At 44.3% G+C, this 58410-nt stretch overlaps 2 protein-coding genes across 2 annotated transcripts; one reads left to right on the top strand and one right to left on the bottom strand.

Moving 5' to 3' along the window:
• Nucleotides 1-7022: 7022 nt before the first annotated feature.
• On the bottom strand, nucleotides 7023-15223 carry TPT1 (tumor protein, translationally-controlled 1). The gene is made up of 6 exons (XM_018556614.1): nucleotides 15054-15223; nucleotides 11593-11666; nucleotides 10904-11091; nucleotides 8956-9061; nucleotides 8746-8862; nucleotides 7023-7222 (listed from the first exon to the last, which is right to left on the bottom strand). Exons 1-6 carry the CDS (start codon nucleotides 15079-15081, stop codon nucleotides 7220-7222), a joined length of 516 nt encoding a protein of 171 aa, XP_018412116.1. The 5' UTR covers nucleotides 15082-15223; the 3' UTR covers nucleotides 7023-7219.
• Nucleotides 15224-34065: 18842 nt separating this feature from the next.
• Nucleotides 34066-45857, top strand: SLC25A30 (solute carrier family 25 member 30). Its single transcript, XM_018556606.1, has 9 exons — nucleotides 34066-34164; nucleotides 35006-35153; nucleotides 38008-38102; nucleotides 39314-39399; nucleotides 42348-42443; nucleotides 42534-42658; nucleotides 43586-43718; nucleotides 44586-44666; nucleotides 45516-45857. Exons 1-9 carry the CDS (start codon nucleotides 34101-34103, stop codon nucleotides 45555-45557), a joined length of 870 nt encoding a protein of 289 aa, XP_018412108.1. The 5' UTR covers nucleotides 34066-34100; the 3' UTR covers nucleotides 45558-45857.
• Nucleotides 45858-58410: the final 12553 nt, after the last annotated feature.

The following is a 58410-nucleotide window of genomic DNA, read 5'->3' as shown; positions in this document are numbered from 1 at the left end:
ATTTTTTATAATTATTTATTATATTATATTTTCTTATTGTGAAAAAGTGTCAGGGAGGGCACTGGACAAAGCTCTAGGGACAAAATTGAAGTGAAATAGTTTGATACATAAGTGTAATCATAGCAGATTACATTGTATTGTGTGTATTCTATGTACATTGCAACTTTTCACTTTTGAATTTCCCGCCGGCTGTGACGCTCGAAAACGAAACTAAAAGTCAGATGTCGGCTTTTAGTTTAATTTTCGGGCCACGTACAGCAGAGGACGCCGCGGGATCGCAGGGACAAGGTGAGTGTCACTTTTCTCTGCAGCCCCGAGTCTGGCTCGGGGTTACCGCTCCTAGCATGGAAAATTCACCCCGAGCCAGACTCGGGAATACCGCCAGGGAGGTTAAGGTCTGGAGACTGGCTAGGCCACTCCTTGACCTTAATGTGTTTCTTCTTGAGCCACTGCTTTGTTGCCTTGGCTGTATGTTTTGGGTCATTGTCATGCTGAAAGACCCATGCACGATCCATCTTCAATGTTCTGGCTGAGGGAAGGAAGTTCTCATCCAAGATTTTACAATACATGCCCCCGCCCATTGGGCCCTCAATGTGGCAAAGTCGGCCTGTACCTTTAGCAAAGAAACAAAGCATAATGTTTCCTCCTCTGTGCTTGACTGTAGGGTTGGTGTTCTTACGGTCATAGTCAGCATTTTTCTTCCTCCAAACACAGCAAGTTGAGTTACTGCCAAAGAGCTCAATTCTGGTCTCATCTGACCGCAGCACTTTCTCCCAATCCTTCTCTGAATCATTTAGATGTTCATTGCCATAACTTCAGACGGGTCTGTACATGTGCCTTCTTGAGGAGGGGAACTTTGTGGGCGATGCATTATCTCAATCCATGGCAGTGTATTGTGTTACCAATGGTTTGTTTGGTGAATGTGATCCCAACTGCCTTGAGACCATTCACAAGCTCCTCCCCATGTAGTTCTGGGCTGATCCCTCACTTTTCTCATGATCATCCTTACCCCATGAGGCGAAATCTTGCATGGAGCTCCAGACCGAGGGCCATTGATGGTTATTTTGTATTCCTTCCATTTGCCAGTAATCGCTCCAACAGTTGTTTCCTTCTCACCAAGCTTCTTGCCAATAGTCTTGCAGCCCATTCCAGCCTTGTGCAGGTCTACAATCTTGTCCTAACACCCTTTGGTCTTGCCTATGGTGGTGAGATTTGAATGGAAGAAATATTCTGAGGTGTCTTTTACAGGGCTCAAAATTTCAGGTCCTGAGCTACTAGCCAGGCCTTCGAAGTTACTCGCCACCAGTTGCCCTTCATAACACAAACAAACACACACGGGGCACAACCCGCACACAGCACAACACACATACAGCACAACGCACAGAGCATTACACATACACCATTTCATCTGAAATAAATTTTTAGTATTCGCACGTCTAATAATATGCGTGAGAGGGGGGCGCGGGGTCAGTTTTACTTTTTTTGAAAATAATTTTTTTTTTTAATTGTATTTATTTATTTATTTACAGTTGGGGGGGGGCTTCGTGGGAAATATTAGGGGTCCAAACAGACCGCTGACATTTCCCTTTTAAAATAGAAAAGAAATTGAGGACACCAAATCCTCAATTTCTATTTTCTACAGCCTCAGCACTCAATGAATGGGAGGCACTCAGTACAGAGGCTTCCCATTCATTCAGACACTGATAGTAAAATATTTACTATCAATAGTTTCTGAATGGGGAGGAGCCTCTGTACTGAGTGCTTCTCCCCATTGAGGAAATCCAGAATGAACAGGCTGTAATGTAAATCACAGACTGCTCATTCATAACTGGGGACACATAGTACTATGTGTCCCCAGTTATTTACAAACACTGGAGTGATCAGCCGATCGCTCCGGTGTTTGTCCTTCTCACACGGAGGACCGGTAAATATCAATGATATTTACCCATCCCCCGCTCTGCCTCGCACCGAGCCGCTGTCATCCTGAAACTGACAGGATGACAGCGGCTCTGATCTCCTTGCCGCTCGGCCATCCTGACAGCTGACAGCGGCTTCTCTCCCCCTCGGCCATCCTGACAGCAGGCAGCGCTCCCTCCTGCGACCCCGGACAAGGGAGCGCTGTCATCGCGTCGGTGAGGAAGAGAGAAGCCGCCCCGAGGAGTGCCTGACTCAATGGCTTCATTTCCACTCGCCCCCACGCAATTTTCACGGGGGCGAGTGGAAATTTTGAGCCCTGGTCTTTTATATACATAAGTTGTCGGTAGGAGCATCTTCTTAAATTGACAGGACTAATCTGTGTACCACATAGCCAGTCTGTGGGAGGAGCCAGAATTATTGTTGGTTGGTAGGGGATCAAATACTTATTTTACTCACTCAACTGCAACTCAATTTATAACATTTGTATCATGTGTGTTTTCTGGATGTTTGGTTGTTATTCTGTGTCTATCATTTAAAATCCACCTATGATAAAAATTATAAACCTTTCATTTCTTTGTAAGTGTGCGAACTTACAAATCTGCAGGTCAGATCATTATTTTCCTCACTGCGCATTGTAACAAGCGACCCTTCCTGAAGCCTCTGACTTGTTTTATCACATCATTTATATTTCACAAATACAGCAGAGTTTGTGTAGAATTATTTTTATGCAAAACGGCCCCAGGAACAGCAAGCTTTGGTGAAACCAGAAATCCTGTCATGTATCTGCCTCTGGGAGTCATACCTGTAGCTGTCAGTCTTGTAGTGCCTCATGGGATTTGTAGTTTCACCACAGCTGGAGAGCCCATCTTTGGCTACCCCCCAAATTAAAGTGTTTGTACAGGCAAGCTTGTGTAGGAAAGGATTGCAAAATGTGCCATCGCTGTGTTTGTCCTAATAATCACCGCAACTGAGAAAGTGTGGGGAAAGCCAGCATTTTACAGTTCTCACCAGAACAAGTGCTGAGGAGAACTATCGCTCACATGTTAGATTTCCTGTTCAGTCTCTAACAAGATGTGAAAGCAAATCACCTCAAAAAAGTAATCCTTGCCTGCTCTATACAAAAGTCTGGACTATACTTGCTCTAACTAGCACAAGCCTTTATTTCTCATGGATTAGACCTTAAATGACTTATTTACTGCCACCTAGAAGAGCTCCTTTTTCTGCTTAATAGGCATCTCATAGACATTTCCTGCTCATGTCAGCCACACGCAGTGTTTTGTCCATACCAAGAATCCATGGACAGGCTTCCAATGCTCCTGGATCTAAAAATCATGTGTCCGATGGTTGAAAATATTTTTTTTTTTACAGAAGTGTGTAACATTTTTGTTGCGATAACATAGAAGGAAAATGTTTGATATAGTGCAGATAGAAACGAGTAACATGCAGGTATTGTTAGGTGATTGACACTGGCCAGAGCTGTGGGGGACTCAACCACTCCCAGGGTTGTTTAACAGTTATTGGCAGAAACATCCACCTAGTAAATAGATGAACACAAGACTAGGTGGCAGCATTGCAAATTTGAAAAGAGGCCCACCCTGAAAGACCCAAGAGGCACTGATAGATCTACAATGTACTGCAACAGGAAAGCACCCAGAACTACCTTTTGCAGAGTAGGCATGCACAATGACTTGTCAGATCCTTCAAGATATGGTGGAATGAGGAGCAAGGACAAAAAGGGGCACTTTGTTTTGCCTGAAAGACAGTGTAGCCGAGAGGTAAACGGAGACGGCCCAGACCACAACCATTTGGTACAACCTCACTAGAGTATTTTGCCCAGGACAAAAAAAAAAAAAAAAAAAAGCCTGAAAACCACCTTTTGCTTGTGAAGACCAAAGAAAAGTTCTTTGCTTGACAGCGTTGCCAACTCCAAAACTCTCCTAGAAGAGGTGATGGCACAAGGAAGGCCACCCTGCCCATAATAAACTCAAAAAGGAGCTTGCTGGGGACCAAAACCAGATTGAGATCCCACAGAGTCACTGGAGGGGGGCATATAGGGGAGCTACATTAGCTCAATTGCCTTTACCAAAGAACAAGACACCAAGGACAATATTTGTCCCTTGAGTGTTCAGGGTACATTCCGATGCAGTCCCAACTGGAGGAAGACCAAAACATGTCCCCTGAAGTACTCGAGGATGAAACCTTGTCTATTCACACCTTGCAAGAGGTGGACTGCCTGTTATGTAACAGCGTAGTAATGACTGAACAGACCTCAAGACCCAAGCTTGAACAGCCAAGCCAAATCCAACAACTGAGAAGCCGAAGGACATACGAGACACTGATCAGTCTGAAAGTGGCTATGGAGGCTGCCAGAAGCCAAAGCATTGTGTACAGTCTATGCCAATTGGGAGTTACCAGGATCACCAAAATACCCCCCCTCCATATCAATTCTAATCAGACAAAGCACAAAAAAGGAAATACAAAATGTAGCTCAGAGAGAACTGATCAGTCACCACAGCAGCACCCACAAAGGGAGAAGAAATACAGCAGATGTAGCACACAAGAGCCAGGAACACAGGAAGGGGGTACACAAAGCTTAATCAGCAGAGGGCATACACCAGGACTCACCCACCAGGCTACAGTCAACCAAACAGCAGTGTGGACTAACCTAATGCACCAGATACCAAGGTGGATGCCCAATGCATGTACACTACAGATCCCCACATCTTCCATCAGCAGGGTCTGGTTCCCAAAGCTGTAAAAAAAAACCAGCACCAGAGGCAGCAAGAGAAAATTTAACTGAAAAATTCCAGGGAAGGCAAGTAAACAGACATCTTCCACCTAAGGACACCAGCCAACAAAAAACATTTAAACACTGCTACGTGTAATGAGGACACTTGTTTCCATGACAAGTGTCAGAAGTAGAATTGTCAGTCCCGAGAGATTCTTACCCACTTGTTGCAGTGCCTGACAGATTCTAACCTCCAGTGCCCAACCTGCAGCCCTACAATACTTGTGCCATACTCACCACGGCCACAGCAGCACTCATTCATAGAGACAAAATTGCAGTGATCTCTAGCAGTCTGTGGTTAGAGACAGGTTACAACAAAGTACATACTACAAAAGACTGCACACCATCTGTAGTATTGCATATACTGAACCTTTGATGAACCCCTATGCCTCATAAAATAACTACTGTTCTAACATGTTATGAGTTAGATGTGAACACCCCTACTGCATTGATGCATCATTGCAAATCCAACATACTTCTGGTTCACCATTTAAAGTAAATCTGTAATAAAGCTTGGTAATTCAAACTTTGCATGACACTGCCAGAGTAGAGGGTCATTTAAAACCCCGACAACACAAAGGGCCGACAAGGATATGAAACGCTTTAGACCATTTAACCATGCAGCACATGTGGGCAATTCTAATCCCAACCTCCTGCAGATCAGATACAGGTTGGGGCTGCTCAGCTACATAATCTCACGTCTTTGTAACTGAGAAAGCTCCATGGTGCCATTGCATGCATTGGGCATATGGGATGCCTACAGTGTGGTCTTAGAATTACACACCATAGGCAGGTGGAGGAAGAACAGAACAGTTTAGGGCTTTAGCACAACAGTATAGACCGGTGCAAACTCCTTGAGGGTACGAGGACAATTGTGCTCTACTGGTTGTTTGACATTTAGAATTACTGCATCTAGTTGTGGTCCGTCACACAAAGCTAAGCTTGTGGAATATTCAATAAGCAGTTCTGGGCTACAGACTTCCCAGCAGTCACCTTGTTTGCAACTCCCTGTATTTAAAGGGTGCAATCGTTAGTTAAAAGTATGGCACCATTTAAACTTTCCTAGAATATAAGTGGGTTAGAAACTGATGTGTACTTTATGCCCCCAGAGACCATGGGAAGCTCCAAGCGCTGGATTGTATGCCCCCCCCCCTACCATGGGAAGCGCTGGATTGTATGCCCCCAGAGACCATGGGAAGCGCTGGATTGTATGCCCCCAGAGACCATGGGAAGCGCTGGATTGTATGCCCCCAGAGACCATGGGAAGCGCTGGATTGTATGCCCCCAGAGACCATGGGAAGCGCTGGATTGTATGCCCCCAGAGACCATGGGAAGCGCTGGATTGTATGCCCCCAGAGACCATGGGAAGCGCTGGATTGTATGCCCCCAGAGACCATGGGAAGCGCTGGATTGTATGCCCCCAGAGACCATGGGAAGCGCTGGATTGTATGCCCCCAGAGACCATGGGAAGCGCTGGATTGTATGCCCCCAGAGACCATGGGAAGCGCTGGATTGTATGCCCCCAGAGACCATGGGAAGCGCTGGATTGTATGCCCCCAGAGACCATGGGAAGCGCTGGATTGTATGCCCCCAGAGACCATGGGAAGCGCCAAGCACTGGATTCTATGCCCCCCCAGAGACCATGGGACGCTCCAAGCGCTGGACTGTATAAAGAGAGGCAAACCCAAACTGCTCTTGAAGCCGGAGAGGCACTTGTATGCCAAGCACTGCACAAAATTGCATTTGTCTCCTTCATTGGCAGTTACCCTAAATATTCCCAGAACAGTTTGAGGCGTTGTGCCTTCTCCTGTATAGCAAGTCCACAGACAATACCCTAAACTGTAAAATGGCAATACCGACCTGACACAGAACATGTCACTGGGCAGGGTTTAGATCAGAGTGTCCCATGTAAAGGCTCCATTGACCTTTCACAATCTGTAACCGGTTTAGGGGGATACAGTGTTTATTTAAGTTGCATTTACCCTTTCAAACCACACTGCACCACAACAGTAAACAGTGCTCATCTGTGGCCTCCTCCCATTGGAGAAAACTAGTTCTTTGTATTACATGACAAGTGAGATCATATAATGTCCATGATTATTTTCATAGTCTGTAGGCACTTCAGAGTGATAGTGAATTGGCTTCTGTGGAGTGCCATACAGCTACAGCAGCTCGATGAGGTAGCCTGAAGTTAGTTGCAATCCATTCCTAGAACTATCACAGACAGGTCCCACTTGTGTGCAAAGATCAAATGAGGCAACAGGCACAGTTGCAGTCTGAACACATGCAAACAGCAAGGACAGCACAAAGCATTAACTAGAGTGGAGTATGATTTTATTTGGACTAAATGACAAAAAAAAAAAAGTTTAAAAATATCCTCCACTCCAATAATTTAGGGGTGAAATAATGACGCCTGATGATAACAGTCCAGTTTGAGTTGGTCATAAGACTTTAATCCTGGTGTGGTATGAATGGAAATCAGCAGCAGTTTGTTGTGGCAGACAATCCAAATTGTTACTGTAAAATAGAGAAATACCCCATTAAAAAGTGAAAGATACATGAGGTGTTATTTCACCTAAACTCCATACAGCAAAGTGTACTCCTCTATTCAAACTGATCAAGCTACAGTGTCAGCCTGACAGAAAGCGCGAGGAGGTTTCTATAGCATCTCTGTGCAAACCAGAAGGCAATTGTATGCAGCTCATGGTCTATCAATGGATGCAGGAGATTAAGTTGTAGGCCAAAGTAGTCATTTTAGAGTCCACAGGCTACCAAAATATCTCCCTAAATGTCAGACTTCGTATTGCCAGCTTCATTGTTCACATGTCTACAATACACTGAGTAAGGGTTCTTAAACTGAACTCCCCATTGCCCAATAGCATAAACTGTAAGCTTGGAATAAAAGCCACTAATAAAATCCACCTTCCATTCATGAAGCTATAACCCTACAAGTTACCAATAAATTCCCCAATTAAAAAATAAATCTCATATCAGAGCTTTGAAATAAAGTTCTGGTACCCAGAAAACTCTGGAAACACCAGATAACTTGTGCACCCACAAAAGATAACTTATTTTCCATACCACAGTGGGCAGCACATGGCATTTTCTGAAGTGGTGGCTCAGAGCCCCTCTAAAACCAGCACAGTCAGGGAAAATGCAAGGTGATTGGCATTCACGGTGTTCCAAGGCCATCCCCAATCTACGTGTACACAGTATAACTCAAACCTGCCCAATCCATTCTATAATAAGGTCAAGGGTGAAGCGTTATCTTTTAAAATTCAGTAGAGCCCAGCTATTTTACTCAGATACACCCTCCAGGTATCAAGTCTCCAGCAATAGCCCTGGTATAGTGCAGACAACTCCACTATCCTAAGGAGGATGTTCCAGGACACCCTATGCCAAACTCTACCATGGAGGAACCCCTGAATTCATAGCCTGGGCTAAACCATTAAAATGATACCTAAAACTCATGGTACACTGGACAGGATTAGAAAGTTACACTTAGAGGGAATGGGGAGCAGAATTTAGCACACTAGTAGTGCTCCTCACATTGGTCTGGGGAGAAATCTGAATCAGAACCAAGGCTGCCATAAGCTTTCATCCGCTCTCAAACTACCACTCCCATGAACCCTGCGCAGCAAGTCATTATGTAGTTTGACTCATGAGTGTGTCAGCAAGAGAATGGCTTGCATCCCTTAGGAGTGGCCAGCTGCAATGCCTCTCCCTGCCCCACAGACAAAGAGTCTCTGCATTTGAACATCTTTGCCAGCACTGAACTACATGGGTGCAGATAGGCGCTTGTCACCCAGCAAAGTGACATGTTGACCAGATCAGCCCCCATAACAGGAGATGAAGTAGCTTTATGGATAACCCAGGTTTTCCTGTGCAGCTGAATTCATTGTATGTGCCTGGAGTGTCACTGAGCCTTCTATACTTTCCCTCTGCCACAAATCCAATAAGAGCTTTGTGAAACCAATATTAGTTTCCAGTGAAAACCTGTTCAAGAAAGCCAATAATGAAGTTAAACTGCATCAACTTACACATTTTTCAATTTCCAGGCCATCTTTGAAGAAAATCATGTAAGGTGTAATACCATCCTCACGGTAATCCAAAAACCCCACCATGCCATCTGGATTCATTGACTCTCCTGTGTAAAACTAGAGAACAGCTTAGTCAGTATTTTCATACCCAGAGCCCAATACATTCCAACACATTGACTTCTCATCCGCCAGTCCTATTACAACACATACCTGCCAGTTTTTGAAGTTTCCAAGTATTTCTTTGATTTTTTCTGACGCTCCGGACATAAAAGGCTTCACTCTGTCAGGCTTGTTCTTTTCTAGATAAGATTTGAGTCTGAAAAAACCCACAAACAAGTTAAATAGGCACAATATTATGAAAGGTCACCACCACCAACTCAGACAAATGCTCAGACGTATCATTGGTTTCATAGGAACATATCCTCCAAAGGTGTCCTAAGATAGTCATCATTGTCAAATTGTTTCCATAAAAACAGATGAAATGTGAATTTTAGTTCACCTCCACCCATAACCGAAGCAATATAGCAGGTGATGGGATAGTCTTGATTCAGCTCATTTGGCAAGTTGAACCATGTATGGCCTCCCATTTAAAAAAAGGATTTGCTGCACCAGAAACACTGAATTCTTCGTCCCCCTGCAAAGCCCTACAAATACTTGATTCAGCCAGTGAAAGCCACCCAACTCAGCTTCCTGTAATGTGTGGCAAAGGTGATGGGCTGCTCCTGAATTCAGAGCACTTCTGTAGGCTGTGCCTGCTTGCACTATTGTGGGATAAGATGCTGCAAGGGGCATGGCCGTCAGCATAGTCCCTGCTGCTCTCGGAGCCACCGGCTTGTCAACCACCACCAAGCCACATCTCGCTCTGCCCCCTGCTTTCTGGACCCATGGCCCTGCCTCTTGCCAAAACCCACCCACTGTAAGCTGTAGTGTCTGGGAGGGGAAGAATGTGAGAAGTTAAATACTGAAAGTCAATTGTTTACCTGAATGCATTATCTGCATTAAAAGGTAAATTTAAAAAAACCCTGCTACCTTTCAATGTCTCCCCTAAAACACTTAGAGTCCATGATCACAGTCACTGGCTCCCAGACAATCTGCTTGGTCTCCCCAAAGTTGTGTTGAGGGGTAGGATCCTGAGGCCACTAATGGCAGCAACAGACTGCCGCAGCTGCCCAGGTACTGTGAGGAGGTGGGAAGAGGGGTGTGGCTTGCCAAGAAATGTGCGAGTCCGGAATTAAAGGTGCAATTTATAAAAATAAATAGGTTTAAGGTCACTTGAAGGACTTGGCTCAGTCTGGGAAGGTAAAGGATGTTTGTTAACTTGTGCATTATATAGAAGTTGAATTAGGGACTTGTTTAGGATTGTCGCCCAGAAGCAAAATTCAGCAGGACAGTCGCCAGATTGGCAGGCTGCTGCACTGTAGATCTAGAGGGGAGACAGTGGAGCTGATGTGAAAGTCCAACTTGTAAATGCAATTCATTTGCCCCCAAGGGAGATTCTCCCTCACTTTCAGGGCAGGAAGCAGCATGAATCTTCTCCTAAACAATTTTTAGTAGTGTTAGAAATTCTGACAAGGTTTTTTTGTTCATTCCTTTGTATTCAGGGACAACCACACTTCCAGTTACCTGTATGCATGTCACAGGTTGTGGGAAAACCTCCCCAGTGGCATAACCAATGTTAAACATTTATGGCTGGGGAGGGGGTTATAGTTTGGGACTTCTGCTTTCTAGGCAACCTGTACCAACATAAATAAGGTGGCTGGCATTGGTGACTCCAATATGCACAGGTACCTGGCTGTCATGTTCATCCAATGGCTTTAAACATCAAGGACAAGCATGTAGGTCAGTGCCAACTTCCATCTGCAACTAGAAGCTAGAGACAGGGAACCGATTTCAGAAAAGTCAGCAATATCCTGTTACTCTGTACAAGTATCTTTTCACACTGACTAATTTTGAAGCAATGGGAAAGTATTAGACCGTACAAGGAAAATGGCTGCAAAGGTTTAGGGCATGGAGGGCCATGGCATTATCCAAAGTGACTTATTATTCCCATTTCACACAGTGTGGAGTCAATTGCTTCTTGCAGTCTTTATCACATGGTCACTAGACCCAAACACCTTTTCAGGTCCACAACACATCTCCGATGGCATGAATCACTTACGATTTCATATAGTCCTTAATGTACTGTTTGAATGAGTCCTTGGTGAAGCCAGTTTCCTGGAGTTTGTGGTTCATCACAATGTCAACCCCAGTGACTGTTGTAGCTTCAGCTCCTTCCTCCAGGCACTCAGCCGATGCATTTCCACCGATAAGAGCATCAGAAATGTCGCCTTCTTTTCTGCTGATTGTCTAAATAAGAATAGGTCACCTCATTAAAAACAGATCATTCACTCACTACTGAAGTAGACATTACATTTGAAGGAGTGCCATACAAGTGGGGGGATGTGGTACTGCCCATGGCAAACATTTTCCAAACAGCTCTAGAAAGAGGAGCTGGATACAATTAGTCACCACCACTACACATCTCCTTGTACTTTTGAGGCCTTTACTCCGCTGTTTATATAGTATTTGATTGCCACACCAGGTTACTAGAACCCACAAACAGGAGACATATATGGCCGATTAACTTTACAATTACATTTTCTTTAGGCCCCTCTCAAACAGGCTGATCAGGAAGGCATCAGTGCTCAGGTTACACCCAATTCAGCACAATCAGGCCTGGAGAAACAGATTTCTGATCTGCCCATAGACTTACATTGAGCATCTGATTGGGTCTGACAGGTGACTCGATCGGACCACCTGTCTGAAAGGGGCTTTACAGAGACAGGCTCCTCTCCAGGAAACACTCACCTTTCCTTCAACTTCAAAACACAGCCCACCACCGACTTCCTTTAATTTGTAAATGTCTGAGAACATTTCATCTCCTGAAATAAAACATCAGAAATCCAGTTTAAAGAGGTTATGCCAGCCATAAAGCTGTATTTCTGCATGTACGTAAAGCGTTCACAAAAGCTGAAAAGTGATGTCACAACACCCTCCCATAGTCCTTACCACAGTACTCTGCAATGACGACAGCACACAGCCCCAAAGGCCATATAGCAATAGTTAGTTCACCCGGTAATTATTTGTGAAAAGAGAACGGCCGATTGAGAACACAAAAATACCTCACAAAAAATGAATTGCGCTACCGTGGCACTGAAATCCCAAACCCTGTTATCCTTGTTAGACTACAGAACACCCGGCATAACTCCAGAGAGCTAACACAATTACTTGTAATGTTAATGCAGCAAAGACAGGGTTCTGCAAGAACAGCAGATTGAAGCAGGATCAGACCACCTTCAGGGGTGGAGATTAGTTGGCAGTGCTAGGCATTTCTAAAGTCTACAGAACACCCTAGGTAATGCCCATCCGATGCTGAGCCTCTACAACTGAAAAAGCTGAAATCCGATGACTGAATGGGATGGGCCAGTTCAGGCTGGGGATGAAAGGGCTAGTTAATGCTGGGTGTCTGAGCCAGGATATGTGGCAGGCTCTGACTTGGTGCAGCAACTAATGCACAATATGAGAAGCTCAATGTGTAGGTCAAATTAAACCCTCAGATTTGTAACATAAAATACTGTAATGTGTGCCTTACTGTAATCAATGGTAGTTTCCCTTCTCTTTGCTGCTCTTCCTTTTAAATCCGTATCTCTTCTCATGCTGGGCAGAACTGTTTTGCAGCAGACTGCCTTGTCTCTGGAATGGCTACATGGTGTCTGTGTGTAGGTTTGCAACCTGAGCCAGCACTACAGGAAGAGGCACTCAGCTGCAAAGGGAAGTTCTCCCCAAGCATAAGACATGAGGATTTAAAAGGAAGAGCAGCAAAGAGAAGGGAAACAACCATGGATTACAGTAAGGCACACATTACAGTATTGTATACCTCACAAAAAATGAATTGCGCTACCGTGGCACTGAAATCCCAAACCCTGTTATCCTTGTTAGACTACAGAACACCCGGCATAACTCCAGAGAGCTAACACAATTACTTGTAATGTTAATGCAGCAAAGACAGGGTTCTGCAAGAACAGCAGATTGAAGCAGGATCAGACCACCTTCAGGGGTGGAGATTAGTTGGCAGTGCTAGGCATTTCTAAAGTCTACAGAACACCCTAGGTAATGCCCATCCGATGCTGAGCCTCTACAACTGAAAAAGCTGAAATCCGATGACTGAATGGGATGGGCCAGTTCAGGCTGGGGATGAAAGGGCTAGTTAATGCTGGGTGTCTGAGCCAGGATATGTGGCAGGCTCTGACTTGGTGCAGCAACTAATGCACAATATGAGAAGCTCAATGTGTAGGTCAAATTAAACCCTCAGATTTGTAACATAAAATACTGTAATGTGTGCCTTACTGTAATCAATGGTAGTTTCCCTTCTCTTTGCTGCTCTTCCTTTTAAATCCGTATCTCTTCTCATGCTGGGCAGAACTGTTTTGCAGCAGACTGCCTTGTCTCTGGAATGGCTACATGGTGTCTGTGTGTAGGTTTGCAACCTGAGCCAGCACTACAGGAAGAGGCACTCAGCTGCAAAGGGAAGTTCTCCCCAAGCATAAGACATGAGGATTTAAAAGGAAGAGCAGCAAAGAGAAGGGAAACAACCATGGATTACAGTAAGGCACACATTACAGTATTGGTTTATGTTAAAAAAATCTGATGGTTTAATGTCACTTTAAGCCATTTCAATGCCAGGAGAGGAGCTTGTACAAGTGTGCAAGACTGAAGGAAGGCTAGAATTCAGATTTTACCAGCGAGAGCTCAAAGTAACTAACATGCCTGACCACCATTGTCACAGCAAACAGATGTCCTGGCTAACTAAACACTGCAATTATGTCATGCCTGCTACTCTATCCACCAGATTGTGGTCCAACTGAGCTGCAACCCACAGCAGTTAAAAATAATGTGTTCATACTTCAGGTATTTAGAGAATCAAGAATTTTAAATTATAGAAAGACAGCAAACCCAATGAGATTAGGCAGCACATTGACTTGGGGTTAAACATTTCTGTCCTTGCTTTAAAGTCAGGACACTATCTGGAGGTTCTCCTAGCACTTGTAAGAGTTTACAATTACCTCCCATACTCCAAAGGGGATGACGTTTTTAGTTCCTGTCTGAACGGGTCCTAGTATCTGTGCATATAAATGAGATGGGACCTTACACTGTACGCTCCCTCCATCCGTGCGAGATGGGGACCTTACACTGTACGCTCCCTCCATCCGTGCAAGATGGGGACCTTACACTGTACGCTCCCTCCATCCGTGCAAGATGGGGACCTTACACTGTACGCTCCCTCCATCCGTGCAAGATGGGGACCTTACACTGTACGCTCCCTCCATCCGTGCAAGATGGGGACCTTACACTGTACGCTCCCTCCATCCGTGCGAGATGGGGACCTTACACTGTAAGCTCCAAATACAGGGACACAGATGTGAACATACAGCAAGTAAAGCACTATGCAAGAAGTCCGCATTAGATAAATAAAATAGAACTGTGAAAGGAAGATTAGCGCCCAACACCATTCTAATCCAGCCAGAACAATTGGAAATACTGCAGACAGCAGTGGACATGCTGATCTCATGCAGTCATCACCAGATCTGGGCCTGGTTCCAGCACTGCCTCCTGTGTGTGGCAGCTGGTTAGAATTACACGGTGCCGTGTCTTCAGTCATAGCGCCAAGGCTCCATTTATTGTGAGGGCCGAGTTATCCGGTCATATGGGACAGGAGCAGATATCCGCTCTCCAACCTAAGTAAACTGAGAGCAGCTCCAACGTCATCACAAAGTTGTGCCGTGGCCCCGCCCTCTCACCTAATCTGCCCGGCAACACCCCTCCCACACCCAACATCCGCAGCTTCCCGCCCATTCCTCCTTCACAGGATGACGCACAAAAAGTCCGTGGCGTCGCAGACTTATCGCCACACAGACTGGGGAACCCGAGCGAGCCAGTAAAAAGGTGTCGCAATACGCAGCCGGTCTAAATCGTGTCCCTATAAGGGCTCGTGTGCCGGATTCACAAAACATGGCGCCTTCTAGCCAGATAGAACGCGTCCCCTCCCCCAAGAATGGGCCCACGAGGCGGCCTCTGATTGAAGAGACCGGGAAGCAATAAATTCAGCACCGCGACTAATGTATAGTTGGTATCCGTCCTCCCCCACCACACCGGCGCGCGCATACAGGAAGGCCCCGCTGAGCCATCAATACTATCATGTAATCTAACCAGACCAACAGCAGCCGGCAAAACGAGCGGCGACCATAACCTGCCGAGGACCGTCTACTTACCGCTGATGACATCCCTGAAGATGATCATGGTGACGGTGAATTGGGTGTCGGCGTCCCGGAGAGTGCTGCTGGAGCTTCAGCGCCAGCTAAGGGTGGGGAGTAAAAAGGAACGAGTCAGCGCCTCGCTTGCTTCATATAGGGGCGGCGCGGCCCCATGACGTCATATAGGCATGCGCAGTGAGAAGCGCCGAGGCCCGCCTACTGAAGTGGGACGCAGCGCGCACTCTTCGCTCCGCCCGATTGCGCTATGCACTGGGACTGTTCATTTGTGTGCTGCGCCATCTAGCGGACAGAGTGAAGACCCAATTGGAAGTTTCTTTCCGGTGAAAGAAATTATGTCTACAGCTCAGTGTCGCCAAACCAATGAGATAGAACAGAAAATCAAATTCAATACAATTACCTATAGACATCCCAAAATCTGAATTTCAAATCTGCATTGCTCTTACTTCCTTTATGACGGTGGCTACCTTTTATCTACATCAGGGGTGGGCAAATTCCAGCCCTCCAGCTGTGGTGAAACTACAAATCCCATGAGGCATTGCAAGATTCTCTCAGCCACAGGCATGACTCCCACAGACAGATGCGTAATGGGATTTTGTAGTTTAACTATAGCTAGAGGGCTGGTGTTTGCCCATATGGCCCCCAGACGTGGCAATGTAACCACCACTGGCGGAACTACCAGGGTCGCAGAGGTCACAAGCGCGACCAGGCCCTGGCGTTCCGCCTGTTGGGGGGGCCCAGAGAGGAGGAAGTGTGCGGCCTGGCCTGCTATGCCCAAGCATAGCCTGCTCCGACGGACCGAAGCTTGTCCGAGCAGGGCAGTGAGAGGGAGGGGTTAATCGGTGCCAATGCCGAAGCTGGGGGGTGCAAAGGGAGCATGTGGCACGGCCGCGCAGCATCTGCTGGGGTGGCGGGGAGATGACTCTTAAAAATACCTGCCCGCCAACCCCCATGCGGGCCTGGGACCGGCACAGCGGCTCTCTGTACAGAGATTGGAGGGAGATCAGCACACTTCCACCATCACCGAATGTGGACGTGATGTGTACTGTTTCACTTCAGCCTGTCATTTCTCTGGCTGCTATATCCGGAGAAGAAGCTGGTGAAGCAGATCTTTGCAAAGGGTGATTCTGGCTGCCATATTGTTCTGTACACATTGTCGCTATATTTGTGGGTTAAGGTAAATATAGAATCTACAAATGAATGCAGTACTGTATTTACTAATACATTATTCAATGCGTTATTTAAATGCAATCAGTGTAAGTACCTTCATTTGAGCTGGTAGTAGCCCTTTGCAGTCCCACCAGAGCTCAGAATTGGGAGGGAGAAGCAGCACAAGGAGCCAATTAGTTGTACTGCAGTTCAAGGAGCAAGCTGAAAGGAAGATAGAGTGACAGAGAGATGAACTCGACTCGAACCAACGACCAGGACTTGAACTGCATTTACAGCACAATAGGCCCATCAACACCAACCAACCATCACAGAGACCAAGAGATATGCTATGCCCAGGGCAGCCATCAGAAATTTTGGGGCCCCTTACACGGCTTCAGGCCGGTAACCCTCCCCCCCCCGCTGGACGCAGGGCTTAGTGACGTGCTGGACACAGGACCCACCTGAGAGTGTCCCTGCAGAGTCCACCATAGATGCTGCACAGCCCATCTGAGACTGTCTATGGTGGGCTCTGAAGGGGTCTCAGGTGGGCTGGTCAGGGCTGCATCCCTCCTTTCCTTCCTTCCTACCTCCTCTTACCTGCACACATGGCCTCGTCTGACGCCGGAACGGCCAGTCCGACATCAGACGAGCAGCGTCGCTGATGGGGCCCTAGCTTGTCTCAAAGCCGCTGGAGCGGCAATTCTAGTGCCCTGCGCTGCTAGGGCCAGGCCTCCGCCTCCTTGCCCTTCACTGTCGGCCGATAGTCATGTAAGGGACCCGGGCGGGCCCCCCAGGCCCCTTACATGACCATCGGCTGTACCCCCCTGATGGCTGCCCTGGCTATGCCTATGCTGCATCCACAGTTTTCTAAAAGGAAGCACCAGGGCATCTTGATATTTCTTTCAATCCTCAGCAACCCACTTTTTAAAAGGCTCCATATTTATTTTAGGAACCACTTTCTAGACTTATTTGGTCTACTTCAATAGTTTGCCCAGGGTATTGACAAATGGATACCCTCATTACTTCAAGGAAGCCTATCCCACCTCAACCTAACCACTCAACCATCACGTTCTCAAACAATTCGTCCCCACACAGCTACCTCCTCATGTATCACTTCCCCCTCCTCTTTTAGATTGTAAGCCCCAGGGGCAGGGCCCTCCCTACCATCTTGTCTTGAATTGTTTTGTGATTGTAATGTCTTCCTTATATTGTAAAGCACTGCGCAAACTGTTGGCGCTATATAAATACTATGTAATAATAATGGAGAATCACACAACTTAGCTACTTTCTCTCCTCTCTTGCCAAGGACTATTTTCTCCCCCAACTCCATTTGAGACCGTGTGCGCAGCATTCATCAGGTTGGAACCTGGATGTAGGTCTATCAGCTGCGTGAGAAATGCCGGTGAGAATGGTGTGGAGTGACAACAGAAGGCAGTGTCCCGTGCCAGAATACGGTACTATTTCCTAGAATAGTGATATTGGTGGGGTGTTACTGGGGAAGAGAGACATTATTCTACATGTTTATAATCTTGTAAAAAGCAGGCTATTATGGTGACAGAGATTGAGGAGAAGGATGCTGTTCCTATTTGTGCTGCTGCGTTGGAGTTATATGTATATAAAACTGTGCAGAGGGTTTTAAGAGTGTCATACTAAATGTGGCCAATGAGGTTGTGACCACTGTGGGGGATACACAGTCAGGAAGATGTTTACATTGAAACTTATTCAACTGATAAAATAGTGCAACAGAGGAGACTGAAATATATATTTTTGATACAATAGTGCAGGAGGAGAGATATTCCATGGAGTGTGTCATTACAAAGTTGTTATTTCAGTTCTTATTTACTACAAAACGTTCTTTGACATCCTGCCCTTCCTTGATAATGGACGCTTTCAACAGCCTACGACATAAGCATACCCTTAAGGTGCCCATACACTGCTCGATTCTCGTACGAGAATCGTGGGAAATCCCGCGATCGTACGAGAATCGAGCAGTGTGAACGAAGACGCGAGACCGTTTCTACTGTACGGTCGCACGTCTTTTGTCTAAGGAGCATGCTAGAAAACCAGCCGAAAATCGTACGATTTTCGGCTGGTTTGAACGGTGCTCGGGAGGCAAATGCCGAACGGGCCGGTGTGCACACTGGCCGTTCAGCATTGCGGTCATTGGAAGCCCGCCCCTCAGCGGGGCGGCTTGCGGTGATCGAGAGTACGATCTGCCTGTCCAAGATGGGCAGATCGTACGTTTTTTTAAATTACTTTACAACCATCGCAAGACTAAGGTCCTGCGATAGTTGTAAAGTGTATGGCCACCTTTAGACTGGAGTCCCTTACAACGACTGCATGAATGATTACGAAACCTAATACCGACAACACTAGGTGTGCCAATTTTAGACAATTATCTCTACTCAATATTTACAATAAGCGTCTACTGATAATTCTCGCTGTTAAACTAATCTTGAGCATCGAGAGGCTGATTCATGAAGATCAAGGTTTATGCGGGAGATAATGTCCATAGAACCTGTGGGCCAACTTATCAGAGATCACCCTATCACAGGTCTCGATGATGCCAGACATCACGATAGGCTCAGCCCATTTGCCAATGACATCTTACTGTTCCTCACCAAATTGTTAGTTGCCTGATTACCTTGCTTAAACAGTTCAGCAGTCTATCAGGCCTCCAGGTCAACCACACCAAACCTATAGCTTTCAATATCTTGTTACGGCTTTCCATGGTTCATACCCTGCATAGATCTTCCCCATACAAGTGTGAACCTAATCACCTCACTATTTTCAGATTCTATATATTGTAAACTATCTGCCTCTTTTCTGTAAACAGTGTTTTTCTCTTCAGTGCTTTCGCCATAGTTCTCCCCAGGATCACGGGAGGACACAAACTAGCATCCTCCCTTGACCCAAAGCTCAGTATACTACGAGCTACAGCTGTCGAGATCCACCCAGCTGCGTGATTGACAGCTGGCTCTGCCTATCTAGAGGCAGAGCCAGCTGGACCCGCCCCCCCTCTCCTGTCCGTTCCGCAAGTCAGCACTGGAGGATGGGACAGGGGAGGGGGGGAATCCCTGCAGGGAGCTGTGAGTGACAGTCACGGCTCTCTGCAGGGACATGATCGAGAAGTGAGCGAGCGACGGTATGTGTTCGCTCACTTCCCGATCTATTGAGCCGACCTGTGACAGTTTCATTGTCACACGTCGGCGCGAACTATGAGGCTGAGTGATTTTCACTCACCTCATAGTTCTCCTTGACGGAGAACTATGGGGTTAAGGCTTTTCCCCATAGTTCTCCTTAGGGTAACGGGAGGACACAAACTAGCGTCCTCCCGTCACCCTAGGCTCAGTATAACGTGAGCTGTAGCACGCGGTATACTGAGACGCCGCAGCTGAAGCTGATCCCGACAATTGTGCCGGGATCCGCCCAGGTGCGTGACTGACAGCTGGCTCTGCCTATCTAGAGGCAGAGCCAGCTGTACCCGCCCCCGTCTGTTCCGCCAGTCAGCACTGGAGGATCAGGGCAGGGATGGGGGAATCTAGCCCCTCCCCTGTCACGGCAGAGAGCCGTGACAGGATCGAGAGATGAGCGAACGCCGGTATGTGTTCGCTCACCTCCCGGTCTACTGAGCCGACCTGTGACAGTCTCATTGTCACAAGTCGGCTAGAACTATGAAGTGAGTGAAAAGCATTCACCTCATAGTTCTCCTTTAATAACCTTCTTGCAGCCTGGGACACCTATCCATTGTCATGGTTGCATATCCATGTCCTACCAATCCCGATTTCCCACCCCCTCCCTTTTAATACCTTCCAATGACAGGTCCTACAAAAACAGACAGACGCTCCCAAACCATACTCTTTTTCAATCCAAAATTAGTGGCGATTAGGAGAAATATCAATTCCCTTATGTGCATCCCCTGAAGGAATTCACTGTGACCCTCCTAAGCACTGACAATGCAATATGGCTTCTACTGAAGTACAGAATATTCCTACAGAACCCTTTAACATTCCCTTAAAGTGACACTAAACTCAGAAGTTACATTTCAAAAATACATTTAAGTTTCTTAACTATTAACAAAAATGTATCTTATTTGTGTATCACTCGGCTGTAGATCCTCAAATCACCTCTGAATTGGTGCGGACACTGTCCTTCCTTCTGGAGGGTGGCTACTTTTGTTTCCCATGGTCCCTGTGTGTGTTGTAAAGTAGTCACCGCACCAAGCTCGCTCCTGTGATGGACTACAATCTCAATACAAACTATATGAGAGATTGTAGTCCATGCGGGGAGTCAGCTTGGAACGGTGGCTACTTTACAACACACACAGGCACCATGGGGAACAAAAGTAGCCACCCTCCAGAAGGAAGGACGGTGTCAGCACCAATTCAGAGATGATTTGAGGATCTACATCTGGGTGATGCACAAATAAGATACATTTTTGTTATTAGTTAGGGTACGTGAATGCATTTTTAAGATTAACTCCTGAGTTTAGTGTCACTTTAAGTTATGGGATGAAAAAAATACTCAGGAGGCTTCTTGTCTCCCCACCTTCCACTTATGTCTTTTATCTAGAACCTGTTTTTTTCCTTCTGGGATCGAATCCTCTGGAGCATTTAAACAGTGACTCAGATCTGGTATTACCTGCTTCCACTTCTGTCTCACCTTTCCACAACCTATGAGAGGTGTGCAAACTCCCAGGCACAGCTAGAGATGGAGAGGGCTGGGAAAAAAAACCCGGAATAATTAAGAAAAAAACATTTTTTCACCCTTTTTTTCTAAAGCCGTTTTTGTTTTTTTCCAGAAACATTTAAATAAAAAAAAAGGAGTGTGGAATATGTTCTTTTACAACGATATATCTTTGACATGGTATTCAAGCTATATAACATGAAGACCTTAATGAAAGATTTATGAGACTTTATGTAAAGTATATAATGATTGCACATTCTCTCAGCTGAAGCCAAGCATATCCTGGACTACAACTCAAGTAACACTGTACTTCTCAATGCAGTTCTCAAACTCAAAAAGAAATATGCATTTCTGCCACTAGGGGCACTGCAGAGGAGAGGCTCCAGTTTAGTTAGCTTGTGGGCTCTATCTTGTACCTCCTACAGTTGGGTGATTATTGGTATGATAGTAGATAATAGTTTCTGTCCTCTCAGACCTTAATTGAGAGGTAAGAGGGTACATTTGTCTGACAAATTACTTTATCTTTATAACCTTTAAATGATTCCTAATAATCTTCTACACCAGCGGTTCTCAACCTGCGTAACCTCAGGACCCACATTTGTCATTGGTCATTAAGTCACGACCCATTGCACTGCAATGGAACACATGGCATTCCAGCTCCCTCTCTGCCATAGCTCCAGCCCACTGCACCTCAAGCTGACACTCTGTGCCAGGCTGCATATTCTTAATGTCTGCTCAGCACGAGAACGGGCATTGCTGCGCTGGTTGGAGGCTGAGGAGCCTCTCACCTAGAAAAGTGGCTACCCACTAAACAGGGGGTCGCGGCCCACTTTTGGGTCACGACCCACCAGGTGAGAACCAAGGTTCTACACCCTCACAATATAATTGTCATGTACCTGGTTTGGAGACTGAATGTGTGAGGAGGCCTCCCTTGCACCTTGTGTCCCTTGGACCCTGAGGATGGAGACAGAGTCCAAGCAGACAGCGAGTGGCACGGGTGCCAGTGGTGATAACACCGTGCAAGCCGAAATCCAGGGGTTTGTATGATTCCCAGGCGAAATCCAATATCCGTGAAAACGGGCCAAGGTCAAATCAATCGTGCAAAAGGTACACAAGGGTCAGGCAGAAACAGAGTCCAGTAAGCAAATCCGAGGTCAGGGGCAGGCAGCAGGCAAGAGTAGTTAAGACGAATCCGGGTCACAGCAGGTCAGTCAGATAATAACACAAGGCATACAAGTTCACAGGAGAGCCGACGATAAACCAGCAATATGGTGGTGCTCAGGCCTGGTTTATATAGGGGAAGTTAACAGGGTGATGAGTCACTTCGCCGTGCTTATCCGCGGCAGCTCCACAGCCTTTGCGCATGCGGGACGGGAAGGTGCGCTTGGCGCATGCGCGGTTACTGGGGATCTCTTACAATAATGTTTACCTATAGTCTGCTCAGTAAATTGTTTTTTTCCCTCCTCTCAGTAAAATGGTGAGACCAACATCTAAAAAGATGGTATTTGGTGGCCAGCCGTCTTGCTCATATTGCTACCGGCAACGCACATAATTATTTTGAGTGCTGCCTGAAGGCAAGAAATGATATAAACACCCCAATAGCACAACATCTATGAATGAAGGTGTGCCATATGCTACTTCTACTGTTAAGTACTTCTCAATCTACGACCAGAAGGTCTCACGAAACACCAATTTGCTCTTATGATGTGCATCTTAATGGCCACATAACAAACTACAGAGGACATAACAAACTATGGAGGTCAAAGCTAGACTCCACTGGACCTTCACAAATGAAAAATTAAAGGGATACTCAAAGGCACAATGACTAAATTCATGAAGATTTGGGACCTATGAATCACTCATTTCCTATCGGTTTAGTCTCATAAGTCTTTGAATCCGCCGCTCCTGCTTTAAGCCAGCAAAACCCTGACTCTCCAGCAAAGCTTCAAGGCATTCACCTTCCCCTAACCCAACTTACCTCATTTCTCCCACTAACTTTCTTCTTTTCAATTTTTTGGTTCCCCAACTTCGATAGTCTAACCGGCCTGCACATTAGAAACCTGCATGCACATGCAAAACCACATTTGTTCTATGTGAGTTAAAGAATATTTAAACCCTCAGCGGTTTTTGCATATATCTACTGCTAGCGAGCCAAAAAAAAAAAGTTACATCAAAGGCTTAAGCTTACCTGTGTCTCTGCCGCGCGCTCCCGTCCAAAGGATTATGGGGCGGGGCATGCGCAGTAAAAATCTGCGGCCGGGAGACGAGGAGAGACACAGTTTAAGTCAATGCAGGTAGCATGCACCCACACAGACTCCGTGGGACACAGACAACACAGCAGTCAGCACTGGATCAGAGACCGGCACCAGCGCTGGAGGGACTCCTGAAAACTACTGGAAAGAAGAGGATGATTGGGTCCAGAGGAATAATTTAAAGTAAGTCCTTACACCAACATTGGGGTGGGGGAGAATATCCTTTAATGTCACTTTAGCCAGCTTTTGTTAGAATGAGGCAAAAACAAATTAGAGCAATTTCTGGTTGCATGATCTACAATGGAGCAAGTACTGCATTATACCCACTAGATGGAGCTGCGGATCATAGGATAAATAGACATTACTATACCATGTCATTCATTCACAGGATCAATGTATGTTGGATTACAAGTTCCATCTAGCACTGTGGGGACTTGTGGTTCTTAATAGAGATGTCACCGCACTTGTAGTACATTGATTACTTCCTCCAGCTCCGTAACTGGCTATGGACAGTGGCTTGGGGATCAGTCTGCGGGAGCCTGAGCATTGCCCCCGCCATCCACTGATCATGGTTGCAATGTTTTGCAGGCCCCAATGGAAAATAAATGATCAATGCACATTTTCTAGTTCCCAAATATTAAATGCAAGACAATTAAAGTTTATGGAAGACTTTATAAACCGTGAACACATTGAAAACCAGGGACTGTCAGCAATCGGTCTCGCCCTATGCAGAAGCAGACGTACATTTTCTCGCTCTTTAATGTTGAGCCCCCATTTGGTCACTGCCTTCACCCCTTCAATCCTGACACCTCTCGCCTCAATGTGACCCCCAGCGAATACTCAGGATGGGGACAGCGCTCACTCCCCGCCCATAAATAAAGAACTCTCCGCCTATTGGCACGATCATTCCCCCTTCACGTGCTTTCTACCGCACATAATCCGTCCGCCTTCCAATGGGATCCAGCTGCGACCGGCATGGGGGCGGGGCCATGTGATCTTTTGCTAGATTTCCGCTTCGCGATAGGGTGGGAGTTGCCCGGGTGGGACTGGGAGGATCCAGTAAGATTGTGGGCGGAGACACGTCTTCAGGGCCCTTTAGTAATCGGGAGCGTCTTCCTTCCAGTGCGAGCAAAGTTGTGTCCAGGCCTCAGACAGACGTAATATAGACACACACAGGAGGTATGTGCTGGAAGGGGGATGGGGGCGGATGTGTGGCCGGAGCATTGTTTGCCCCGAATTTCGTCTCTTCTATCTTATTCTGTATGAACGGATGTGGAATATAATAAGCAGTCAATGAACACGTGGTGGAGACTCTTTATTGTATGTGTGATCACATTGACAGTGTGACGATCCCATTCTGTACATGGTCTGCATGCGATCCCTCCGTACAGGGAGTGACACACATCAGATATCTTGCTAAGTTCATCCGTATCAGCACTGATCAGCGATGGTGGTTATACGGCCCCTGTATCAGTTATGTTTGTGTGATCCGTTAGATCATCTCTGATATCGGTGTTTAATCCCTGCTCATCCTGCCATAGAGGTCCTTGGCAAAGCACTTTCTGTTACAGGGTGAGAACCGTCTCTTACATCTTTCCCTGCGTCGTCACATGCTCCCCTGGTGCTGACACACCGGACAGGCTTAGTTCCCGGTTGTCACTGTCAGGAAAGGTCCAAATATTGGGCAGCAGATGTTGGAGTACATGTAGACAGGAGGTGGCTACTAGAGGCTGAAGGAGATCAGCGATGCTGTTTTTGCTGCTTTTTCATCCATTGTTGCCTTTTTTATTTGCAATTGTTTAATACATAGTTATAGCAAGATAAATGGCACCCAGTTAGGGTCTATATCTACTTTTAAGGCCAACTCCAGGCACAATTATCTTAGATCAGTAAGTTGCAGAGTGATGTAAAGCCCTTTGTCACAGACATGGATCCTTCTCCCCCCGTAAATCATCAGTATACCTGCGGGTGGAAATCCAGATCCTGCTGAACTTCTGTGCCCATCCTGTCTGTAGCACTGCAGGTCACTTTGACGGTGACCTCTGTGCAGTGATTGCCTCTCCTCCTGGCCAATCGCAAAGCAAGCTGCCCCAGGCTCTGTTTTTTGATTTGGCAGGAGGAGATGTCACTGCAGCCCTGAGGTCTATGAGATCTGGTGCAGGCACATAACTTTTGGTTTGCAGGGTGAAGGAAGCTGATCGGATTATGGCAGGTGGCTATACAGCAAAGTCACCCTACAACATCCTGAACTGCTCTATGATTACTGCGCCTGGAGTTGGCCTTTAAGGATAAACATGATTATTTATTGCTGTATACTGATCATTTATGCAGCACTATCCATTCACATCAATCCCCGCTCTCAGGGAGCTTACGTTCTAAGGTCCCTATATCGCATACATACACATACCAGGGCCAGTTAACATACCAGCATGTCTTTGGAATTTGGTAGGAAATCCACGCAAGCACAGTGAGGACAGTACTTCTGCCTTGCAGCACTGGGGGGTACCTGATTCAAATACCAGCCAGAATGCCATCTGCATGGAGTTTGTATGTTTTGTGTGGGTTTCCTTCCCCACACTAAAGACATGCTGGAAGGTTAATTGTCTCCAGTCTAAATCGGACCTATATTGCTATGTGAGATAGGGACCTTAGATTGTAAGCTGCTTGAGGACAGGGACTGATGTGAATGTGCAGTATGTAAAGTGCTGCTTAAATAGTTCTATTGGTCATGCTAACTCCATGTAGAGTGTCCTGGCCTGGATTTGAGTTGAAGACCTGCAGGGCAGAAGTGCTAATGAGTACGTATTCCTGTCCCCCTCTCTGCTTCTTGAATAAAGGGCACCAAGATGGTGGTCTAGTTCTGTATAATTAGGTGTACGGTATAGGTTGTTACAGTCTAATAATACAATCTCATTCAGCTTTGTAGCACAAGTGTCTGTCTGGATGTAAATGGATTGTTAGACATGGCAGGTCAATGTAATGCTGATTGCACAGATTGTGTTGCATTTGGTCAGGGAGCACAGAAGCTTGTAAAGTGAAATGAACTGGGGAATTCTTCCTCCTGCCACAGACTGTGATTTGTGTTCCTCCCGGAGGGTGCCGGATCAGGAGCACTAATGCTGGTAAATAATTGTCAGAATAGAATATTAAACGGAGGGGAACTAGGATGTTTGAAGGTGGGCTGTAGGCAGGATGTGATGGTAATGTCCACACATCAATGGGTAACCGTTTACTTTGTAAACCCTGCTTTTATAATCGGGTGCATAGATAACATTGGAAGTGGTTGTAAAGGCTCATTTACATCTCTGTGCTGCACTTCATGTGTGTTAACTTGCATTAAGGCAACACATTCATTTGAATGGGCCACCTAACGCACCAAAATAAGGAACGTGCACTGGTTTAAAAAAACCATAGTGCATTACTGTGTGCCAAAACACAGGTGCGTTTGAGGTGCCATGCTGAATGAATGACCTCAATGCAGCACAGCAGTGTAAATCCGGTTTTAAAGGGTTGTTTTTGCATATATCTACTGCTAGCTAGCAAAACGATAAAAAAACAAACGTTTTTCAAATGGTTAATGCTTACCTGAGTGTCCGCCACGTGCTCCCTTCCGAACGTCAGAAAATTTCTCAGGCGGCCGCAAAGGATCTTGGGGGCAGGCGCATACGCAGTCCAGATGCTCGCTCGGAAGATGAGGAGAGACGCAAGGTAAGTCAATGGAGCAGCGCACACCTGCAAAGACTCCGTGGGACATGAGAGAAGAGGAGGACGGAGGAGTCGGCGCTGGATTGGAGACCAGCGCTGGAGGGACAACTAAAAACTACAGGAAAGAAGACGATGATCGGATTAAGAGGCATCATTTAAGGTAAGTCCTTACTATAGCACTGGGGGCGGGGGATGACACTTTAGCCTTTAATGTCACTTTAAGGCCCCATTCACATTGGCAAACATTAACACAACACAAGAAAACCACACGATGCACTTACCATCACTTGCTAATGGAACCCCAAACGCAGCAGGCAAAACTTGTATCATTGCCCATGTATCGACGCGTAAAAAAGGCACCGTAACCGAATGCATGAAGCTTGCATCTCAAACTGCTGCATGAGCTTGTTTGCTGTGTGTAGAGAAACCCATAGATATAAATATGCTGATACACAGCAAAATGCGCATACGGTAAATGGAACACACTTTCACATGTGCTGCAATTGTGAACACGGCCTAAATGTCTGAGACCTGTGTTTATGTAAAGAGAAGATAATGATATCTTCTCTCCAGCTCTTGTGTTCTCTCCCTGGAGCATCCTGTTGATGTTTTGAGTCCCATGTTTTCCCATCTGCCACCGCAGTAGTGTGATTCAGGAATGTCCATGGAGAACGAGTGTGGTGACTTTACTGCACTTGTAGCCCATTGAATACCTTTTCCAGCCACATAACAAAAGTTCCGTACCCCCTGTAGGGACCTGGGGCTGGGATGTAAACAATGCAAGATACATACTGATTTGTGGTTGCAATGCTTTCCAGATTACAATGCAAACGTTTTAATAAATGCACATTTTTTAAATCACATTAATGAGTGTATTTATGACATGTTTGCATAAGGTGGACTATGCCTTTTTAATATAGGAGTGGACATAATAAATATGGAGCCAGCTTGTCCAATCCAGGAGCCAGCAGGATTTTTTTTTTTTCTTGGGTGCCAGCTCCATTGACGGCAACTAAAAGACGCTTAAATTGGACACCAGCTGTAATTTTTAAAGAGCATTGGCGACCTGGCTCCTGGGATATGTCCAGCCCTGCCTTTAAATATTTCTCACCATCTGTTACTTGGCTCCTATGAATGTGTTTTAAATGAGGCACGGCTGTTCATGTAATTAAAGCGTTGTGCTTTTAAACTAAAACAAAATGTACCCAAGCATCATTAGAAATGAATGAATGTTGTGCTGTTTGTGTAATGGAGCCTAACTGGATGGGTCTGTTCTCTCAGAAATAAGTGTTTCAGGGCTAGTTCACAGCACAAATAGTGCGCTCCGGGCCGATTTGGTGCCGGAACGCACTGCATCGCATCCTGATCGGCTCCCTGTGTCCACGGGTAGAAGGGGGCATGGCGGTGCATTGAAGTCAATGACACCGCAACCACGCCGACCGGCCGCAGTGCGCTTGTCCGCACCCTAACGCGTGGCACATCAATGCCTGCGTTCTGGTCCGGTGCAGTCAGAAAATATGCTGCATGCACTATTTTTTTCCTAACCGGAGCGCAGGCATTGATGTGCCACACGTTCGGGTGCCTGGCGATCGCACTACGGTCAGGAGGGCGTGGCTGTGGTGCTATTGAATTCAATGCACTGCTACGCCCTTCCCGCCTCTAAACACAGGGATCTGGCCTAGATGCGATCCAGTGCTTTCCGGAACCAAATCGGGCCGAAACGCACTGTTTGTGGTGTGAAATAGCCTTAACAGTTGTGTTCTCTGATTTGTAAACCAAGCTATTCATAAAGTGTGTCGTAGACACTCATTCGGAATCTGTCTCCTGTCCGTGCAACAAATGGCGCAATTTGCGACCAGATTCTGTCGGTAAGGTGTAATATGAATAGGTTGTAGAATTGCTGCATACAGAATTTCTCCACAGATCAAAACTTTGCCATGTGTGACACACTTCACTCCAGAAGTTTTATTTTCTTTATGACCAATACAGTGGTATTTCTTAATGAATTTGTCCCAGCCACTACCTTAAAAAAAACTACCTGAATTTGTTGCATGTGTAAATGGCAAGAAAACATTGCACTGCTTTCATGAATTTGGCGCAGGACTGATAGTGATAATGCCAGAAAAGTGTTGGAAATTCTTTATTGAATCACCTTCGTAGGGAGTTTCAAGAATGAGTGCGTTGGGTGGACTGTAGGGCTTGTTTACACCATGTCCATTGAGCTGCGCCACACTGATGTCGTCATGTCTAATGCAGATCACCTGCAGTAGACGTGAGGACGCTGTGAGACGTACCACAGCTGGAGCAGAGGAAGAGAGGGGAGCACTGGTTGTCGCAGGACTGAGGATCACATGAGCAAATCTTCTTTATCCCAGTCTGTAGACCAAAATGAGTAGTTAACCCTTGCAGTGCGAGGGTAGCCCCACTGGAAGAGTTAAGTGTAGTACTAGCTGCAGTTCCTCTTTAAGTTCTATGGGAAATGTGGTAGTGTGAATTGAGCCCATTAGAAGCCAAGCTAATTGGAGCATGGAAAAGGCAGCCAGCGCAGCCCCAACGCACCAGCCTAAGGCCTCGTTCACGCTACTAACAGCAGGCCCGTATAGATCCGTATCGGGCCGCCCCTGGGATGGACAGGTGCTGTTGTTTGATTGCACGCAGCAGCCTGTTTATCTCTATGGGAGTACGCGGCCATACGCTCACCCGAACTGCACGTCTGTGTGGGTGTCCCTGCTCGGACGCAGACAGGATCCATCCTGTCCGCGTACAAGTATGGACACCCGCATGGACGTACAGTTCGGGTGAGCGCACAGCTGCGTACTCCCATAGAACAGGCTGCTGCGTACAATCACACACAGCACCTGTCCTTCCTGGGTGCTGCCCAATACGGCCATGCATGCAGCACGGATATGTAGTAGTGTGAATGAGGCCTAAAGCTGCTACTTTGTACTGGAAATCCACACTGTGGGGAGAGAATTCTTAGTTCTTTAAAGCCACCCTCATGCCTAGCCTGAGTTCACCGGGTTCAGAGCTCTGTATTTAGCCAGCAATCCGCTACAAGCATTATCCTATTCCAGTCGCTTGGAGCCTTCTGACAATCTGCTTTTCATGTCCTGTGTGTATTGCCTGTTCAGGTTTGCAGTGCACCCTGCTGTTCTAGGGTCATAAACTAAGAAGTATTTCTAGTCTAAATGAGATGCTGCCAGAAAGTATTGGAAGCATCACGCTTGTTCAAGGAACTCCTTGAATACCCTTCAACACAAAAACCAGTTTGTCTGCCTCTACCAGATCCTAGAGAAAGGACATTTCTGCTAAATCCTGGGGGTTATTTCCTGTTGTGACCTTGCTGAAAGACGAGGACATTCCACTTTTATGTCTGTGTGCTTTGTATCAGCGGATGCAGTGTGAGTTATTGCATCTTGGCCTGGATTCAGCACACTCGTGTCTCATGCAGCAAAGGCCTTCGCTTAAATGGAGGAACTTCAATCTCCCTAGCGAAAACTAAATTCAGTCTATGTAATACCTGCCCTTGTATGAGAATAAAAAAAAGATTGCTTACTAGTCCAGGGATAGGCAACCTCGGCACTCCAGCTGTAGTAAAACTACACATTTCATCATTCCTCTGGGAGCCATGCTTGTGACTGTCAGTCTTGGAATGCCTAATGGGACTTGTAGTTCAACACCTGGAGTGCTAAGGTTGCCTACCTTTTTGTTCATGGGGTCCAGCGTTGTTTACCTTGCTTCACTCTGTACTTGAACTGTCATCTTGAGACTTCTAGTATGTGCATGATGGAGATTCTGCACATATGCAGACATGCTCCAGGTCTTCAAGTTCTTTGGACCAGCCTGAGATGTGCTGGATGTCCACTTAGGTGGGTGTTTGGGTGAGGGTTCTGCACATGCATAAACATGCTGCAAGTCTCTGCCATCTCTAATACAGTATTTGGAACAGACCTGCGTGTAGGATTTTGCATCAAAAGGTAAAATGTGTGTGTGGTTGCTGCACAGGAAGAATGCATCTATAAGTCAAAATTTAAAGTGATTTCTGGTCTCTGGAAAACCAGCTGAATTCCAGAAAACAAGTATATACATATCTGGTATTTCCTTACCGTCCTATACAGCCTGAGGATTGTGACTTCTTATACGTGGTTTTCAAAGCCTTTTCCCTCTCTGCTGGTACGACACTAATTTTTGTGGAGTATATAAACCGTTAAGTGTTGCAGACCTGTATTACATAAATCCTAATTTGCATAAGAAGGAATTTTAGTGGAAGGAGTTATACTTTAATAGGCGGCACTTGTCTGGAATGCTGGAGCCAGAACAGAATGTACCAGCAGTGTTGCGTCCTTCTTAACCATTGTCGGAATTATTTGAGCTTGTGTTTACTAGTAGGTCATCAGAAGAATGTGTTGGATTTCAGTGTGACAGTTGATAAAGGATTAGAGTTAGAGGCGGGTTGTCTTTGTTGCGTTCTAGATCAACATCACTTAAAAAGAGATCTTTGTGTCATCTTTTCCATCCAAAATACAAAGGGGTCTTTTAGTTAAAGATGAACTCCATACACTTATTTTTTTTTATTTTTTTTAATAATAAAAAAAATTCTCTAGTAATGACTATTCAGGAAGGCTGCTGGTTAAAAATTACATCAATCAGCCATAACATTACCAACCATCTAATCTTGAGTAGGTCCCCCTTTTGCCAGCAAAACAGCCCTGACCCATCGAGGGATGGACTCCATTAGACCTTTGAAGGTATGCTGTGGCATCTGGCCCCAAGCCGCTGTCAGTAGTAGCAGATTCTTTAAGTTCTGTAAGTTGCGAGGTAGGGTCTCCATGGATTTTACAGCACATGCTCAATTTGGAGGCCAAGTCAACACCTCAAATTCGTCGTGTTCCTCAAACCAGCTATTTTTGCAGTGCGGCAGAGCGCATTATCCTGCTGAAAGAGGGCAATGCCGTTTCCATGAAGTGGTTTACTTGGTCAGCAACAATGTTTATGTAGGTAGTGCATATCAAAGTAACTTCCACATCAATGGCATTACCCAATGATGTAAAGGAAAACATGATTCATCACACCAGGCCACCTTCTCCCATTGCCCTGTGGTCCGGTCTGATGCCCATGTACTCTTTGTAGGCGGTAGACACAGGTCAGCCTGGGCACCCTGACTGCGGCTATGCAACCTCATACACCACAAACTGCACTCTGTTCAGCCACCTTTCTATCGGACCCAGCATTAGCTTCAACTTTATCAGCAATTTTAGCTACAGTAGCTCTTCTATTGGATAAGATTACACAGGCCAGCCTTCACTCCCCACGTGCATCAATGAGCCTTGGCCGCCCATGATGTTGTTGCTGGTTCACTGATTTTCCTTTTTTTTTTTGTGTGGATCCTGACCACTGCAGACTGGGAAAGTCTCACAAGAGCTGCAGTTTTGGAGTTGCTCTGATCACAACTTGGCTAGCTATCACAACTTGGCTCTTGTCAGTTGCTCAAATCTTGATACTTAACCATTTCTTTTCCTGCTTCCAACACCTCAAGGACAAAATGTTCACTTGCTGCCTAATATATCGCACCCACTTCCAGGTGCCATTGTAATGATATAAAGAAAGTAATTAACTCCACCTCTCAGTGGTCATAATAGTTATGACTGATTGGTGTATATATTGATTGAAGCAGGATACTAGAAACAACACTATTTCAGTCACTACAGGGATGAAGAGCTAAGTCAGTGAAGGGGTCTGGTTTTGTACCTGCCCCTTCCTCTCCCCGTCCATTCACAAAAAAGCCTTGTGTCATACCAAAGAATGCATGGTATTCTGTAAATGGGGGAAGTGAGAGGAGGGTGGGTATATGACTGAATCCCCCAAATCCATTCACAAAACACAATTGCAATAAAAGGTGTTCAGTGAGGAGGAGAGGAGTGAGCGGCTATATAACTGGAGTCCTTCACTGTCGCAGCAGCTACTCTTCATCCCCGCAGTGCCAGAAATATAGCGCTATGCATATTCTCCAGCTTCAATCAATGTATAATTTGTACAATAAGTCGCAGCCATCCACACCTAGTATAGTTATTATTAGAGATAACGTATTGTGATTTTATTTTTTTTGTGCTGTTTTTTTTTTTTAAACAAATAAGCCAACTTTTTCTGATTGAAAGCTAATTTCTGCACTAGTATGCAATAAAGGTTTACTATGTAATAAGCTGAGGTGCACCGAAATGGAAATTTTAGAAACTAAACCGAAATAAAAAAAAGTCAGGCCAAAACCGATACCGAAAATGTTTTTTATTTTTTCAATATTTATTTTTATTTATTTTTTACTTTACTTTTAGGGGCTTCGGGGAGATATTAGAGGTCTAAACAGACCCCTGATATTTCCCTTTTTAAAATAGAAAAAGAGATTGAGAACACAAAGTCCTCCAATCCTTTTTTTCTGTGCCCCCTGTTATCAATGAACAGGAATCCTCTGAGTGTTCCTGTTCATTGATAACTTGAGAATATTGTTTACTATAACCACAATTATGAATGAATGGGGGTGATGTAGATCACTCCCATTCATTCATAATTGAGGATATAGTTAACCTACCATATCCTCAATTATGTACAAACACTCAGCGATCACTGAGTGTGTGTACATTGCTTTTCTCTCTGACACGCTGTCACAGGAGGCTGATCGAGCGGTGTAGAGAGGAAAGCCCAGCCTCCTGTGACAGCGCTGTCTCCGCCCCCACACAGCTCTGCCGGACTGTGATAGGCGGCTGAGCGGTGTGGGAGGAGAGACGCCGGCCGCTCACAGCGCACTCGTCCTGCAGCGCTCGGCCGGCTGTCACTTTCTTTTCTCCCGGCTGCAACAGCGTCCAGCGGGGAGAAAAAGCAGGGATGTGCCGATGTATCGGCCGAAACATGCCTCTTTCGGCATTATGCCAAAAGTTCCATTTTCGGCCGATATGTTTCGGCGGCCGATATATCGGTGCATCCCTACTATTAACTGTATTATTTTTGTTGTTTAGGGAGTCGGAGCAGCTAAAACAGTCAATCGGCTCTATAAATAGTTGGCATGCATGTTTAGGAATTGCTTTAATCATTTTATTTTATCCTGTAGATAATGAACCAATCTTTATCCTTCACATATTCTTGGTGTAGTTTTTATCAGATTTATTCCCCCTGTACTGTTTATTAATCCATTCATTGACTTGATCACCAACTAAAATTTTATGATCTGTATGTTGCAGGCAAAATAGAGACTCCGGAGGTTACCATGTCTGCTTTAAACTGGAAGCCTTTTATATATGGAGGATTAGCGTCAATTACAGCTGAATGTGGTAAGTTCTGGGTGATTTACTAGAAGGCAGAACTTTTAGCTTAGTTGATTCATCACTCTGTATTCATTGAAAGCTGGGGGGAAGTATTTATTACATTCGGTTGTGCTGAAAAGGATAGCCTGGGAAATGTGATAGCAGACAAAAAAGGAACTGGCGCACAGTTGCCTGGAAGCCTCCCTGCCCTTTCTAATTTGCTTTCTAAGTTACATGTGCTCATTAGTAACACAAATACTGCAATAAAGTGTTTTTTATTTATCTGTCCCTTCGTGTATGGCTAATTATTGGATTTTTGGGGTAATTTGATTTATTTTTTTGCCCTGGGTCAGCACCCTTGAGTGGTGTGCAGTTACTGTTTACTTTTGCAGTATTTTTGTGTTCATGGAACAATGGCTGAATTGTACTCTTGCATTAACTGGCCTAATAACACACTGATGTTAAATTGTATGACTTTCCAGCAAACATGTCACAATCGTAATGGTTTGTTTTTTTATGTCCCTGGAATGCCCATGTAGTCTGTAAGTCTGTCATTGGTACCCCCTTCAGAAAGATATTTAGCTTGACCTATTCAGCGAACTGATCTAGTTATCTGGCACAGCCAAGGCTCCTGTCCTGTACCGGAAGCTGCTATTGTCCAAGTCCTGGCTCCCAGGCAAATCATACATCTGCAGAAATGTGCAGTGTTGTGCCAACCCCAGAGGTAGCGCTGCTTTTAGGAATCAAAGTGTCGACCCCAAAGCAGTGGATGAGCCTCATGGTTATTGATAACAGCCTCCCTTTTCAAGGTTGAAAGTCCTTCTCCTTTTTTATTTTTTTTTATTTGAGTTTTTTTGTTTCCCCCTAGGCACTTTTCCTATAGACTTGACAAAAACACGGCTTCAGGTGCAAGGACAAGCAAATGATGCAAAATACAAAGAAATCCGCTACCGAGGAATGCTCCATGCACTGGTCAGAATAGGTCAAGAGGAGGGATTTAAAGCTCTGTATTCTGGGTAAGTAACATATTTTTCTATATGTACTCTGGCTGGCTAGATTTATATATCCTGTTTTTCCAGAGACGAGAAGGAGGTGTATGCAAATATTGAAAGGAATGTTTAGTTGGCATTCCCATGTATGATGAGGGACACAAAGTATTCCAGCAAGAGGGTCGGGGAAAAAGCCAATCAACATGCATTTTCAAAAGGCTTGGTCTGCAATGGCAGCTTCCCTGCTTCTTGCATGACACACATTTCCTTTTAATCACTTGAGATCCAGCACTCCTCTCCTATAGGGCTTAGCAGCTTTCTGGGTTTTCCTGGACACAAATTGGCACGATAGGGAACTCCTATTTACAATCCCTAATATTCTCATTGACATTGCACTATCTAGTTGTTGGAGGGACTTAATGTGGATTCTGGTTTTCTGACACAATACCTGAACTTTTTTATGAATCTTCAGAACATCACAATATTCATGTATGTTGTATATCTCTGATCTGTTTAGGGTTTATTTGTCACCCTATGTTTGTTTGTTCTGTCTTTTGATTATCAGGAGGCATTCTTTACTCCCAGGTCCAACATTTAGGCTGGGTTCACACCTAGGCGTTTTTCCGCGCTGTCGTACTCGCGGAAAAACGCTCAAACAGGGAAATGTCATTATTTTCAATGTGCATGGTTCCCATCTGGGCGGTTTTCCACGAGTACGAATGTGCGGGAAACCGCCCTACGCCCAAAGAAGTACATGTACTTCTTTGGGGCGTTTTGGTCGGGCGGTTCTATTGGGATACAGCCAAGTACCCCTCGGAAACGCGCGGTTTTTTTACCGCGAATCGCGGTAAAAAAAAGCGCGAAAAACGTGCATATTCAATCCGCCTAGGTGTGAACCCAGCCTTATGACCCCCCCTCCCCCTCTAACAACAGCTTTCTCTTGCTTTAACTGACAAACTGTCATGTTGATTAGTATTGCTTCTGACCTGAAGAAGAGAGGTTCACTCTCAAAAGCTTGTCTTTTATATATTTTGTTAGTCTGAAAAGAAAGGTATCATTGCACACTGCAATACTACGTTTTTGTGTGTGTTAAACGTCCTACAATATTGGACAGGTAGACCATATCACTAAAATGGTCATATGTATTATGAGAGTGTAGAAACTGTATATTTGTGTTGTGGTTTTCAGTCATTTTGTAGAAAAGTTCATAATACTTTTGTTTGTTGTGAGTAGCCAGACACGTGGATGTTATTAGAAGTCCTTTCTCCCGGAGAATACCTCCCTATTTATACAGATTACAAAATCTTCAGAGCAATGTACAAACACTACTGAACCTTCACCTAAATCCACATGCTTGTCTGGAGATCTCAGTACAGTCCTGTTGGAACTAAATTATGCAAAGCTAGCAGAACACTTAATAAATTCAGCCATTCCCATAATTTTTCTTAACCTACTGAAAACATATAAATCCTATGTTGTATATACTGCCATATTCCCTATCTGCTAAACAAATCTTTAGCATTAATTCAGTGTGGCTTTGCAGATCATACACTGTTTTTTTTTCTTATGTCTGTTCATTTCATGTCGGCTCATTTACAATGGGGACAGGTTGTAACCTCCTACAAGTTTTCATTGCTGCCTCTGCCGTCGTTGGGTAGACCTCGTGCTAAAGGTTCGAGAACCCACCACTGATTATACTATCAGTATATTTTGTATAATCTCTCCTTTACAATAAAATGTTTAATAAGACTAAGGATTTCCAGAGTGCTGTGGGCTTTATCATTAGTGACTGCTTTTGAGGCTTTGTCTGTCTGAAACTGTGCCCAGCTGTATAAGGGACGAGTCACAAGTGACTAAATTGTTAACCAAACTCTTACCAGGGTTTAGATCAGAGTCTGTAAAACACGACAAGGAGCCTAAAGCTTTACCTCCACCCTCAAAAGCGGAAAGCAAAGTATTACCGGTAACTATCCAGTTAAAGATTTACCTGACAGAAACATATATGGAGAGAAGTATCTGTGATGTGATTACCACCAACTTGACCACTTTAATTTTTTTTAGACTGATTGGTTTTAAAGGGTATTTCCAATTATGCAGCCAAATTAGGACAACACTTTATTATTATTTATTTTTAGATTTGTTACATGTTCCCATACACATCATATAGCTTTACAAATTGTTGCTTACCATTTTGCTTGCTGTTTTCTGAAACTCCAAAACCTGAAGTTTTTCCATTTGCTGTAATTTCATGGAAGGGGTCGGGGAGTTTAGTGTTAACCATATTTAACCCTATTTATACTGTGCTGGCAGATCTTAGTTGTAAACTATATTTGAACAGTGTCCTAACAAAGGGTTAACGTTCTAAATACTTGGCTTCTAGCATTGTATGGTAATGAGGGGAAACTTGCCTTGGGGACAGACTTGCTTTGAAACTGTTCGGAGTAGCCTGTGGTCTGCCCAAAGGCCTGCTCCAAATAAATATTTAAAACCTAAGAATCCTTTTTAAATTATTTTTTAGTTAAAATATTTTTCCATATGATGTGTGCATGGGAACACCCACACACCCACCCCACACACCCACGTGTATGTATGCGTTTTCTCAATTTGGACTGCAAAAGTGGAAATACGCTAAGCTTTTTAGCCTCAATTCTGTGTCCAGTTGATGATTATAATCTTGGTCTTTGTACATTACACTCTATTTGCTTGAGAGTGTTCTAGCTGTGTAAGATATGATTTGTTGAAGAGATGGCTAAATGCCAGGGTAGCAAAAAGATTTATTGCCATCAATGAATGAGGTGCTAATCCTGCCGGTAGTGTCACAGAAGCAAGTTCTTCTTAAAAAGCAAATGTCTAAGTTTTTCTTTTTTCTTTTCCTGCATAGGATTGCACCAGCAATGCTTCGCCAGGCATCATATGGAACTATTAAAATCGGCACTTATCACAGCCTGAAGAGATTATTTGTTGATCGCCCTGAAGGTATGTATAAAGCTTTTAGGTCTGTCAAACAACTCCCATGTTTGAGTCTAATGATGTAAGATCCTAAGCACGCAGAAAATAGCTGAAATATTTAGGAAAATATACTGATGTAAAAAGGGTGCATCTAGTTATTTTGCTGCAGAGGAGTTTTATAATGTTGTTCACTCTTTTAGGGCTTGAGGCTAATGCAGGGGTGGACAAATTTAATATGAAATTCAGGAGCCAGTCTGTCCAATCCTGGAGCCAGCAAGATTTTTTTTTTTTTTAGGAGCCCACTCCATTGATTACAACAACTAGCCAGAACCTCAAAAGTTAAGCATCAGCTGTCATTTTTAAGAACACAATAGCTACCTGGCTCCTAGGATTTGTCCAGCCCTGCCCTAATGTCCTTATCCCCTATCCTTAGATATGTTGTTGTACTGTAGATTAAGTAGGAAGACCTCATGAGATGTCCACTCGTACCTTTTTTATCAGCTCTGTCCTCAAACCCCTGTGTAAGCATTTGGCTTTCGGAACAAGTGAGGTCAATACTGAAAACATAGAAACAGGCAGCTTATGGAGCTGCTATACACCTTCAGTCTTGCTTTGTGTAGTGTATTTTTAAGATGGCCCTGATCTGCATGATGTACATTTATAAATTTGTACGTGCTCATAGGTGAAGAAATATTGCCTATTTGGATGATGGAGGTTCCCTTTTAAGTCCTCTAGCTCAATCCAGAAGAGCTCTAATTTTAGTTGTATCTATTTTGTACTGCTGATCTGTGTTTTAATTGATGGGGCCTTGCTTATGCAAGGGAATTAAAGGTTGTATAACAGGAGCACCTGATATGTAAATAACTGCTGAGAACTTGCAAAGCACTGTACACAGAAGAGCATTTTTGTTTAGTAAAATAAAACCATCTGACCTAATATTCAGGCATACTGAAACCCTGTTATGTAGTGCTAATTTTACACTAAAGCGATCTGCTGTGGTGCATCATGCCTTGCACTCTACTGCCTTTTATAGCTGGTGTGTTGCCATGCATTGTGGCAATGTGTTAGCATGTGCGGTTTAGCATTTGTTGCCAAAATGCACAATTGTGAATAGGCCCCCAGAACACATTTTTAAATGCATATTACTCACACTTTCAGATTAACTTCAGTGAGTTTTTTTTTTTTTTTTTTTTCCTTGTTTTTCTTGAACTTTTTTTTTTTCCCTTTCATTCCTATAGATGAGACGTTGGTTCTTAATGTTTTTTGTGGTGTCTTGTCTGGAGTGGTTTCCTCATGTATTGCCAACCCTACAGATGTTTTAAAGGTAATGTTTCATTGGCTGAAGTGCATGTATTGTATAGCAAAGAACCTTTTGTGCGATTGGGGTAGCCCCACCTCCCCCTTTTTTATTCTTTTTCCTTCTCTTTACTGAAAGAAATGGGCCACCCATTGCATCATATTAGGTGATTGATTGTGAAAGTGCACAAAAGCCACTTCTAATTTTATTTACATCTATTAATTGCAATCGGTGGGGACCTTTTGCCAGCTTCTGCTAGTATCGCAGTGACAACTGTAGCATAGGTTGCAGTTTTTCAACTGAAATAAATGTAACTGAAATATTTTTGTGGGTCTAATTATTAGCCCTTCATTTTATCATAGGTATAAAGTATTATACATATTTACATTTCTTGGCCCAAAGTAAGTATTAGGGATGCGCCGATACCGAGTATTTGGGCGAGTCATACTCGTACTCACCCAAATGCTCCCATTGCTGGAACTTCCGATATCAGGAAGCTGGGCGGCAAGGCAATTACACGCTGCCCGGCTTCCTGATTGGCTGGGAAGCCGGCTCCATGCGCCCTAGTCACCTGGTGATGAGGGATCAGGAAGCTGGGCGGCGAGTCATTACACACCTCTCGGCTAATCGGGAAGCTGGGCGGCATGTCATCACAGGCCCGCCTGGCTTCCTTCATGTGACTTCCAGTATTCGGTATCGGCGAGTACCGGAGAAAAAAAATATATCGGTACTCTTCCACGAAAAACCGGTAATGGTGCATCCCTAGTAAGTATGCATATGTTATAAACCAGTATACTTGAAACAAATTCCACAGGAGCTTAAGAGCCCATTCACATTATTGCCATAATATGCTGCAATGAACTTTACATGTTGGTGCGCTGCTTTACCATTCATTGTGAAGGGCATCCCAATGCACCTCTAAAACACATATGTGGTGTCCTGTGCACTGCTATAAAATCCTGCCCTCCCTTTTTTTTTTCTCCCGCTGCATTTCGGCCCATTCATTTTGAATGGGCTGTTTTTATTGCAGCACAAAGTGTCCTCATGTGTGTTTACAACAGTGTTGGGGTGTGAATGGGCCCTAAAGAAATAATTTACATGGCTCTGCACCTTATCCTAAAATGAGAAACAAACTCCTCTTGGAAGAGATGTATTGTAAAGAAGAAGGCCATTCTATATTTATATTTGTTGTTTTTATGTAAGCCAACTAATTCAAGCCATTACTTTGAAAAATTGTACATCCATTTGCTATCTTTAAAGGGTTCAGCACACTGGTTAAATCAGAACAGACGGTGCTGTGTTTACTTTGTATTTAACATGTGACGGATGTGTGGAGTGGGAGTGATGAGGACATTGTTCATAATACAGGCGCTGAGCACGAGGAACTGGTGTGAAGTGTAATGTGCCTTCTAGTTCATGTTTTTGTATACTGTCAGAAGCAGGGCAGAGTTCAGGGAGACCCATGTGGGAGCACAGTGGACAGAATATATTATATTCATACCAAACATATGTTGCTTCATCTCAGATGCCTGTATTCCTATAATAGGAGACGAGAATACTTGGCAGTCTGCCTGAAATGGGAGAACATGGATTTCTGTACTACTTAAAATAACAACTGACATATAGACTATTTGACTTAACCTATACACGATGTACTGTTCCTGACTGGTGGGAATTTAGGATGCAAAAATTGTTTTGGGAACTGTATCTGTTCCCTTATCTGAGGGCCAGTCTTGTACAGCACTTGCTGTGTTTGGCTATTAATAAATCTGTACTAGCTCTGCTGTTTAGCTGGACTATAAATAGTGGAACACATCATGCTGTACAAATCATAGATGGCTCAGATTAAGGCCTGTGCTGGATAAAACCTGAGAGCTTGGATGGGGATGGTTACTGGTTTTTATGAGCCTGTTTTAAAGCAGATGTAAAGCGTCTTCCCCCAAAAGATTGCCGATTTGCTAGGCTTTCTATGGTAGAAGGGACTGTATGTCGCTTCTGTCTGACTGTCGGCAAATGGTGGGGTTTTTTTCTGTTTCTGCTCTAGGGTGCGCAGCTCAGCGCATAGACCCAGCATGCCGAAACAAAGTAACTTGCATGTGCAGGAAGTACATTGTGCAGGCTGGCCAATCAGGAGGCAAAATATGGCAGACCCAAAAGAAGAAAGCAGCGCCAGGAAGGGAGGAGCGAAAGAAAGTCTTTCTTGAGGGGGCCTTTTTTTTCGCTTTAAGCTCTGGTTCACACCTGAGCATTTTATAGCTTGTAGCTCAAAGCTCCAAAATGCTCAAGAACCAAAATGTTAGCATTTTTCAAGGCTTAACAACCATCTCCTCCCCCTAGTGCTAGCTTTCATTGGCCTAAAACAAAAATACTCAAAACTGAATTTTTAACCTGAATTTAAGGGAATCTGTCATGAAACATTGCTGTGGCCATTTCAGACCTCGTTCTGGGAATACAGTTTGCCTGGCTCTTATCCTGACCCTCTGTCTTCCATGTGTTTATCAATACTTGAGACAGCATTATTTTGCAGAAGAAACTGCAGTTCTCTGGCGCTGGTGAAGCCTAGCATCCCATGGAAAATTATTGTTTTAAGTTTTCCCTGGGACAAATGTGCTTTTAATTGACACGGCTTTTGATTGTGTATTAATTGATTCATATTCTTTTTTTTTTGATATTTCATATTATAAAGTTTTAATTACATCTTTACAAATTGTATCCACTTCTGTATATTGATGATGTGGTGAAAAAACACACACTGCCAGAGCTGTCGTTTGTTTACCTTTTTTAAAAAAAAAACACTTTATTGCTTGTGTATAATGCATATAGTATAATGTATATAGTGTATAATGTGTGAATGGGACCACAGTCTCTTTTGTGTATCACCATTCATAAAACACATGTAACTGCAATTTGCAAATGTCAGTCCAGTGTGCAGAGTTCATTATTGTACCTTACCCATTTCACTTTTCCTGCCACAGATAAGAATGCAGGCACAAGGAAGCACATTTCAAGGGGGAATGATTGGGAACTTTATCAGCATTTACCAGCAGGAAGGGACCAGAGGACTGTGGAAGGTGAATTATTTGTCACTAGTTGATGGCATGTGATTGACCCAGCTGTTTTAAGATGAGTGAGTAATGTGTTGCATCTGTGCCATTTTCCAGGGAGTGTCGCTCACTGCACAGAGAGCAGCTATAGTAGTAGGTGTGGAGTTACCCGTGTATGATATCACCAAGAAACACCTCATCCTGTCTGGACTGATGGGAGACACCATGTTTACACACTTTGTGTAAGTGCTCAGGTTCCGTTATTGTTGTGAGGTGTATATAATGTGAATGATTTAAGTTCTATAAATATTTGAGTAGACGGTGCTGTGTGTTTTTTATTTAAGGCTCCACTCCGGGCACAAGACGAACAAAAATCCTTAGTGGTCAGCCCAGTCCCTGCAAGGGTTAAATGATAGGCCTAGAGGGTACAAGAAGAGATTACTTGCCTTTTACCTGCAACCTCCCTGCTGCAGCTTTCTCGTGGTCTCCAGGCTGTGGGTGGTTCCTCAGTGTCATCATGTACAATGCAGGGCTATTAACCCTGTATTGTATGTAGAGGTAGCCTGCTGGAGTGAGGCAAGTATTGCTCTTTCTTGCACCCCTAGACTTAACCAGCAGTTAACTCTTACATCAGAGTTGGCCTTTAAACTGCTTTGTGTTACTACACATTTATTCGTATTTTAACATGTATTGCCCCAAAAATGTGTTTTGTTTTTTTTTTTGTTTTTTTTTCCAATGCGATGTGTGAAAATAGTTGCCTTGCATTGGGTATATTTCAACCCTTAACAATGCTTACGTGGCTTGCAAAAACCTTATTCCTGTTATTTACTGCATGAGAAATATTCTAGGGATTAGTGTACTGCTGTATAGGTTGTTCCCCCAATATGAGGTTTCTATTAGATGTTATGCAACTGTCTAAAATAAAATAAAAATATCGGAGGCTTTCTGTGTATATACTATTCTGTTTTTTGCTCTGAGAACAGGTAATAGTTTTATTTTGCATGTTCTCCCATTTTCTTTTTATAAAGGAGACAATATAATGCCGAGCCCTATAGTCTGGAGGGCAGTATGAATGCTAAATAAGCAAAATGCAATCATCAAATTCTTCTTCTTCTTCTTCCTGGCTATTGTAAACATTTGTTTGATTATTGAGGTATTCTTTCATTTAGGTCCAGTTTTACATGTGGATTGGCGGGAGCTTTAGCATCCAATCCTGTGGATGTTGTTCGCACACGTATGATGAACCAAAGTGCCATCTGTGATGGGTCAAGCTACAAAGGCACTCTGGATTGTCTGCTGCAGGTATGTAGTGCTTATTTCAGTGGGGGTGTTTTTTACCATGTGCCTTGCATATAAATTGGTTCCTGGGGAACTTTTCTGTGAAAAAAAACTAAACTTGGGCCCATTTTAATAATCCCAAATGTTTTGGGGCCTTCTATAAATCCATTATTGACATTGTTTTGAACGTACAAAATAGCAGAGATTTCACACTCTGTTTATTATCATTTTAAAGGCACAGCCCACCTATTTGCAAAAAATGTACAGGGTTATTCACTAAAGCGTGAAGAGTTTGGAGAAGGCAGGAGAAGTGAACAATCTAGGACAACATAGCTGAACTGGAAAGTAAGCTGAATTGGATGATTTTTCCAGTTCAGCTATGTTGTCCTAGATTGTTCACTTCTCCTGCCTTCTCCAAACTCTTCCTCCTGTTAGTAAATGCACACACATTGGCATAATAGAAATGAGGCCTGCAGAGCATTGCAAAGGAGATCAACATGTCATAGGTGCAATGCACAGGTTCTTGTAGTGTTACACCTGCCCCAGGTCTGTACAAAGGTATGGACCTTCTGTTATGAGGCAAGATAAGTGCTGGCTGGACTACATTTGCTGTGACGTCTGGTTGCCAGTGGGACTTGTATTTTCATCTATCCCGGGGAATGGATGACGTGGCTGTGCGGGCAGAGTCACAAACCGCCACACCAAGTTAAAAATCAATCAATCAATCAATGTACAGTAAGAAGCAGCCAGGTAAGGAAGTTGGGCATTTTGGTTTAGGGCGCAGCCATGCTTCACTCTAAATATAGATGTAATCTAAAGCATGGTCTAAAAAGCTGCATTATCCTTTTTAATGTCTATTTTTGTGCTGACACATGGTGTTTTTCTTTTCAGACCTGGAAGAATGAAGGATTCTTTGCTTTGTACAAAGGATTTTGGCCAAACTGGTTAAGACTGGGACCATGGAACATTATTGTATCCTTTTTACTATTCACACTCCGTTTTAATGTTTGTTATATTTGCTGTCTTATAAGCAGTTTATTTAATGTTTGTTGGGGGGTCTGTGTGCCCATTGGAGAGATTTCCCCTCGCTTCTGTCCCAGTGACAACACAGAAAGCGAGGCTTAATCTGTTCAGGAACATAATGCCACTAAACTGTTCAGCTCTTCAAAAATCTGATGAGATACAGTATTTGATTTTCTCCCCAGTCTATCAAAACTAAAAAAACAACAAAAAATACTTTATACTGCCGACACCGGTACATATAGCTGTCACTAACGCAGTTCATTGTACAAAGTTTTTTTATTTTATTTTTTACAATGAACTGCAGTAAAGTCTGTGGCACTGAGTGACCGCTGTATGTAGTTTTGTCACTACACTGTGGGTGGTAGAGGCAATCGGACCTCGGTTCGTAAGGCGGGCGTTCGCAAGTCCGGGACTGCCTGTAACCAAATTTAGACTTTAACCTCCCTGGCGGTATGATTATTCAGGATTTTAGGTACCAAAAGCAGTACATTGTTTTTCAAGCAAATATGTTTTACATTGTAGGCCTGTAGTTCTTAGTAAATCCTAGGAATAACTCACCTAAATCTGTCCAAACAAGAGTCCAGTAGACATCCCAGGTATGATAAAGTTTGAAACACAAAATTAAAAAATTATAATATAATAAATTATAAATTCACTTGACTTGGTAAAGAGGGGGGAAAAAGATAGTTTTAATGGGTTAAAGGTGGGTGAGGAAAAAGATTGAAGTACAGTTTTGCTTTAAGTAATGCATGGTTGTGTTTTATTGGTCGTTAGCTTTGTATCCTTAACTCTCTTCAGTTCTTTATTACATATGAACAGCTCAAGAAGCTAAACCTGTGATATGGATGTTATTAAACTGGACAAGCCATTTCAACGCTAAGAACCATCTTGAATTTCAGACCTCTGCACTTCAAACTCTTCTTGATGTCACCAATGAAATGTATCAGGATCTGTTGACATTTAGAGGCCAAATGCCAGACGTCAGTGGGAAAGGCTCGCAGCATGAAATACTTCTGTTGATGAATTGGACTCTGAAGGAACATGCATGTGTTGTGAGCCTAGATGAAGAACCTGCCTGCTAAGATTCCTTTTGTTAAACATAGCTTTTGCTTTTTAAACTCCCTTTGTAGAAGGGGTTCAAAGAAGTTTTGTCCCAACAATGTAACTATTTTTATAGTTGTATATTGCCCATTTTAGTTTATTTCTGCTTAGTTTTTAGAATTTTTTTTATTTTTATTTGCATCCCTTTCCCAAAATAAGAAGCTTAACTGTTACACATCTACTTTCCTAAACTGTGAATACACGTGAATCACATTTGGTGCCCGATTTACATTTTTTAAGCCCCCGTGCACACCTGCAACAGCGCACATGCAGTTTTTTAATCTCGCATGGCAATGTTATGTGTTGTGCGATGCACATGCAAGGGCTAGGTTAACAAATTGAACTGCAGAGCAGCTAACAGTGTCACCCACAATCTTGTGCTATGCGGGAACGTGAGCATTTCTCCATCGCATAGATACGAACAGAGGCTAAGGGCCTGACTGAATCGTACCATGAAAATATGTATACTGTTATATGATCCCATAATTTAAAATTGGCAAGTCTGCCCATCTATATGCAACAGAAGCAGTCATTTGTCTTTGCAGAAAAGAAGGGATACACAGATGCCGGTTTTTCGGTATAGAGTACTGATAGAAAAAAAATATCTCGGGAACTCGTCGATGCCGAGTACTGATGCCAGTACTTTCGCTAGCATGGAGCCGGCGTTTCATTACCTGCTGCCTGGCTTCCTGATTAGCTGGGAAGCCAACTCCATGTCGTTGGCCAGCTTGATGCTGATTGGCTGGGAAGCCAGCTGCCAATCCGCATCGAGCTGGCCAAACAGCATGGATTTGGCTTGCCAGACGTCGAGTCATTACCCACCTCCCGGCTTCCTGATTGGCCTGCTCCATGTTACCTGACGGCACTACCAGTCAGAAGAAGTCTTCCTCTGACTGGAGATTCCGGTATCAGGGCAAGTACGAGTACTCGCCCAAATACTCCATCAGCACCGATACCAGTATCGGTGCATCCCTAAAGAAAAGAATTTCGCAGAGGCTGCTATTGCTGACCTCCTCCTGAAAATGCTAGTTGTCTGGCGGTAGCACTAATATTCCAGCTTCAGTATTTTCCTGAACAAGTTAGCAGACCATGAGTTCTGACTTTACTCAGACACTCCTGAACTGCACACGTGTGGCAGCTGAATGATTCAGAAGATATTGGACTGGACATCTAGCAGTTTGAGGTCGAATATGGCAGCCTCTGGATCTACTTAATGGCAGGCTTTCTTTAAAGAATGCAGCTGGTGTGTTGCAGGGCTAGCAGGACTGCATGCCTCATGCATTCCTGGGAGACACTTTTACCAGTGGGCACCAAAAGTAATTGTTTTTTTACATTGGTTTATGTTGCAGAGTAGCAAACATTGTGAGATTTTGTTCTCAGGCTGTTACAAGTGTCTTTCTTTTTGTATCCCTTCCTGTGCATTTCTACAGAGAGGTGTACTATACACCCCCTTTAAGTATACATATTGAATATTTTCGTATATCTGGATGCATGACCTTTACTGGTTTATGTATCGCTGGAAGTTAACTTGCCGTCTACTTAATTTATTTGAGCTAGCGAATGTATGTTATGAATGCCTATTTGTCCACATTAATGTTTGTGTTTACAAATTAGTTTCTCATGTCCGTTCGTTCTTATTTTGTCCAACTGAGACCATGGTCTGTATCACAACTGACAGGTAGAATTGTATTTTTTATTTTATTAGTGAGAAAGAGTTAGACCTCTTCTAGGTTTTAGTGCTCTGGGTCCCATTAAGGAAGAATACCCCCTTTATTTTCTGTGCCATGTGACCCCCTTTGTCTCTCGAAGTGATAGGGTATCACTGAGGCAATAAGCAAGGGAAAAATCTATCCTTTGTCCATTTATTGCTGGCTTTGTTCTAAATGGACATAAGGGTCAGCTCTACGAAAGTGTTTTTATTGCTGTTTGTTACTCAATCAAAGCTAATTCCCTATCGCGTCTTAAATTGTCCCCCCCCCCAGCTTCCCAATTAGCTGGGAAGCCGTCTTCATGCTCACTCGTCACCTGGTGTCGGAGGCATGGAGCCGACTTTCTGGCCAATCGGGAAGCCAAGGGGTTGGGCGGATTAACGACTCCCCGCCTGGCTTCCTGATTCGCCAGCTTCCCGACCATTCAGGAAGCCGGGCGGTGAGTCCACAGTGCCGGCTTTTTGATTGGCTGGGAAGCCGGCTCCATGCTCCCTCACCAAGTAGGGCATGGAGCCAGCTTTCCGGCCAATCAGGAAGCCGGGGGGTGTGTAAGGACTCGCTGCCTGGCTTCCAGAAACCGGAAGTTCTGGTATCGGGATAGGCATAGGCTACCTCGTACTCTCCCAAATACTCAGTATCGCCATCGCCACCGATACTAGTATCTGTATCGGTGCATCCCTAATGCACAGCATACTTGCCTGCAAAAGCAATCCCCCTCTATTGATGCTCCTTCGCTGGGGCTTAAGAGCCAGTTTTGAGCATAGCATTGATTGCACAATTCCATGTGATTACAGGTTGCTATTACACAACGCACCTAGCTTGCATTGCTGTGCACTGGGTACATTGCATTTTCATTCATTTTAATGACACCCCAGCATAGCTCCTGGCCATCGTGCACTACAATGCGGCCAGTGGGTGCGTTAGTGCGCCATTCAAAAGAATGCCAATTCACGTAGTGCATGGTAATGCACGCTAGGTACATTGTGTGATTCATTAATCCTGGTATTAGCGCTTCATATGTGAACAGGCCCATTATCTTCAACCTGGTCGTCTTCTGGGTTTCAAGTCTTGGGCTGCTTCACTGGCTAGGCCCTGATGATGCATGTGTACAGGAAAAAAAGAATTGCTGGCAGGCACCTAGAAGCTTTTCTGGCAGAAAAGACTTGCACAGTCTCTTCTGGCATAGAAAGCCTGCCAATCGGCAATGGTTAGTTTTGGTTTTTTTTGTACTTCCACTTTAACAAGAGGGCAGAATCTTTCCTATGAGGATACAGACTGCAATTAAAAACGCGGTGTAACCTTTTCCCACTTGATCCAAAATTTAAATTGCGGTTTTGATTGCAGTTAGGCTTTAAAGTGGATAATGTGCCCACTCTCCATTTCTGTAGTTTTTCTATAATTGGTTCAGACCTAGGTCATTTTATAAACCTCATGCTATATTAATTGCATTAAGTAAGTTGTGGTGAATGTGTAAACAATGTCCTCATCTGCCCTCAAAAAGACACATTGATTGTAGTATACATCTGCACACTAATACAGTGGATATTGGTGTCAAGAAGGGAAGTTGTGACACTTCAACCAACGCTCTGTAGTAATGTAGCACCGACTTTGCTGCGTATAATGTAATGTCATTGCTGTGTGACCTGTTGGTACCAAAACAGATCTGTGTAAGTAATTGTGAAGCAGTACATTCCACCGTTAGTTAGTTATTTATTTGAAGGTGACATTTCAGTAGAAGATCTCGAATGTATATTTTTATATTTGTGCACTTGACACTTTGCACTCTCCTGCCAATGTAGATAAGTGATAATATTTTTAAGCCATTGTTGCACTGCTGTGTTGGTTACTTGGACATGCATGTGAATACGCTTTTTGTATTTAGCTGCTACTACAGCATGACATTTTACGGTGCTATGAGCAAAAAGTATGTTTTTAGTTCTAGATGTTACCGCTAAATGTGTGTAAATATGTACAGACTTACTTATTTTTTATTGTTACAGTTGTCTTTTTCATATTTTGTTACACCTCTCTCTCCCTCCTGTACCCCCAATGGCTTTCAAATAAACCTAGTTGATGCTTTAAATTTTGTACACAAGCTTTATATATGCCTGTTACAGACCATTTGAACCCTCTGTATTTAGGCAGTCAAGCAGCATATACCCTTGTGCTGCAGCAAGGGTTAAAATTTCCTTTGCTGGCAGTCCCGTGGAGAGTCAGACCCTATTGCTCTCACACATAAGCAGCAGCCTGGGTCTCCAGTGGTCCCATGTCAGTGGTCAACACCAATCTGTTTAATCTGTTGTACATTTTAACTGTAAAACAATTTCTTTGGCAGTGTATGTGTTTTATATATTTGATCTGCCATATGTGTACATGCTTTCATTCTGCTCTGTGTAGATGGTTTGCTATTAAAATGTGTAAAATACTTGTAGTCATAGTTTTCCTACATATATTATTTTGTAAGTTTAGCATATAAATGGTAAACTAGGGATGCACTGAAATGAATTTTTTTTTTTTTTAGACCGAAAATAAAAATTGTCAGGCTGAAACCGAAAAATGATTTTTATTTTTTCCAACCTCGTCTGTGTAGTAGGAGAGCTTGGCCTCCTGTGACGGCTCTCTCCTACCCACACCACCCCGATCGGCATCCTGAGAGTTCTCTCCTTACGCATTGCCCTGCTCGGCCTCCTGAAACCTCTCCTCCCTGCTGGATTCTCTGTGTCCCCCACCCCTCCCTGCTGCCTCTGCTGACACAGGCGGGGAAGAGCAGTGGGCATCGAAGGGGACACAGACCGGCGCCCAGCAGGGAGGAGAGAAGCGGTCAGGATGCACTGAATTTTTGGCCGCATTGTCATTCGTTATGGTACTATCTGCATTTTGCCCATAGTACCATTTTCGGCCAAAATTTTGGTGCATCCCTTTAGTAAATATTGGTTTGTTTTTTATTAGAGGTCCTTATAGTCCACAACTAGGGATGCAGTGATACTGGTATCGGTGCCGATACAGAGTATTTGGGCTCGTACTCGCCCAAATGCTCAGATACCCCAGATACTGGGACTTCTGGTCAGAGGGAGATCTGACCAGCAGTGCTGTGAGGCAGCATGGACCCGGCTGCCTGGCCAGGGCACGCCATGACCTGCCTGAGGGAACGGAAGCCAGTGTTCTTTTAAAAGAATGCCAGCTTCGGAGGCAATCAGGAAGCCAGGACCCACTGCCGGCTTCCTGATAATCCAGGCCCACGGATGCCGGCATCGGCAAGTATAAAAAAAAAAAATCAATACTCGATACCACAAATACTGCATCTGTGCATCCCTTTCCAAAACTATAATTTGGTTTTGATGGTCATTTAGTGGCATGAATCACCCAATCACTCCATGGGTACCCTTTTGAGGCCTATTCATGCACTAACATCTTAACATTTTATACATTTCTTCTGTTATTGGTGCACTTTGATGTATTTCTAGTTCCCATATGTAAAATGTCAAAACACAAACAGTATAAAAATGTACATAAACGCAATTTCATTTTAAAACATTCTAGAAGGTCTTCTTTACATTGTGAAATCTTAATCATCCTAAGGTCTGGTTTTAACCCTTACTAGCAGGGTCCTCATTTGCTACACATCAAATTATGCTTATAAGGCAATTAAAATGAACCCCTTGGTAGCATGACAGTCGGCTCTACAAGTTTAAACAAGTCCCGGCGGCAAAAGTCACCGGGAGTCTGTTTAAACAGCCCCGATGCTGGCGACGTACACTGTACGTCGTCAGTCACGAAGGGGTTAAATTTAACCCAAACTCCCCAGTTTTTTTTTATTGCTTTGCATAGAGTGTTGGATACTTAGACCACCTGTCAGCTTTTTATGGCCATGTTTCCATTTTGCAAGATTGCCCTAATTTCTATTTGACAGGAAATAAGGAGAAATCTGCTCACAGGGGCAGCAAGAAATCCAAGTTTAGAGTGAGGAAATATTAGAAATGGTCACTATTTTTTTTGTTTTCTGTGTCCGCAGATGTCAAACAAAACACAATGAAAAGAAAAATCTCTCACGGGACATTGACGTCGTATACAATGTGACAGCAAAATCTCCAAGATGGATATACCTAATCGGGGTTGTAATCCTCTATCATATCCAAGCTTAAAAACTATATTGGGAGTGGTTGGGCTTTAAAGTTCCCAAGTACGATATGTTCAGTATTCTGTCTGAATGTAATAAAATCCTGCACTAATATATTCTCTCTCTCTCTCTCTCAAAACATTTAGTTTTTTCTTTTTAAGATCCACCCAGTCTCCCTACCTTACAAGAACTGGAGTGGATCCTTAGTCGGGGGGGTCCAGTGTGGGCTGCTGTGCTGTGATGGAGCTCCATTCATATGTGCATTGCTTCTACAATTCCCTTGCGCACCCTGTAGAGGTGCTGGGAGCCAGAATGTGATGTCACTCCAATCCAGGCACATGAGGGAGCTGTAAGCAATGCACGTATGGATGAAGCTCTCTCGCGGCCATAGCCTCTGCACATCCCACCTCAAGCTGACACTCGGCGCCGGGCAGCATATTTTGGATGGCTGTTGGCATGAGAACTGACAGTGCCGCGCTAGGGGGAGGCAGAGGAGCCTCTCACCTAGAAAAGTGGAAGGCACGCGGCGACCCACTGAACACGGGGCTGCGACCCACTTTTGGGTCACGACCCACCAGTTGAGAACCAAGGACCTAAATGATACCACCCTCCCCTTCTGCAGATCGGGACCTGCTGAGATCTGACAGGCATGGTTTGGCTATTGTTTACACAAAGTGCTCCCTATGTGGGCCACACCTGCACATACCGCCCCATAGACGCATACAGGTGAGGGAGACTTGCAAAACTGGATGTCAACAAACAGTGGCCCTCAGATCTGGGTAAGTATACATCTATGAAGGGCGAGGGTAGGAACCAAAAAGAATAAGTGCACTTTGTTCACTTATTCTTTATTAAAATGATATACAATTACAGTATGTTTAATTCTATAAAATCCTTATTCTAGAAATAGTTACCACAGACTAGTTTATATAAGACTTTGTTTGCAAAGCAAGCTGGGCTTGCTATTAAAAAAAAAGCCCAGCACTGCCTCTAACTTAAAAATGATATAGGTGTAGTTTGCTAGGAGAGTTGGGGGACATATCACTTCTGAGTCATTGTGTGTGCACGCACATTACATCTCAACAGTAATATGACATGCTATAATTGATTATTTTGCAATGGGGTTGTCATACTGAAGTAGTAGGTGGGGCTTGCTAGCAGTACATATATGCAAAAAAAGCTGAGGGTTTAGAAACCATTTAAGGCATCAGCATACCAAGGCATTTTGGACAACTTCATGCTCCCAACTTTGTGGGAACAGTTTGGGGATGGCCCCTTCCTGTTCCAACATGACTGCGCCACAGTGCACAAAGCAAGGTCCATAAAGACATGGGTGAGCCAGTTTGGCGTGGAGGAACTTGACTGTCCTGCACAGAGTCCTGACCTCAACCCCATAGAACACCTTTGGGATGAATTACAGCGGAGACTGCGAGCCAGGCCTTCTCGTTCAACATCAGTACCTGACCTCACAAATGTGCTTCTGGCATAATGGGCAAACGTTCCCATGGACCCACTCCAAAACCTTGTGGACGCCTTCCCAGAAGAGTTGAAGCTGTTATAGCTACAAAGGGCGGGCCAACTCAATATTGAACCCTACTGACTAAGACTGGGATGCCATTAAAGTTCATGTGCGTGTAAAGGCAGGCGTCCCAATACTTTTGGTAATATAGTGTATTTGCAATACAGCACAGGTGTATTTTAGTGTTCTACTGGGGTTTAGAGGCAGCATGCAGGCACCTGGAAGTTCCTGCTAATACGTGTAAGCAAAACATACAATTTAGTTGCCACCTTCAGCAACACTTAACTACCCTACAAAGTGGTGGCTGCTGCTTGAAACTTCCTTAAACCAGGTAACAGCTTGTATACCTGTTTGAACCAAGCCTAAAGTGCTGTTTTAAATTGCATTGGTTTATTGGGCGAACATTGCATATTAGTGTCTGCGGAAGTGCTGGGATCAGAGGTTGAATTGACTGCTCAACACAAATTTCTTTTGAATTGTGCTTGAAGGTGGATTGCTGCCACTTTGTCTTCCAGCCATCTTTAAATAGGGCTAATCTAATGCAGCTCTGGCTCCTCATGCAGTAACAAATTACTACAAAAATGATCTGTCACGTGCTATCAGCAAGCAACAGAAAATTACTACAGTGCTGACAGGAAGAAGCAACAGAAATATTGCAGGTGAAAATGCTACGTTCCTGGATGTTCTATTAAAGTGGATCTGTGGCATGCATGATCAGCCCAGCTTTTACCAGAAGTTACATAGTATACTTACTCATTATGGCAGACCTACCTCTGGGTTTGCCCTCCTCCGTTGCCAGTGATGTCCAGATAATGTCTCTCTAATCACTGGCTTCCCTGCAGCTGCCATATTCTCTGCTGTTTCTTCCAGCCTGCCTTTTCTCATCAGCCATTGGGTGACCACTGCTAATGTAACTGCTGTGCATGCGTGGTGGAGTTACATTGTCTCGGCAATGGATTACATCCTCTGCATTTTGCAGAGTCCAAGAGCGTGTCGGAAATGTACAGTGAAAGCTTTGGCTTCAGTTCTATTTTAAGCTACCACTAATACCCATAACACAATTGCACTTCCTTCTTACCCTTCCGAGTTCTTCGTCCAGATCCCATAACATTTGGCAGTGCATACTTAAATCCTCCAACAGATGGAGCTGTCATAATGTGGGCAAACAGGTCACAGTGTGCCGTTTGATCCTGAGGTGATGGACAGACAGGAGATATTTCTCCCAGTACAGCTGGACCTCTTAAGGGTGGTTTTGTTGCAAATTTGACTAACATGAAACACCACAGGGTGCTATGCGTGGAATCCTTTCCAAGAGATAAGATCTCCATTTATGACCCACGCCTTCCTGTCATAAACTTACTATGGTGCGATCCTGCTTCACTGGTTGTACTATGGCCTTCAGCAGTGCCAGTGACAACAGATAGTTTATTGAAAGACTACAAATCCCATGTGCCACTGCAGCAGAGGGACTTGCAGATTTCAGTGAAGCACAAGTGCGGTGACATCAACTGCTCTTAGAGTCCATTGTTTACCACCTCCAGCCACCAACAAACGTTAGTACCTCTGTATAGACCTGGGGCTGGGATGTAAACAATGCAGAAGCCTAACCCATGCATCCGTGAGACACTGATTGTTGTTGCAATGCCCTGCAGGCTTGAATGCAAAATATGTAAAAATGCAAAATGTTTTTCTTTTATCAACATGAGTGCATGTAATATTGTTTATCAAAAGGTGAAACTAAGCTGGAGAAAGTAGGAACAGCAAAAGGTCCATATCAGCAAACTCTGGGTTTGTGACAGCATAGCCAAGCAGCTGGCATTTTCAGACCAGGAAGATGACAGTGACTGCCTCTGTGTTTCACTCAGGAAGGTTTTCCTGTAACCTGCCCTAAAAGCGCACACGTTTATTGTGAAATGGCTTACTTATGCCAGGGCAGGTGATAATCACAGGATAGCTGGTAAAGTGTAATTTCAGCCCCACTGACCTCATTTGTGTACACAAGCATTTGTTTGCATTTAAACTGTCCCCAATATAAGTCAATGTGATCGCAGAAGCAAATTGTAAACTATTCATAAGCAAGTACTAATGTACTCCTGCAACCCAAAATCTGCATAGCCACGCTGCAGCGAGGAAGGATCCCAACAATACTGCCTGGTTGACAGCTGGCTCTGTCTCTCTAAAGCAGGGGTAGGCAACTTTGGCACTCCAGCTGTTGTGGAGCTACAAGTCCCATGAGGCATTGCAAGACGTTGACAGGCACAGGCATGACTTTCAGCGGTATAGGTATGATGGACGTTCTAGTTTCAGCACAGCTGGAGTGCCAAGTTTACCTACCCCTGCTCTAGAGCCACAGCCAGCTGTGCCTGCCATTTACCCTGCCTGTCCCTCCAGTGAGCAGGAACAGGGAAATAACATTGAGTATTTAACAATCACCATCACGATAGTCATATTCCGATAGACTACACGGATCACAATAAAAGGAAATTATTTAGACAGTATATATATTTTTGACAATATTTATGCACTAAGTTCATAATATCACTTGTTTTCACCGATAAATTGTGGATTCACAGATCATAATTTGATTAAAGGAGAGATGGAGTTGTAGTACCGTGTCACCTAGCACAACTTACTAGCAATTGATTGTTCACGGGTTTACCACATATTGTTGCAGCTGGTATATATTTTTTAGACACAGTACACCTAGTGCAACCAGCTTTTGATATACACAAGCGGGAATGGACCCTAATCCACAATTTGGACAAGAACTAATCCTTTGTTACCTTCCTGTTACAGAATTGTAATCAAGCATGTGGCGCAGCTCTACCGTAGCACAAACAGATACTATAGTACTTTCTAAAACCTTGCTGTACATACTGGTCCTACAAAAGATGAAACCTGTGTGAACAAGGTCTTAAAGTGAATCTTTTTACAGCCACCAAAATAACTTCTAGTAAAAAGCCGACAGCCTGCAGAAAGTATGTAAATCAGCTCCTGGCTGCTAAAGAAAGTGGGAGTCTGTTTACAAGTCTCTGCCTTCTCTGATGTAAGCCTTACAGCTGTGACAGCGAGAGTTAAAAGACCCCAGCCTGTATTGACTGTTTCCAGAAGGTCCTGAGATGATTTTGCTTGTTTTGGGAGTGTCTTGCGCCATAACCCTTTAAGCAAAATAAATGCCTTCAATTAACTAAAGTGACCAGCACCAATTTTCTTTCTCACCTCACAGCAAGCCAGGGCCACTACCTTGAGTGAAAATCCTATCCCACTGAGCTACCTGGAGTGCCCAAGGTAAGAGGGTGCTACAATGAAATAAATAGTAATTGTAACTTTTTTGTTTTGTTTGTTGCCGTTAAATCCTGTTCTCTGTGTTTATTGAAGGACACAGCGGAGATCTTGATCTCTGCACTGATGGGTTATACCACCACTTGCAGGAGTAGGCTCAAAAAAGTAGCTCAGTCCAGGGGACAGCTCCTGCTGTTGCCCACACCCCCATCTGTCTGATGCAGCTCAGTTAGTCACAAAGGAGTAGGACAGAGGCACAAAGAACCAGAGAGGGAGGGTGATATCCTTTAATGAATGCAAAGAGAAGGATTCAGTAGCAGACAAATAAACATACATGCATGCAGACAATAAACATGCCCTAACTACATCCAGCCAATTAGGTGCTATCTCTTTGGGTTGCGTCGGACTAGGACAAAGGGAAGGAAGGACATTATCTTCATTAAGGTGAAAGGCAGACACCACCTTTCCAGAAAAGAACATTGTGGTTGAAAAAACACCTTATCTTTATGTAAAACCAGAAAAGGGTAAGACAACCATTTGTTAGTCCCAGCAGGTCGATGTAATGGCTACCAAAAAAGGTCACTTTCTGCAACAAGGTCAAATCCTGTATACTATCAAAGAGAAGCTTCTGCAAGGCCAAGAGCACCAGGTTCAGGTCTCATTGGGGACGAGCTACTTGACTGGGGCGAAACATGCAACACCGCTTGGATAAAAGTATGAACTATCAAATTTGATGCCAATGGATGCGGAAAGTAGACTGCTAAGCTGAGACCTGACCCTTAATAGTACTTAGAGCTAGCTGTTGTTTAACACCCCTTTGGGGGAAATCCAACTGAACGATAAAGCACGTGGAGAGACATGAAGGTTCTCATACCATGAAATGTAGACCTTCCAGGTACAGTTGTATATCTTCCGAGAAGTAGATTTAGGTGCTTTAAGCATGGTAGGAATGACAGATTCAGATAACCCCATCCCTTAGTACCTTGCTCTCAATAGCCATGTACAGTATTTAAAACCAGCGATGGTAAAGCAGGATGACAGATGGGACGTTTAGAGACAAGGGCTGGTCAAAGAGGAAGCCACCAGAGGATGTCTGCGACTAGTTGCATGATGTCTGTGTAGCAAGGTCAATTGGGAGCCACTAGAATTACCAATATCCCCTTGACTTCCAGCTGACGTAGGTGGAAGACATTTCAGAGGAGGAAAGGCATAGATGAGATTGTACCTGTCCTACAGTGCCACCAAGGCATCCATTGCATTTGCCCAGGGATCTCTCATTCTGGCCACAATTTTTTTTTCCAATCTAATCAAGAGTACAGAAGGGCCATGTCTTGGGTCCCCCATTTCAGACATATCTGATAACCTCTGGATGGAGGGCCCATTTCCTGTTGATTTAAGTCCTGACAACTTAGGTAATCCTCCTGCCAATTGTCTGCTCCTGCAGTGTAGACTGCCATGGCATCGTCCGAATGAACCCTATAGAGTTAGTGGTGTAAGCAAAGGTGAAAATGAAGAATAGGCGGCTGAGGCATATTGTATACTGCAGCCAGCACGTGCCACTGTGACAAGCATTAAGTGCCCCGTGACATACCAAGGGGGGAGAGAGAGAAGGTACGCACAGGACTGATCCCTATAGGTGCCCATCATGGCATAGGGGAATAATACTTATGCTCCAGGCCAGGGATTGCCTCTCACCACAGATTGCTTGTTACCAACATGGGGGCACTGTTAGCCTGGGGGAGACATAGTGACAAACCAGCCCACTGGTGATATGTGTTCCTTTGTGAGGTATCTCACAGGCTGCCCCCAAGTCTAGGAGGGGCTGTCACAGCAAATCTTGCTCTCAGGTAGGGATCTGCATATACTGGATGGCTGAACTGGAGGGACTACACACATCTATATTATCCAGCCTGTCATCCAACTCAGCTGTTACATAGTATTTGGGGTTGAATAAAGACATACGTC

Source organism: Nanorana parkeri, unplaced genomic scaffold (assembly GCF_000935625.1).
Source record: "Nanorana parkeri isolate BGI_ZX_2015 unplaced genomic scaffold, ASM93562v1 scaffold243, whole genome shotgun sequence".
In the NCBI taxonomy this organism is placed as follows: domain Eukaryota; kingdom Metazoa; phylum Chordata; class Amphibia; order Anura; family Dicroglossidae; genus Nanorana; species Nanorana parkeri.
Note: the sequence above shows the minus strand (reverse complement) of the source record. Positions and strands in the feature narration are given on the sequence as shown.

Bases quoted from the DNA above. Each gene is read 5' to 3' on its own strand.
- TPT1 (XM_018556614.1), bottom strand. From the start codon at position 15,081: ATGATCATCTTCAGGGATGTCATCAGCG. The intron at 11,092-11,592 runs GTGAGTGTTTCC...ATTCTTATTTAG, and splicing joins GTTTTGAAGTTGAAGGAAAG to ACAATCAGCAGAAAAGAAGG. The intron at 9,062-10,903 runs GTAAGTGATTCA...GGGTTTTTTCAG, and splicing joins ATTAAGGACTATATGAAATC to ACTCAAATCTTATCTAGAAA.
- SLC25A30 (XM_018556606.1), top strand. From the start codon at position 34,101: ATGTCTGCTTTAAACTGGAAGCCTTTTATATATGGAGGATTAGCGTCA. The intron at 35,154-38,007 runs GTAAGTAACATA...TTTCCTGCATAG, and splicing joins TTTAAAGCTCTGTATTCTGG to GATTGCACCAGCAATGCTTC. The intron at 44,667-45,515 runs GTATCCTTTTTA...AACTCTCTTCAG, and splicing joins TGGGACCATGGAACATTATT to TTCTTTATTACATATGAACA.